Here is a 72,089-nt window from a genome sequence, read left to right as displayed (position 1 = left end):
TGGGATTCTCCAGGCAAGAATATGGGTGTGGATTGCCGTGCCTTCCTCCAGGGAATCTTCCAGAACCAGGGATTGAACCCATGTCTCTTATGTCTCCTGCATTGGCAGATTGGTTCTTTAAAACCCCATGGGATCGCTTATATGAGCATTAATCCCATTCAAAAGGGCTCTATACTCCTGACCTGTGCACTTCCAAAGTATCTCATCTCCTAATTTCATCATTTTGGGCATTAGGATTTCAATATATGAATTTGAGGCAAGAGGTCACATATAGATCATAGCAGAACATATCAAAATCATTTCCATTTTTTCACTACAGTGAATAAAACTACTATAAACACTCATGTGCAGGTGATTGTATAAATATGTCTCTTTTTCTTTTACTTAAATGCCTAGGTATATGCATGGCTTTAAAGAAATTACCACACTCTTTCCCCAAATGACTGAATGTTTTACATTCCCACCAAAGGCCATTCATATGATCATTTTCAATGGTCTGCATACACCTGTGATGGTTAACTGTGTGTGTAACCTTGATTGAACCAAGAGAAGATGCATATATATATATATATATATATATATATATATATATATATATATATATATACACACACACACACATATGGATAGAGGTATTGATATTATATATATACATATATATATATATATATATATATCTATATATATATATATATGCATGCTGTGTGCTATGCTTAGCTGTTCAGTCATGTCAGACTCTTTGTGACCCCATGGACTGTAGTCTGACTCTGTTGATGGGATTTCCCTGGTAAGAATACTGGAATGGGTAGCCATTTCCTTCTCCAGGGTATCTTCCCAACCCAGGTATCAAACCGAGGTCTCCCACATTGCAGTCAGATTCTTAACACTCTGAACTACCAGGGAAATATATGTGTGTGTGTAAATATATATATATATATATATAATTAAAATATATAATACTACAAATGTATATATAATATATATATAATGCTAATAATATATATATATATATGTGTGTGTGTGTGTGTGTGTGTGTGTGTATGTATGTATAAAATACTATATATCAGTCAGTCAGTTAGTCAGCCAGTTAAGTCACTCAGTTGTGGCAGACTCCTTGCGACCCCATTGACTGCAGCACGTCAGGCTTCCCTGTCCATCACCAACACCCAGAGTCTACTCAAATACATGTCCATTGCGTCGGTGATGCCATCCAACCACGTTATCTTCTGTAATCCCCTTCTCCTCCCACCTTCAATCTTTCCCAGCATCAAGGTCTTTTCCAATGAGTCAGTTCTTTGCATCAGGTGGCCAGAGTATTGGACCTTTAGCTTCAGCAGCAGTCCTTTCAATGAATATTCAGGACTGATTTCCCTTAGGATGGACTGGTTGTATCTCCTTGAAGTCCAAGGGACTCTCAAGGGTCTTCTCCAACACCAGAGTTCAAAAGCATCAATTCTTCGGCACTCAGCTTTCTTTACATCCACACATGACTACTGCAAAAACCATAGCTTTGACTAGATGGGCTTTTGTTGGTAAAGCAATGTCTCCATTTTTTAATATGCTGTCTTGGTTGGTCATAGTTTTTCTTCCAAGGAGCAAGTGTCTTTTAATTTCATGGCAGCAGTCACAATCTGCCAGTGATTTTGGAGCCCCCCAAAATAAAGTCTGTCACTGTTTCTCCACTGTTTCCCCATCTATTTGCCATAAAGTGTTGCGACAGGATGCCATGATCTTAGATTTCTGAATGTTGAGTATTAAGCCAACTTTTTCACCCTCCTCTTTCACTTTCATCAAGAGGCTCTTTAGTTTTTGCTTTCTGCTATAAGGCTGGTGTCATCTGATATTTATCCCGGCAATCTTGATTTCACCTTGTGCTTCATCCAGTCCAGCATTTCTCATGATCTCTGCATATAAGTTAAATAAGCAGGGTGACAATATAGAGCCTTGACATACTCCTTTCCTGATTTGGATCCAGTCTGTTGTTCCATGTCTAGTTCTAACTCTTGCTTCTTGACCTGCATACAGATTTCTCAAGAGGCAGGTAAGGTGGTCTGATGTTCCCATCTCTTTAAGAGTTTTCCACAGTTTGTTGTGATCCACACAGTCAAAGGCTTTGACATAGTCAATAAAGCAGAAATAGATGTTTTTCTGGAACTCTCCTGCTTTCTCAAAGATCCAACGGATGCTGGCAATTTGATTTCTGGTTCCTCTGCCTTTTCTAAATCCAGCTTGAAAATCTGAAAGTTCATGGTTCACATACTGTTGAAGCCTGGCTTGGAGAATTTTGAGCATTACTTTGCTATCATGTGAGATGAGTGCAATTTTGGGGTAGTTTTAACATTCCTTGACATTTCACCCTCCCTTTGGGATTGGAATGAAAGCTGATTTTAAATTCAGACTTAAATTGAAGAAAATCCCTTATGATTATACAGTGGAAGGGATAAATAGATTCAAGGGATTAGATCTGATAGACAGGGTGCCTGAAGAACTATGGATAGAGGTTGGTGACAATGTACAGGTGGCAGTGATCAAGACCGTCCCCAAGAAAAAGAAATGCATAAAGGCAAAATGGTTTTCTGAGAAGGGCTTACAAATAGCTGAGAAAAGAAGAGAAACTTAAGGCAAAGGTGATGAGGGAAGATATGCCCATTTTAATGCAGAGTTCCAAAGAACATCAAGAAGAGATAAGAAAGCCTTCCTCAACTATAAATGCAGAGAAATAGAGGAAAACAATAGAATGGGAAAGTCTAGAGACCTCTTCAAGAAAATTAGAGATTAAGGAAACACTTCATGCAAAGATGAGCATAATAAAGGACAAAAATATTATGGACCTAAGAGAAGCAGAACATATTATAAGAAGAGGTGACAAGAATACATAGAAGAAGTAAACAAAAAATCTTCATGACCCAGATAACCATGATGGTGTGATCACTCACCTAGAGCCAGATATTCTGGAATGTAAATTCAAGTGGACCTTAGGAAGCATGACTACAAACAAAGCTAGTGGAGGTGATGAAATTACAGTTGAGCTATTTCAAATCCTAAAAGATGATGCTGTGAAAGTACTACACTCAATACGCCAGCAAATTGGAAAACTCATCAGTGGCCACATGGACTTGAAAAGGTCAGTTTTCATTCCAATCCCGAAGAAAGGCTATGCTAAAGAATGTTCAAATACTATATACAGTATAATATATATTATATATATGTATATATTGAATACCACATCATACTGGTTCTGTTTTATATTTGGAGAATCCTGACTAATACCATGGGCTTCCCAGCTGGCATTATTGGTAAAGAACTTGCCTGCCAGAGCAGGAAACATAAGGGATGCGGGTTCAATCACTGGGTCAGGAAGACTAATACAACACCCAATATACAATGCTGGGAAAAGCATAAGATAACAGCAATAGACATCTCAGTTCAAATGAGGGGGGGATAGAAGGTGAAAAAAGTTACTGCTTCAAGGCTATTATGTAATCCAGACGGGCAAACTCCAGCCAAAATCCCTTGATCAGGTTCAAGGACTTGGGATAATTAGTTGTGGCTATTGGCTCTGTCCTTGGGGGAGTTTTATTTCTGCTTCTGATTCATCCTTCCTTTTTCATGTAAAGTAGCATTTATTTGCAGCTCAGCCTGCTTTCTGACAGTAGAATTTTTGAGGTCTAAGACATACTTTTTTTAAAATTTTTAATTGTGTCTGTCTCTTATTCTAAGCTGGCAGTGTTTCTGCTAAATTAATTTCTTAAAAAAACTTTGTCAACATTCTATGTATTTCAGAGGGATTCATTCCTTTACACAAAGGACAAACTCACTGCTCTTTTCAGGATAATCCCTTCTCTAATTCTGGCTCCTGCTGAGATGGATGAGAGAGAATGGCCTTAAACTTCCAAGTGGTCCTCTGATACAATTTAAAAGATCTGTGAGGCACACTCTTAATCTTTTTAAAGACCCTTTTGTATGACTAAATACTCTGATATTTGATCTTTCTGGGGCTTCAGGAAAGTGTTGTAGTCACCTTCAGCCTTTTTTCTGGAGCACATTTTCCTTACAATAAATCTCTTAATTTAGTGTCTTTTGCCATTCCCATAGGTTATTTCCAAAATCATCAGATCCCACTTCTTTTTGATCTAACACAGTTCTTCCCTCAAGTTTCTCTTTCTCTTGCATTTTACTATAAGCTACAAGAAAAACCATGCTGTGCCTTGAACAGTTTGTTTGAAAATCTTCTTAACTATGTGGAAAACAAACCCCCAAAATGTTGTATGCCATTCATGTAAACAATGCTGCTTGTCATCAGTCACTGCAGCACCCTGAGGGGAATTCAGTTTGGAGAAAAACAAGATACTGTCCCTAGGTAAGTTAAACAACATACCAAAGGAATGATTTCAATGAGCCCAGACTCCTGCATCTTCCCATACATAGAAAAACACTAATATCCTTAACTTGAGATGTCTGTTTTGTGTGTGTGTGTGTGTGTGTGTGTGTGTGTGTGTGTGATTAGCAGCAGTATTTTGATGTTCAACTACTTTTTTTTTTTTTTCAGCAAAAACTCATATATATCCTGGCTCTTCCCTTACCTCTTTGGAAAACTTCCTCAAAGCTATTTGAGAGGCTGTCTTCTGAACTCTATTTCTCAGTAAATGTCCCGAATAAAACATAACTTTCATTTTTTTTTCAGTCAATAGCTAAATATTTATCACTTAAAAGTTCTTTCTACATAATTGCAAGTCTCAATTCTGCTAAGCTCTCTGCAGCTATAAAACAATGACTTCCCCTTCCTCTCCACATTTCTACCTGTCTGTTTAGGGTGATTTAGACTTTATTATGTTCTTACAAGGTCTTCCAGCTATCACTGTTCAAAGCTGTTCTCACATTTTTAGGTACTTATTACAGCAGCACCCCACTACAAAAACCAAAACCCATATTAGCTATCTGCTGTGCTGTGCCGGGCTAAGTTGTTTCAGTCATGTCCAACTCTTTGTGACCCTATGGACTGTGGCCCACAAGGCTCCTCTGTCCATGGGATTCTCCAAGCAAAAATACTGGAGTGGGTTGCCATGCCCTCATCCAGGGGATCTTCCCAACTCAAGGATTGAAACTGTCTGTTAATGTATCCTGCATTGGCAGGAGAGTTCTTTACCACTAGCACCAGTTGGGAAGCCCCATATTAGCTATTGCTGCCTAAACACTGCATTAGTCAGGTTTCAACAAGAGAAGGAGAACTAGTAAGAAATCATATATACATCTTTATTTATTTATTACAAGGAATCTCAAGCAATTGTGGAGACTGGCTAAGCAAATCTGGTTCTAAAATATTGGCTCTTTGTGCACAGATGCCAAAAAGAAATACAGAGACAGTGTTTTGGAGGAACAAGAAAGAGTAGCTTTGGCTTCTGCCAGGCAAAGAGGAAGCACAGCAGGCTAGAACCTTAAGAACTGTGCCCCTTTCTCTGGGGAGCAGGGAGGGGTTTTATATCCAGGGACTCGTGGTCTAGAGTAGGTGATAAGACTCAGACTAATGAAGGTCTTAACATTTTTCTTTGCTTCTACAAATTTACTGCCAAAGATGCCATCAGGTGGCTCAGCAACCAGGTCTGGTGTTTCTGAGGTTATCAGCCCCTGATCTTTTTGAAATGCAGAATGCTACAAGGGAGAGTAGGGCGAAGAGAATACCAGGTGCAGAGTATAATTCATATGGAGTCAGAGAGTAAATAGCTTTGTTTAGCTTTGTGGAGGACAAGTCTAGCTATATGTGTTTTTTAGGAGTAACAGCTAAGGAGTAACCAAGATTTCTTAACTATTTCAGGCCTGTCTATGTTGTTTCTCCAGCCTGTTCATTGTTTCCTTATTTTCCTTGTTTATCAGAAGAGGAAAGTCTTATTTCTATTTAAGAAAAAACTCATTTCTATTTTTGCTGCAACAGATTCCCCAATGCCAGTTTATTCCTTCTGTATCAGTGGAGAAAGTAACATGGCATCATCCTTGTCTGGCTAAGGACAAAACCTCAGTTTTACTCCACTTGACAAAGTCCAGCTATCTGGCACAAGGGTCCATCTATCTCCTACTTCGAATCCAAATTCCACTGGACAGGTCCTCCAGAGGGGGCAATAGTGCTAAGGATGAAAGTCCATTGGCATGGCATGGAGCTTTCAGAAAGGAAAGTCAGAAAGTAGTCAGAAAGGTGGTAGTCAGAAAGGAAAGCCTAAGGGAAAGAGAGAGCAATTGCAGACTTAGGCCTGGACTCTCCCTCACACAGGAGGCCTATGACCATTTTTAAAGGAGTTTTAACTTATTTAGTAAATTCTAGCCAGGGTAGTGTCCCTTTTGATTAATTTGAACTCAGGGTAGATTAGGGTTTGAATCATGTCTGAAAGATACCTTTACAGCAACACATAGATTAATGTTTGATGAAATAACTGGGTGAAGGTGTATATATGCAAATAGATAGCCACTACACTCCTTCCGATCCCCTTTGATACATCAGAAAGCCAACACAACTCCATCATTTGTCTCTGAAAACATGCAATTTTTTTTTTCTGTTGCACTGTATTAGCCAAGTAAGTTGCAGGGCTAGACTATATTGAAGTAGAGAAGGTTTCATCTCATGATGGAAGGAGTGAAAAACTATCTGTGTACATTTTTAATTACCATATTCTGCTTTCCAGTCACAAATTATTTACATTTAAACTACACTCGCAGAATACTCACCCCTTCAAACTACTTTCCCCCACTATTTATACAAAGTACAAGAACAGATAAGACTAATCTATGGTGATGCTCTCAGGGATCTATGATAACCAAAAAGGAGTATAAAGGAATGTTATGAGACATGGGAAACTTCTGCAGTTTAACTTGGGAGAGGATTACAAAGATGAATTCAACTGCCAAAGTTTATACAAATAAAATTAGTACGCAAATTTTATTTAAATAAAATAATAAAAAAAAATATCAAACTGAAAGGAGCTGTTAAAATTAGATTAGTTGACTAGTATATTGGTGAAAGATTGAAGGCAGGGGGAGAAGCGGACAACAGAGGATGAGGTGGTTGGATGGCATCACCAACTCAATGGACATAAGTTTGGGTAAACTCCGAGAGTTGGTGATGGACAGGTAAGCCTGGTGTGCTGCAGTCCATGGTGTCGCAAAGAGTCGGACACGACTGAGTGACTGAACTGAACTGAAATGAATTGTAATATCTGAATATCTTGTAAGATAGATCTGAATTGAATACAGAGTCAAAAATGATAAAATATTAAAGAGAAGATAATACATGTGAAAAAATGAGAAGGTTTAAAATATTTTTAATCAGAAACTCAAAAAAGCAATTCTGAGAGAATGGATGAGGGTCCGTATTTGAAAACAGCACCACTGAAAATTTTCCAGAAATGATCAAATATATGAAGAATTAAAACTCCAAAAGAGTAGTATGTTTTTATCTGTTTTGGTTATCACTGTATTATCAGAATGTAGAACTCTACCTGGCAAGGATTAGGTATATAATTAATGTTAATAAGTGTATGTTAAATAAATGAATATATCCTTAGAAATGAGGAGTCATGTATAATGAAAAATAACTATAACTCACTTAAAATTATTGTAGTGCAATTATAAAAGTGCAAAGATAAATAGAAGACCTTAAAAGTAGTCAAAGTGAAAGGAGAGATCACCTAAATGTGAAATACTATTATATAATATTCCTATAAGAATCTGAAGAAAAATTTCAAAAATACTAAAGTAATAGCCTGCAAGATTTCTCCCTGGTTAACATTCTCTAACAGAATGGATAGAATCTTTTCTTTTCTAATACAACATATTTTTGGACACAGAATACATGGATCTATATAATACATTTTGGATAATGCACATATAAAAATGTACATTAACATCTCTCAGTTACAACACATTTTAAAAAGAATCATACATTAGAGAATGTCAAATGATAAATCTAAATATAGTTGGAGGAATGTCGGAGCATGTTTTGAGCAATAAGAGGGACCAAGTTATTACAAACAAAGCAACTGCCTCTTTTAAAACCATTACTTATTTGACAAAAAGGAAGTGATATTTAAGGCATTTTACATATTAACATGACAGATTTTGATTCCTTAAATAAGTATTTCACTAATTTTATGCTTTGAAATAGATTTGCAATGCACTATAAAATTTATGATATTTAAGAATGGTTACCAGTTAACATCCTAAAGGTGATCAGTCTTGGGTGTTCATTGGAAGGACTGATGCTGAAGCTGAAACTCCAATACTTTGGCCACCTCATGAGAAGAGTTGACTCATTGGAAAAGACCCTGATGCTGTGAGGGATTGGGGGCAGGAGGAAAAGGGGATGACAGAAGATGAGACGGCTGGATAGCATCACTGACTCCATGGACATGAGTATGAGTAAACTCCGGGAGTTGGTGATGGACAGGTGGGCCTGGCGTGCTGCGATTCATGGGGTTGCAAAGAGTCGGACACGACTGAGTGACTGAACTGAACTGAACTGAACCAGTTAACATTTTTAAACAGAAATCTGATTTGCAAGATCAAGTCATGATATTAATAAGAAAATATTTATTTTTGAAAAAAAATATCAATGATATATACTTACAATGAAACAACATGATCAAGCTGAGTTAATATCAAGAAAGCAAATGACACCTGGAAAAAGGTGTTCAATTTCATTGTTAACCAAAAGATTTGTATTACAATTACAATGTGGCCCTATTTTATACCCATTACTTGACAAGCATTAAAAAAGTGCTAGCAAAGATGTGGATCCATGCAGACTCACATAATGTGTTGGTAAGAATTTAAATGAGTAAATTTATTTTGAAAAACAATTGGTCATTATCTTCTAAAGCTGAACATTGACATTATATTCTACCCAGGAATTCTATTATAAAGTATTCATAATTAAAAAAAAAATAAGCTAGGAGACATTTCCTAGATAGGATAACAGGAAAGTTTGAAGTAGTAAGAACACGGACTAACATAAATCTTATAATAGTATGATGAATATGTACATATGTGTTGGTATATTTACCCTGTAAAACATTAGTCAATAGTAACAATTAATAAACTACAACTACAACCAAAAACTACTGGAAAGTTTTAGAGACATTATTTTTCATTTAAAAAGAAAAACACAGGAGAAAAATTCAATTATTTTGCATTTTTTAATAACACAAGAATGAGTGCAACTAAGTGATATCAGCAAGATAGTGGAACTAGGAAGATCCACATGTTCACTGTCCTGTGGATACACCAAGCAATCAACAATATACAGACCAGACTAGCTTTGTGGGAACTCCAGAAACCAGTTAAGGAGCTTCAGCAACCCCGAAATCCCACCTTCTCCCAAAAAAACTACAATAAGGAATTTTTGTGCCTTTTGTGCTTGTCCGTGCCCAATACCATCCCTGACATAGTGCAGTATGGTTGGGAACAAGTCCTCCAATTCTTGATTCCTCCCTCAGGACTAAAGAAAAATACAACGGAGCTTCTTTGCAAATATCTGGTTTGTCTTGGAGCTGCCCAAAGGACTGGTTTCTGTTTCACCTGATATGGAGCATTTATGGAAACAGTGACCTAGTTTAAATATCAGGTTGGAACCCACACACACACAAAAAATAGTAATGGGAAGACTGATGCAAGAGACCTGCAGGAAGACTATAGACCTTTAGGCATCTAGGGACAGAGTAGAGGGAGAGGAATACATAGAACGTCTATGAACCAGAGAAAAAAACAAAGATGTCTCATAGGGGAAATGATGACTATAAAAACCATGTGTTTAAATGGGGAATTAAGCAATAGGTTACGTTCACAGGCCCAAGAATACATATCTCAAGAAAAGTCCAGAGGATACCTTGAAGCTTCATGCAGGGTGATTGGTGAAGATGCTTCTTTATTGGGAGAGGTGGTTATTATTTCAAAAGCCCAATTTGAAAAAAGTTGACAAAGAATACAAAGAAATAGAAGATCAGAGCTCATTTCAGGAAACAAATTTAATTTCCAGAAATCAATGATAAGCAAGACAGGCCTTAAATTTGATGAAGATTTAAAGCAATGTTTCTTAAATATGCTCAAAAGGAAAGGAGAACTTTGACAGAAACCTAAAGCAAATCAGGAAAATGAGATATGAACAAAGTGTGAATATCAACAAAGAGATACGGCCTAAAAGAAAGAACAAAAAAAAAATCCTAAACATTAAAAAAAAAGAAACAACTCATTGGACTATTTCAACAGCAGACTTGAGCAAGCAGAAGAAATAATTCATAACATCTTACAGAAAATACTGAATGAACCTTTTGATCAACCCAATAGTATACTTGAAGACAGCCCATGCAGAATCACTGAGTTTGAGATACCAAAAAAAGTAATGAAGAAGAGTGAACAGTATAAGGGACTTATGGAAAACCATCACACAGAATACTATGCACTTTATGGGAGTTCCAGGAAAAAGACAAAGAAAAGAGCAGTTTATTTGAAAGCATATTGGTCAAAAAAGTCCAAAGTTTGTGGACAAACATAGATACACAAATATAAGAAACTCAACAAATTCTAAATAGGAGAAAAACTCAAAGGACCCACACCAAGGCACACAATCAGTCCAAAGACAAAGATGAAGGCAGAATCTTGAAAGCAACAATTTTTTTTCACATATAAGAGATTCCCAATAATATAGAAGATTATTATTATTATTATTCTAATAACATAGAATAAGATCTATGTTAATGGGTATGAAATATTAAAAGATATATTTTGTGAATCAATAACAAAAAAGGGAAACAACTTAAAAAGAGCAGAAATGTTGTAAGCAATTGAAGTTAATGTCAGTTTAAAATAGATTGAACTGTTTTAACTTTAAGATGTTTTATGTAGTCTTCTTTGTAATCACAAAGAGAATATATACATGAATATACACAAAAGGAAAAAAATGAAGAAGAGAAACAAATGTTCCACTGTTTAAAAAGCAACAACAACAACAACTAAACACAAAGGAAGAGAATAAGGAAGAAAATGATAGACAAAAACTCTATGAGGGGGGCAGTCCTAAGATGGTGGGGGAAAAGAACGGAGAGACCACTGTCTCCCCCACAAATTCATCAAGAGGTCATTTGAACACTGAGCAAAGTCCACAGAACAACTTCTGAATGCTAGCAGAGGACACCAGGCCCCCAGCAAGGCAGCCCATTCTCTTCAAAAGGAGGTAGGACAAAATATAAAAGACAAAAAGAGAGACAAAAGAGTTAAGGATGGAGACCCATCCCAGGGAGGGAGTTGTGAAGGAGGAGAAGTTTCAAAATACCAAGGAAACCTCTCACCAGCAAGCCTGTAGGTAGTTTTGGAATCTCGGAGGGCAACACAAGTGGGAGGGGAAAAAAAAAAAAAAAAACAGATTACATGCCTAATTAACTCCCAGTGGAGAAGTAGCCCAGATGCTCGAGTTCACCAGAAGCCAGCAGGGGCTGAACAGGGAGGTGTGGGCTTCATGCTTAGGGTAAGGAGCGGGCCTGAATGCCGTGAGAGCAATCTGAGGGAGCTAATGTGAGATAGCAACCTAAACTGTGGGATAGCCAGAGAGAGAGAGAGAGAGAAAAAAAAAAAAAAGAGAGAGAGAGAGAGAGAGAACTTTCCCGCAAAAAGCTCTAACCTAAGGCACTGCTGGGCCTGCTCACAGAATAAAGGACTGAGTGAATACTAGAGGAGAGTTAGCCAGCTGTGGACCGGCACTTCCCCCTGTCTGAGGCAGAGAGGCAGGTGGAAGACAGCCAGAGCTGGAGGGTGAGGGGCAATCTCTGCCCCAGAGACTGCATCCTCCACCAAATGGTAAGCATGTTCCCATTTGCTAACCAAGTCTTCCAGGGATCCTGGACGGTTGACATCCATGAGGGTCGCAGTCAGAGAATGCACCACCCACCTGGGAGAGTGCACTTGCCAAGCACCTAGTCACCTGAGCTGCTCAGACCTGGAAAGGGCACAAAACCCAGACCAAACTGAGTTTGTGCCTTTGTGGAGTACCCAGGAACCTGAAGCTGAGCAGCTTAGACCTGGGAAGTGCACAAAACCCAGGGCCTGCTTTAGTTCCCCTGCAGAGCAGCCTGGAGCCTGAGCTGTGTAGACTGGGAAAGCACACAGGCCATGAGCGGGCGCAAACCCAGTGTGGCCCAGACACTGCGAGCACTCCCCACACACGCCAGTGACATTTGTTTGCAGTGTTCCTCCCTCTCCATAGCACAACTGAACATGTGAAACTAAATAAGTGACTACCTTCATCCCCTTGTGCGAGGCAGAAATTAGACACTGAAGAGACTTGCAGAGGAAGCCATAATAAACAAAGAAGAGGAAACCACTTTGGAAATGACAGGTGCAACAGATTAAAACCTCTGAGTTAGTACTGACTACATTGGAAGGGGCCTATAGACCTTGAGGAGAAGTATAAGCTGTAACAAGGAACTTTCTGAAACTGAACTGACCCCACAATGCCCTCAACAGCCCCAGAGAAATTGCTAGATATATTTTACTATTATCAATTTTTAATTTTTGTAATTTTAAGTTCTTTATTACTACTTTAATTTTCATTTTATAACCTATTATTGCCTTGCAAAAAAAGACCTTATTTTTAAATTAAATTTCATATATATGTATTTTTTAAATATTTGTGATATTGTATTTTTTTAATTGCATTTTTGAGAGTCTAAATCTATTCTAAATTTTTAATCTTTGCTTTTTGGTATTTGTTATAAATTTTGTACCATTAATAATCCAATCTTCAGTACCCATTTTTACTTAGGAGTATGATTACTGACTTGATTGCTCTCTCCCCTTTTGACACTCCATTTTCCACCTCAGGGCACATCTATCTCCTCCCTCCACTTTCTCTTCTGTATCCAAATCTGTGAATCTCTTTGGCTCTTCTGGGCTGTGGAGAGCACTTAGGGAACTGATTACTGGCTAGATTGCTCTCTCCCATTTTGATTACCCCTCTTCTCCTCCTGGTCACCTCTGTCTCCCTCCTCCCTTTTCTCTTCTCCATGTAACTCTGTGAACCTCTCTGGGTGTCCCTCACTGTGGAGAATCTTTTCACCACTAACCTAGATGTTTTATCATTGGTGCTGTATGGATGGAGAAGTCTTGAGGCTACTATAAGAATAAGACTGAAAGCCAGAGGCAGGAGGCTTAACTACAAAACTTGAGAACACCAAAAAACTCCTTACTCCAGGGAACATTAATCAGCAAGAGCTCATCCAAAAGCCTCCATACCTACACTGAAACCAAGTTCCACCAAGAGTCAACAAGTTTCAGAGCAAGACATACCAAGCTAATTCTCCAACAACACAGGAACATAAACCTGAGCATTAAAATAAAGGCTGCCAAAAGTTACACCAAACACATAGACACCTCAAAATGCACTACTGGACACTTCATTGCACTCCAGAGAGAAGAGATGGAGCTCCACCTACCAGAACACCAACACAGGCTTCCCTAACCAGGAAGCCTTGACAAGTCACTAGTCCAACCACACCCACAGGGAGGAAACTCCACAATAAACAGGAACACAAACTTTCAGCCTACAGAAAGGCCATCCCAAACACAGCAATCTAAACAAGATGAGAAGGCAGAGAAATGTTCAGAAGGTAAAGGAACATGATAAATGTCCAACAAATCAAACAAAAGAGGAGAAGATAGGGAGTGTACCTGAAAAAGAATTCAGAATAATGATAGTAAAAATGATACAAAATCTTTAAAACAAAATGGAGTTACAGATAAATAGTCTGGAGACAGATTGAGAAGAAGCAACAAATTTTAACAAGGACTTAGAAGAAATAAAAAGGAGTCAATCAACAATGAATAATGCAATACCTGAGATCAAAAGCACTCTGGAGGGAAGCAACAGTAGAATAGCTGAGGCAGAAGATAGGATAAGTGAGGTGGAAGGTAGAATGGTGGAAATAAATGAAGCAGAGAAGAAAAAAGAAAAACTGGAAATCGAACTGCAATATGACCCAGCAATCCCACTCCTGGGCATATACACAGAGGAAAACAGAATTGAAAGAGACACGTGTACCCCAGTGTTCATCGCAGCACTGTTTGCAATAGCTAGGACATGGAAGCAACCAAGATGTCCATTGGCAAATGAATGGATAAGAACGCTGTGGTACATATACACAATGTAATATTATTCAGCCATTAAAAATAATGCAGTTCTAATGAGGTGGATGAAACTGGAGCCTATTATAGAGATTGAAGTAAGTCAGAAAGAAAAACACCAATACAGTATACTAATGCATACATATGGAATTTGGAAAGATGGTAATTATGACCCTATATGTGAGGCAGCAAAAGAGACACAGATGTAAAAACAGACTTTCGGAGTTTGTGGGAGAAGGCGAAGGTGGGATGATTTGAGAGAATAACATTGAAACATGTATATTACCATATGTGAAACAGATCACCAGTCCAGGTTCGATGCATGAGGCAGGGTGCTCAGGGCTGGTGCACTGGGATAACCCTGAAGGGTGGCATGGGGATGGAGGTAGGAGGGTTTCAGGATGGGGAACACATGTACATCCATGGCTGATTCATATCAATGTATGGCAAAACCACTACAATATTATAAAGTAATTAGCCTCCATTTAAAATATATAAATTTTTAAAAAGAAAAAAAAATTCTATAAAAATATAGAAAACAGTTAACAAAGTAAGTATTTCTCTATCAGTAATTGTTTTATAATTGAAAATACATACAATGCAACACTTTGGTTGACAATGAAAGTAAAGGAAGATATTCCATGTCAACAGTAAGCAAAAGAGGAGTGATTATCATAATATAACATAAAGTATACTTGGTGAAGGACACTATGTAGAAATTAAAGGGTCAATTCACTAAGAAGATATGTCAATTAAAATGTGTATGGTCCAAACAACAGAGCACCGAAATACATGAAGCCAAATATTGACAGTTCTGAAGAGAGAAACAAATAGCACTGCAATAATAGTAGAAGACTTCAATATCCTACATTCAGTTAGGATATATGAATACTCCAGTAAGCATATGAATGAAGAAATAAGGTACTTGAACAATCCTACACCAAATTGCATCAGTTTTCATTCTAATACCAAAGCAAGACATTGCCAAAGAATGCTCAAACTACCACACAATTTCACTCATCTCACACACTAGCAAAGTAATGTTCAAAATTCTCCATGTGAGACTTCAACAGTACATGAACTGAGAACGCCAAGATTTTCAAGCTGGATTTAGAAAAGGCAGAGGAACCAGAGATTAAATTGTCAACATCTGTTGGATCATAGAACAAGCAAGAGAACTCCAGGAAAAACATCTAATTCTTTTGTCATTAATTACATTAAAGACTTTGACTCTGTGGATCACAACAAACTGTGGAAAATTCTTAAAGAGATGGGAATACCTGACCACCTTATCTGCCTCCTGAGAAATGTGTACGCAGGTCAAGAAGCAACAGTTAGAACCAGACATGGAATAGCAGACTGGTTCCAAATTGGGAAAGGCGTACATCAAGGCTGTATATTTTCACACTACTTAATTAACTTATACACAGAGTACATCAGAAGAAATGTCAGACTGGATGAATCACAAGCTGCAATCAAGATTGCTGGGAGAAATAACAACCTCAGATATGAAGACAACACCACCCTTATGGCAAAAAGTGAAGAGGAACTAAAGAGCCTCTTGAAGAGAGTGAAAGAGGAGAGTGAAAAAGCTGGCTTAAAACTCAGCTTTCAAAAAGCAAAGATCATGGCATCCAGTCCCAGCACTTCTTGGCAAATAGATGTGGAAACAATGGAAACAGTGAGAGGATTTATTTTTCTGAGCTCCAAAATCACTGCAGATGGTGACTGAAGCCATGGAATTAAAAGATGTTTGCTCCTTGGAAGAGAAGCTATGACCAACCTAGACAGCATATTAAAAAGCAGAGAAATTACTTTACTGAAAAAGGTCTATATAGTCAAAGCTGTGGTTTTTCCAGTAGTCATGTATTCAGGTGAGAGTTGGACTATAAAGAAAGGTGAGCACCGAAAATCGATGTTTTTGAACTGTGGTGTTGGATAAGACTCTTGAGAGTCCCTTGGACTGCAAGAAGATCAAACCAGTCTATCCTAAAGAAAATCAGTCCTGAATATTAATTGGAAAGACTGATTCTGAAGCTGAAGGTCCAATACTTTGACTACCTGATGTGAAGAACTGACTCATTTGAAAAGACCCTGATGTTGGGAAAGATTGAAGGCAGGAGGAGAAGGGGATGACAGAGGATGTCATGATTGGATGGCATCATCGCCTCAATGGGCATGAGTTTGAGCAAGCTCCAGGTGTTGGTGATGGACAATGAATGAAGCCTAGTATGCTTCATTCATGGGGTCACAAAGAATCAGACACTACTGAGTGACTGAATTGACTGACACCAGTTGGATATATTTAATAACATATAAATATAGAACACTCTTCTCAGAAATAGCAAAATGTGTATTTTTCTCAAGAGCTGATGGGACATTCTTCAGAATAGGCAGCATGTTAGTGGACAAAATAAGTCTTAACAAATTTTCAAAGATTGAAATCATACAAAACATTTTTCTGATCATGAAGGAATGAAATTAGAAATCAATAGTTGAAGGAAAATGGGAAAATCCACAAACATGTGGAAGTCAAGCACCACACTCATAAATAAGCATTGAACTAATGTGCTTAGTTGCCCAATCATGTCTGACTGTTTGTGACCCCATGGACTATATTCCTCCAGGTTCTTCTGTCCACAAAATTCTCCAAGCAAGAATACTGGAGTGGGTAGCCATTTCCTACTCCAGGGGATCTTCCTGACCCAGAATCTCCTTAATTGCAGGTGAACTGTTTACCATCTGAGCCACCAGGGAAGCTGACAAGGCCTAAGAAAAATATCACCAGGAAGTTCGAGAATACCTTGAGACAAATGAATGAAAACACAACGGATTGAAGCTTAAGAGGTGCAGCAAAAGCAGTGCTAAGAAAGAACGTCACAGGTAAATACCTACATTAAAAAAGAAAAAAATATCTCAAATAAATAAACTAGTTTTAAACCTTAACAGAGTGAAAAAAAGAAGAAAAAGTAAACCTAAATTTAACAGAAGGAAGGAAATAACAAAGATTAGAGCAGAGATTAATGAAAATAATAATAATAATAATAATAATAAAAAACAAAGCCAAGAGTTGATTCTTCAAAAAGTCAACAAAATTAACAAATGTTAGCTCTATTAACTTAGAGAAAACTCTTAAATTACTAAAATCAGAAATGAGAAGACATTTCAACTCTTTTTATAGAAATAAAAAGAATTCTAAGACAACAATATGAACAACTTTACAATGACAAAATGGATAAGCTAGGTGAAATGCACAAATTTCTAGAAATGCACGACTGACCAAGACTGAGTCACGAACAAATTTGTTCTATATAGATCTATAACTCTCAAGGAGATTGAACTAAAAAACAAAGAAACAATAGCAACAACAGCAAAAAATAAAACAAACAGACCTCCCAGAAAAGGAAAACACAGAGCCAGATGGCTTACTGGTGAATTCTACCAAATATTAAATGCATTAATAAAAACTCTTCAAAACTCTTCCAAAAATTGATGAGAAGGGAACATTTTCAACCACATTCAATGAGGCCAATATTACCCTGATGATAATAAAGTCAAATAAAGACATCTCACAGAAAGAAACCATTGACCATCATTTCTGATGAATATTTATACAAATTTAAAAAGTACTAGAAAAAATTCAACAGTACATTAAAATGATTGTGCACTATTACCTAGTAGGATTTATTCTGGTTATGCAAGGATGATTCAACATAGAAAATAAATCAATGGAATAAACCAGATTAGCAAAATAAAAGGGGAAAAAAAACACATAATCATCTCATTTGATGTAGGAAATAGCCTTTGACAAATTTCAACACTTTGTCACTATAAAGCATTCAGTGGCTATAAACAGAAGGCCCTACCTTAACAACACAATAAAAAAATGTGTATGAAAAGTTCACAGTTAATACCATACTGAACAGTGAAAGACTTTTTTTTTTCCCCCTCTGAGATCAGGAAAAAAACAGCCAAACAAATTGCCTGCCTTTATCATTTTGATTCAACAGAGTACTGGAATTACTAGCCAAGACAATTAAGAAAGAAACAGAAATAAAGGGCATCTAAATTGGAAAAGAAGAAGTAAGATTATCTCTGTTTACAGATGACATGATCTTAAATATAAAAATCTTAAAGATTCCACAAAAAGTTACCAATGTGATAGAACTAATAAATAAATTCAGATAAGCTGCAAGATGCAAAAATAAGACACAAAAATGAGTAGTGTCCTAAAAACTAACAATAAACTGTGCAAAGTGAAATTAGGGGGAAAAAAATTACATTTACAGTAGCATTAAAAACAAATTAGGAATAGACCTATCCAAGAGACAAAGCTAAGATTTTTCCAATAGTCATGTACAAATGTGATAGCTGAACCATAAAGAAGGCTGAACAATCTTATCCTCTACAGCTTCCTTCTCCTTTTACCTTCAACCTTTTCCAGCATCAAGGTCTTCTCAAGTGAGTTGGCTCTTTGTATCATGTGACCAAAATATTGGAACTTCAGCATTAGTCCTTCCAATGAATATTCAGGATTGATCACCTTTAGGATTGACTGGCTTGAACTTCTTGCTGTCCAATGGACTCTGAATACTTTTCTACAACACCACAATTCAAAAATAGCAATTCTTTGGCACTCAGCCTTCGTTATGTCCCAACTCACACATCTGTACATGATTATAGGACAAATCATAGCTTTGACTATATGCGCATTTGTCAGCAAAGTGATGTCTCTGCTTTTTAATACGCTGTCAAGGTTTGTCATAATTTTCTTTCCAAGGAGCAAGCATATTTAATTTCATGGCTGCAGTCATTGTCTGCAGTGATTTTGGAGCCCAAGAAAATAAAATCTGCCCCTGCTTCCAATTTTTCCCTTTCTATTTACCATGAAGTCATGGAACTGGATGCCATGAACTTAGTTTTTTTGAATCATGAGTTTCAAGCCAGTTTTTTTTTCACTCTTCTCTTTCACCCTCATCAAGAGGCTCTTTAGTTCCTCTTTGCTTTCTGCCATTAGAGTTGTATCTTCTGCATACCTGAGGTTGTTGATATTTCTCCCCACAACTTGGATTCCAGCTTGTGATATATTGAGCCTGGCATTTTACATAATGTACTCTGCATATGAGTTAGATAAGCAGGGTAACAATATACAGCTTTGTCCTGTTTCTTTCCCAATTTGGAACCAGTCAGCTGTTTTATGTCTGATTCTAACTGTTGCTTCTTGAGCTGCATAAATGTTACTCAGGGAACAAGTAAGGTGGTCTAGTACTCTCATCTGTTTAAGAATTTTCCACAGATTTTGTGATCCACACAGTCAAACACTTTAGGGTAGTCAATGAAGCAAAAGTAGATGTTTTCCTGGAATTATCTTGCTTTTTCTATAATCCAGTGGATTTTGGCAACTTGATTTCTGGTTCCTCTGCCTTTTCTAAATTCAAGTTGTACAACTGGAAGTTCTCGGTTCATATACTGTGGAAGCCTAGCTTGAAGGATTTTGAGAATTGTCTTGCTGGCATGCAGAATGAGTGCAATTGTGCTGTAGTTGGAACATTCTTTGGCATTGCCCTTCTTTGTTATTGAAGAGAAAGCTGACCTTTTCTTGTCCTGTGGCCACTGCTGAGTTTTCCAAATTTGCTGACATAGTGAGTGTAACACTTTAGCAGCTTCATCTTTTAGATTTTAAATAGCTCAGCTGGAATTATATCACTCCCACTAGCATTGTTCTTAATAACGTTTCTTAAGGCCCACTTGACTTCACACTCCGAGATATCTGACTCTAGTTAAGTGACCACACCATCATGTTTATCTGGGTCATTAACACCTTTTTTGTATAGTTCTTCTGTGTATTCTTGCTACCTCTTCTTAATCTCTTCTGCATCCTAACCACTTAGGTTCTTTATTACTCACATCCTTGCATGAAACATTCCCTTGATATCTCCAATTTTCTTGACGAGATCTCTAGTCTTTCCCATTCTATTGTTTTCCCCTATTTCTTTACACTGTTCATATGAGAAGGCCTTTTTATCTATTTCTTTGTGCTGTTCATATAAGAAGGCCTTCTTATCTCTCCTTGCTATTCTCTGGAGCTCTACATTCTGCTGGTTATGTCCTTCCCTTTCTCCCTTGTTTTTCACTTCCCTTCTTTCTTCAGCTATTTGTAAAGGCTCCTCAGACAATCACTTTGCCTTCTTGCCTTTCTTATTCTTTGGGATGATTTTGTTCAATTCCTCCTATACAATGTTACCAACCTTTGTCCATAGTTCTTCACTCACTCTGTCTACCAGATCTAATCCCTTAAATCTATTTGTCACACCCACTGTATAATCATAAAGCATTTGATTTAGGTCATATCTGAACGGCCTAGTGGTTTTCCTGACTTTCTTTAATTTAATCCTGAATTTTACAATAAGGAGTTCATGTTCTGAGACACAGTCAGTTCCATGTCTTGTTTTTGCTGACTGTATAGAGCTTCTCAATCTTTGACAGCAAATAACATAATCAATCTGAATTTGGTATTGATCACCTGGTGATGTCCATGTGTAGAATTGTCTCTTTGGTTGCTGGAAAAAGGTATTTGCTATGACAAGGGTGTTCTCTTGACAAAACTCTGTGAGCCTTTGAACTCCAAGGCCAAACTTGCCTATTGCTCTAGGTATCTCTTGACTTCCTACATTTGCATTCCAATCCCCTATGATGAAAAGGATTTTTTTTTTTTTTCTTTTTTGGTGTTAGTTCTAGAAGGTCTTGTAGGTCTTCACAGAACCAGTCAACTTCAATTTCTTCATCATTAGTTCTTGGGGCATAGACCTGGACAGCTGTAATACTGAATGGTTTGCCTTGGAAACAAACCAATTTCATTTTGCTATTTTTGAGGTTGCACACATTTTGTACTACATTTTGTACTACATTTTGAATTCTTGATGACTATGAGGTCTACTCCATTTCTTCTAAGGGCTTCTTGCCCATAGCACTAGATAAAATGGTCATCTGAATTAAATTTGTGTGGTCTCATCCATTTTAGTTCACTGATTTCTAAGATGTTTCAATTCAATATTGCTGTCTCCTGTTTGACCACGTCCAATTCACCTTGATTCTTGGACTTAACATTCAAGGTTCCTGTGCAATATTGTTCTTTACAGCATCAGACTTCATTTTTACCACCAGACACACCCACAACTTAATGTTGTTTCCTCTTAGGCCCAGCCACTTAATTATCTCTGGAACTCTTCAACTTCTTCTTCTTTCAACTCTTTCCCAGTAGTATATTGGACATCTCTGACCTAGGCAGCTCATCTTCCAGTATCATATATTTTTGCCTTTTCATATTGCTCATGGAGTTCTCCAGGCAAGAATACTGAAATGTGTTGCCATTTTCTCCTCCATTTTGTCAGAACTCTTCACTCTGACCTGCCTGTCTTGAGTGGCCCTGCACAGCATGGCTCATAACTTCATTGAGTTATGCACATCCCTTCACCATTACAAGGTTGTGATCCATGAAGGGGATTCTATTTATATTAGATATCTAAAGTAGTCATATTTATAGACACAAAGTAGAAAAGTTGTCACCAGGGCATAGGAAGAGGAGACTGTGCAAAATAGTGTTTAATGTGTACAGAGTTTCAGTTTTGCAAGATGAATAGAGTTCTGGAGATGGATAATGGTGATGGTTGCACAACAATGTGAATGTATTCTGAAGTATTGTGTTGTGCACTTAAATAATGATTTAGATGGTAATTTTAATGTTATATGTTTTACCAAAATTAAAAATAAAAACAATAATACAAAAAAGCACAAGCAAACAATACATTGAATTATGTTAAATATTTTTTAAAGACAATGATCAATTACTTAAAAAGTTCTACAAAATGAAGGCATTGATATGCACCAAACTTAGGAGAGCAATTTTATTTGTAAAAAGGAAAACAAATAGATAAGGGAAAAAGAACAGGAAGGTACATTGATGTTGAGAATGTTTTCTACCCTAAATTGAGTATTTTATAAAATACCCTTGTTATGCTTATTTGTTTGTATATATCAGATATTACAATAAGAAACAGATCTTTAAAAGTAGCTCATTAAGGAAAGTCAAATTAAAATCAAATGAGGTACAACTGCACATCTAATAGCATGAAAAAAAAAAAAAAAAGATCTGGCAGCACCTATTGCTGACAATGGCACAAAGACACACAGAAATTGTAACTTTTACATATTTCTAGTGGGAAGGCAAAGTAATAGCCATTCCAGAATATAGTTTGGCCATTTTCGATAAAGGCAGACATGCATTAACTTTATGCCCCCACAATATTATTCTTAGGGAATTTACACAAGGGAAATCAAAATATATTCACACAAGAAAGTGATGCAATGATTTTCTAGCATGTTTGTTGTTGTTCAGTTGCTAAGGTGTATCTGACTCTGCAACTCCATGGACTGCAGCACACTAGGCTTCCCTGTCCTTCACCATCTCCTGGAGTTTGCTCAAACTCATGTCCATTAAGTCAGTGATGCCATCCAACAGTCTGATTCTCTATCACCCCCTTTCCTCCTGCCCTCAGTCCTTCCCTGCATCAGGGTCTTTTCCAATGTACTGACTTTTTGCATTAGGTGGCCAAAGTATTGGAGCTTTAGCTTCAGCATCAGTCCTTCCAATGAATATTCAGAGTTCATTTCCTTTAGACTTGACTGGTTTGATCTGCATGCTTTGCATGGGACTGTCAAAAGTCTTCTATAGCACCACAGTTTGAAACCATCAATTATTTGGTCCTTAGCCTTCTTTATGGTCCAGTTCTCTCACATCTGTACATGACTACTGGAAAAACTATAGCTTTGACTATACAGAACTTTGTTGGCAAAGTGATGTCTCTATTTTTTAATATGCTGTATAAGTTTGTCATAGCTTTTCTTCCTTGGAGCAAGTATCTTTTAATTTCCTGGCTGAAGAAACTGTCCACAGAAATTCTGGAGCCTAAGAAAACAAAATTTATCATTGCTTCCGTTTTATCCCCATCTATTCACCAAGAAGTGATGAGACCAGATGTCATGATCTTAGTTTTGAATGCTGAGTTTCAAACCAGCTTTTCACTCTGCTTTCAGCTTCATTAAGAAGCTCTTTAGTTCCTCTTTGCTTTCTGCCATTAGGATGTTGTCATCTACATATATGAGGTTATTGGTATGTCTCCCCACAATCTCAATTCCAGCTTCTGATTCATTGAGTCTGGCATTTCACATGATGTACTCTGCATCTAAGTTAAATAGGCAGGGTGACAATATGCAGCCTACACCTTTGACATACTTCTTTCTCATTTTTGAACCAATCCATTGTTCCATAGCTGGTTCTAACTGTTGTTTCTTGATCTGTATACAGGTTTCTTAGGAGGCAGGTAAAGTGACCTGGTATCACCATCTCTTGAAGGATTTTTCACAGTTTATTGTAACCCACACAGTCAGAGGCTTTAGCATAGTCAATTAAGCAGAGGTATATGATTTCCTGGAATTTTCTTGATTTTTCTATGATCCAAGAATGGTGGCAACTTGATCTCTGTTTCTTCTGCCTTTTCTAAATCCAGCTTGAACATCTGGAAGTTCTCAGTTCATATACTTTTGAAGCATAGCTTTAAGGATTTTGAGTACTACCTTGCTAGCATGTGAGATTAATACTATTTTCCAGTAGTTTGAGTATTCTTTGAGATCCCTTTTCTTGGAGATTAGAATGAAAACTGACCTTTTCTAGTCTTGCGGTAGCCATTGAGTATTCAAAATTTGCTGGCATATTGAGTGCAACATTTTAATAGAATTCAGCTGGAATTATACTATCTCTATTGGCTTTGTTCATAATAATGCTTCCTAAGATACACTTGATTTCACAGATCAGGATATCTAACTCTAGGTGACTGATCATACCATCATGGTTTTCTAAGTCATTCAGTCAGTTCAGTTCAGTTCAGTCACTCAGTCGTGTCTGACTCTTTGGGACTCCGTGAAGTGCAACAGGCCAGGCCTCCCTGTCCATCACCAAATGCCTAAGTCTACACAAACCCGTGTCCACTGAGTTGGTGATGCCATCCAGCCATCACATCCTCTGTCATCCCCTTCTCCCCCTGCCCCCAATCCCTCCCAGCACCAGGGTCTTTTCCAATGAGTCAGCTCTTCACATCAGGTAGCCAAAGTATTGGAGTTTCAGCTTCAGCATCAGTCCTTCCAATGAACATCCAGGACTGATCTCCTTTAGGATGGAATGGTTGGATCTCCTTGCAGTCCAAGGGACTCCCAAGAGTCTCCTCCAACACCACAGTTCAAAAGCATCAATTCTTCAGTGCTCAGCTTTCTTTATAGTCCAACTCTCACATCCATACATGACCACTGGAAAATCCATAGCCTTGACTAGACAGAATTTGTAATGTCTCTGCTTTTCAATATGCAGTCTAGGTTGGTCATAACTTTCCCTCCAAGGAGTAAGTGTCTTAATTTCATGGCTGCAGTCACCATCTGCAGTGATTTTGGAGCCCAGAAAAATAAAGTCAGCCACTATTTTCACTGTTTCCCCATCTATTTGCCATGAAGTGATGGGAACAGATGCCATGATGTTAGTTTTCTGAATGTTGAGCTTTAAGCCAACTTTTTCACTTTCCTCTTTCACTTTTATCAACAGGCTCTTTAGTTCTTCTTAACTTTCTGCCATAAGGGTGGTGTCATCTGCATATCGGAGGTTATTGATATTTCTCCCGGTGGTCTTGATTCCAGATTGTGCTTCCTTCCAGCCCAGCGTTTCTCATGATGTACTCTGCATATAAGTTAAATAAGTAGGGTGACAATATACAGCCTCGACCTACTCCTTTTCCTATTTGGAACCAGTCTGTTGTTCCACGTCCAGTTCTAACAGTTGCTTACTGACCTGTATACAGATTTCTCAAGAGGCAGGTCAGGTGGTCTGGTATTCCCATCTCTATCAGAATTGTCCACACTTTATTGTGATCCACACAGTCAATGGCTTTGTGATAGTCAATAAAGCAGAGTTGGCAAATTTGATCTCTGGTTCCTTTGTTTTTTCTAAAACCAACTTGAACATCTGGAAGTTCATGATTCATGTATTGCTGAAGCCTGACTTGGAGAAATTTAAGCATTACTTTACTAGCGTGTGAGGTGAGTGCACTTGTGTGGTAGTTTGAGCATTCTTTGGCATTGCCTTTCTTTGGGATTGGAATAAAAACTGACCTTTTCCAATCCTGTGGCCACTGCTGAGTTTTCCAAATTTAATGACATATTGAGTGCAGCACTTTCACAGCATCACCTTTCAGGATTTGAAATAGCTCAACTGGAATTCCATCACCTCCACCAGTTTTGTTTGTAGTTATGCTTCCTAAGGCACACTTGACTTCACATTCCAGAATGTCTGGCTCTAGGTGAGTGATCACAACATCGTGATTATCTGGTTCGTGAGTCATTAACAGTTTTTTTTTTTTTTTTTGTATAGTTCTTCTGTGTATTCTTGCCACTTCCTCTTAATCTCTAGTGCTTCTGTTAGGTCCTTGCCATTTCTGTCCTGTATTGTGCCCATCTTTGCGTGAAACATTCCCTTGGTATCAGCTTTATCATATAGCTATCAGGAATTAGATGCAACTCGATGTAGGACAATTGTGAATTATTGGTTCACAAATCAATATGGAAAAAGAAGTAGACTAATCTCAAAAAACTGTCTATAAAGGTATAGCAGATATTAACATAACAATGTAAAGTAACTATACTTGAATAAAAAGCAAAACAAAACAGAAAGTCATAGTTACCTATGGTTTGGTTTCATTTTTATGTTTTCAGGGTAAGATAACACTAGAGAGAGAACAAGTTAGAGGTTACCATGAGTTAGGGGTGGGAGAAGGCAGTGTTTGATTACAAAGTAACAGCAAAATAATTTTTTTCAAGGGAAGGAACTGCTGCATACTTTGATTGTGGTGTTTATTACATGACTCTAAGGATTTTTTAAAAGCATGTAACTATAGGCCTAAAAAATGAATTTTACTATATGTAAATAAAATATAAATAAAAGAAAAACGGGGATTAAAGTCATGCATTACTTTAAAAAAAAGAAAGTTGTGAAATGGAAAAAAAAAATTAATGGTGATTTAGTTAACATATTAGCCACAGCTAAAGAGAAATTCACAAAATGAAAGCCAACTTTGAGAAAACTACCCATAATGTAAGACAGAGAAATTAAAAGACCAGTTAATAAAAGAGAATATAATAAGTAGGCCTAATACTTATATAATAGCTTAAGAAAGAGAGAATGACTAAGGTTTAAAGATATAACAGCTGAGAACTTTTAAAGATTTGATGATGGACATAAAACTTGTGAATACAAAGGCCTAAAATTTCTTAGCAGGAGAAAAAAAAATTAAAAACCGTATCATGTGATGCCTTAGTGATATTATAGAACATCAGAGAAAAAGGGAAATCATAGATATAAATGTGGATAAAAGACAGATTGTCCACACAGGAAAATCAAAGTGAGAAGAAACTTTTCAGCTGCAGCAATAGAGTATACACAAAAATAAAATATCGCTAAGAAAAATCACTATGGACAAAGCTAGAGAAGGTGAAGAAATTCCACTTAAGCTGTTTCAAACCCTAAAAGATGATGCTGTTAAAGTGTTGCACTCAATATACCAGGAAATTTAGAAAACTCATCAGTGACCACAGGACTGCGAAACGTCAGTATTCATTGCAATCCAAAAGGAAAGCAATGCCGAAGAAATTTTAAACTACCACACATTTGCACTCATCTCACATGCTAGCAAAGTGATGCTCAAAGTTCTCCAAGTCAGGCTTCAATAGTATGTGAACTGTGAAAGCCCAAATGTTCAAGTTGGATTTAGCAAAGGCAGAGGAACCAGAGATCAAATTGCCAACATCCTTTGGATCATAAAAAAAGCAAGAGAGTTCCAGAAAAACATCTACTTCTGCTTTATTGATTACACCAAAGCTTTTGACTGTGTAGATCACAACAAACTGGAAAATTCTTCAAGAGATAGGAATATCAGACCACCTGACCTGCCTCCTTAGAAATCTATATGCAGATCAAAAGCAACAGTTAGAACCAGACATGGAACAACAGACTGGTTACAATTTGGGAAAGGACTACATCAAGGGTGTATATTGTCACCCTACTTATTTAGCTTATACGCAGAGTACAACATGTAAAATGTCAGGCTGGATGAAGCACAAGCTGGAATCAAGATTGCTGGGAGAAATATCAATAACCTCAGATACACAGATGGCACTAGCCTTATGGCATAAAGCAAAGGAGAGTTAAAGATCCTCTTGACGAAAGTGAAAGAGGAGAGTGAAAATGTTGGTGTAAAACTCAACATTCAAAAAACCAAGTTCTTGGCAATCAGCCCATCACTTCATGGCAAATGGATGGGGAAACAATGGAAACAGTGACAGACTTTATTTTCTTGGGCCCCAAGATCACTGCAGACGGTGACTGCAGCCATGAAATTAAAACGCTTGCTCCTTGGAAGAAAAGCTATGACCAACCTAGACAGCATAATAAAAAGCAGAAACATTATTTTGCCAACAAAAGTCCATCCAGTCAAAGCTATGATTTTTCCAGTAGTCATGTATGGATGTGAGAGTTGAACAATTAAGAAGACTGAAAAAAAAAAAAAAAAAAAAACTGAAAAAAAAAAAAAGAAGACTGAGCACTGAAGGATTGATTCTTTTGAACTGTATATTCTGAATATCCTGAATATTCATTAGGAGGACTGATGCTAAAGCTCCAATACTTTGGCCACCCGATGTGAAGAACTCACTCATTGGAAAAGACCCTGATGCTGAGAAAGATTGAGGGCAGGAGGAGAAGGGGATGACAGAGGATGAGATGGTTGAATGTCATCACTGACTTGATCTACATGAGTTTGAGCAAGCTCTGGGAGTTGTTGATGGACAGGGAAGCCTACGTGCTGCAGTCCATGGGGTTAGAAAGAGTCGGACATGACTGAGTGACTGAATTCAACTGAACTGAACAAGAAAAATAAGTTTCAGTTAGAATTCTAAGCCTAACTAAACAATAACTGAGAATTTGCTGCTCATGGGCATTCAGTTAACGACCTACTGACAAATATACCTCAGGAATAGGGAAGTTAGATTCAGAAGGAATAAGAAAGATGAAAGGGAATGTTGACCACACAAAAAAGTAAATATTGTTGGTCCATGTAAATAACAGTTCACTGAAATAAACAAAAAGAAGTAGTAATTTTGTAGAGTGGTCATATATAAAATAAATATACTTTTATAATAACCTGTAATGTGAATGGAAATGATGATCAGAGGTAAACATTTTTAAGGGCCTACTGCTTTTTACCTCTATTCTCTCTGCCTAGTTTTTTTTTTTTTTTTTTTTTTTTTTTGGACTACTGAGGTTTACAGTTTATGTGGATGTATTTTTGTCCTTGAAGTTCATAAACTTCAGACTGTGTTAATGTTAAAAATGATTCTGTTACTCAGCATAAAGAACTTTGCAGAGGTACCAGAGTTTACAGTACTGGTTTCCTCAAGGCCAATACAGAATATCTTCCAGTCCTTAAAAGGTAAAGAGTTTGTAGGACTGAATTGGATACTTATAAAACTATTTTACATAAATCCAGGAGACATATAGTATTGTCAAATTATAAAGTGGATAATTTTAGTAGGAAGGAAATCCCCCAGGATATAGAAAAGAGTACGGAGTTTTGTACCCAACACTGAGTCACTGAGAAAACAGTAAAGAAGGAGCTTATGCTAAATGATGGATGCTCTTCAAATACAGTTTATTCAAATGTTCCTCAAAGTGTTGCCCACAGTCTAGTCAAATCAGAATAAGTTTCAGAATCACTTGCTAAAGTCCCATCCCAAGCTATCTTGTTAAAGTTTTAAAGTTCTCTTATGTTTGTAAAGCTAAAAGGATGTGTTCACTTTTGAGAGAACATTAAAAATGCTAAGCTCTGAGGGACAATTCCAACTTGGATAATCTCTGTGGTAGTAGTGAAATAGGTATAGCAGGAATGGTGATGAACTATCGTTAAATCAATAGTGAGACAAGACTGTATGTGTCATGCAATCACAATGACAATGTGGACAGGAGAGATGAAGTTGAATACATTCAGTGATAGTATTAGGATAGTATCATTCAGTGATAGGAACACTAGGATATTTTCAGTCATAGCAAAGGCAACTGTTAGACAAAATGATGAAAAATGATAGCAAAAGTTGAGAAATAACAAGGAACATAATTACTTCAGAGTCCAGAATCATACTGGATTTCAGAATAACTCCATCTTCTGGCCAAGCCACTACTTATCCAAAGTATGATGCAGCTGGAGGAGCAAGAATAGTGTGTGTGATGTATGCATTTCTATGAAGCAATAATTTAATTTGGATCAATGGGTTTTTAGCATTTGGAAGATTTTCAATTCATATTCATAAAATTCATCTACAAGTATATGGTGGAACTTGTTGTAATTCTTATTGTGTGTCTATATTACCATGCTCTCACAGGTATAACATCCACTACTGTCTTTCTCATAACAAAACTCGGTCCCATTAGTTAAGGGCAGTTAACCATGAAGACAACTTTAAGAAGTCTCTTTAAAAGGATAGTATAAATGATAATGGTACTCACAGGAAAATGAGTAAATCTCATAGGATGCATCCTTTTCCAATATCAATGTCTTCTTTATTTTCTATCAACTTTCTAGGTAGAGCAAGATGTTATAAAATTTACAATTGAAATACTTTATCATGCTAATATAATCAGTCCATTTATTTTGCTAACAAACTTGGGAAATCATCAAATATGTAAATTATGTAGAACTCAGCAAAATTCCCACCTTCCTTGCAATAATCTGCAGGCAAAATCGTTCAGTGTATTTTTACAGATTATCTACATTTACTTATAAATAATCTAAAAAAATAAAATTTAGCTAATTTTTGTTCATGTGAATAATCTTTCATTTCCATGATCTTACTTTCAGTTTCACAACTCTTAATGATACATTTGTCATTATTTCTTTCTTTTTTTTTTTTCTCCCAAATGGGTCAATATAAACGCCTTAGAAAATTTTAAGTATATAGTTTTATGTTTAATATTTCCAGCTTGAAAAATTGCTTCATAAAATTGCTTTATTGTTTTTGTCAAACAGACAAATATAGATGGATGGAAGACTCATTTTAATTTTTGTTTAAGGTACAATAAAAATACTAATATTTGTGTGTTATTGGAAGCTTTATTTATAGTAGCTTTTATTACTTACCTAGGATGATTTGTATACTTGCATATTTTAAGATAACAAAGTATGGGAAAACATTTGCTTAGGGCTCCAATGTGAACCACTGAAAATTCTATGAAATTCATCTAGTAATATGTATTAAAAAATTAATGAACTAACTTACAAATTTGATAACTATGAGACATATAGATCCTTAAACATTTTTCTCATGCCATTGGTAAGGATGAAGCAGATATTTCAGGTTTGAACTTTCTAGATATTTAGACTCTGAGATGAAAAAGAAATATACTATACCCTTGACATGCTGGATAAATTGCATTGCTCAAATATGTTTGCATATAACTGATTTGGACAAGTGAGAAAGTTAATTTTTCACATTTACTTGACATTTCCAATGTAATTAGATAATTTATCTTGGTATAAATATGCTTCAATTTTAACCGCATTGTACATAATAATTTTTGAAGAAAAGATCTAATGCTATCATTAAAAAATTAGAAGCAAATAAAAATTGGTACACTTCCCCATCAAACCTCCAGGTAATAACACAGATTATGGGTCCCAGGATCCTTCTGGCAAAGAACTCTTCCACAGGAAGGGCTGGTGAATCATAAAGCTGAAGCCAAGTCTGAGTCCTAAGTCTCAGAGTTGCAAACAAAGGACGAACACCAAACCAATAAATCTGATTTATGCAGGGGACTTTCAAGACAGCTGAGGAGTAAGATGGGGAGAGCCTCCCCATATATACATCAAAAATACATCTGCATGTGGAACAACTCCTACAGAACACCTTCTGAACGCTGGCAGGAGACTTTAGACTTCCAAAAAGACAAGCCAATTCCCTCAGAATGAGGTAGGGCAAAAGATGAAGATAAAAAAAGAGAGAGAGAGAGATAAAAGATATGTGAATGGAAATGTGTGCCCCAGGAGGGAGACATGAAGGCCGAAATGTCTCTGCACACTCTCAGAAAGATTGCATGAGAGCTATATCAATTCAACAAAATAACCCAGAACTTCAAGTTCCATATTTAATTACAGACTAAACAAATCACTAATTCATATCTTCATGAATTGCAATAAAAATATAAAATTTTCAGTTCTGTTTTAGGTGTGTGATGATGAAGAAAATTAAACTCTGATCATTGTTATTAATTGTGGCTTAGGACTTTAACATTTCCAAGATTATTGGCCACATGGAGGTGAGAGGTGAGAGGAAAACTCAAAGATATTACCATCTCTTCTAAATAATATCTGAAGAGTAACTGAAAAAAGATGGTTATTACCAATTTGCCACCAAAGAAGAAAGTAATTCTGTCTACACAAATCTGTATTTGGTTTTTCTTTCAATTAAAACACTTGTACTTCAACTTAAGATAATATGAAGTCTGGACATTCAGAACAGTTCTTTCTATCAATGAATTTGTAAGCCACTCTCAGGATTATCCAATAAAATGTATCTTTTCTGCTGACATAAAAAAAATGTTATCCTGGAGAATTTAATTACATCTCAGATCAAAATAAGCCTCAAGTTTATGACCTGACAAAAAACAGTGGCCATGAGTGTAAGTATAGCGTGTTCAAAGTTACTTTTTATATCTTCTTTGGTACCAAATTAATCAAGAAATATTAAATAAGTGGATGAATGGTTACTAAGTCCCATCTATCCATCAGTCAGTTCCAGTAGTTCTCAAATTTTATCGCTGGACCATTTCAACTGGATAAAAGGGTATGTCTACACAGTTCTTATGTTATCACTCTATTTCTTTAATAACATAAAATTTACCACTTTAATCATTTTTAGGTATACAGTTCAGTGGCATTAAGTCCATTTACATTGTTCTACAGTCATGACCACCTACCATCTCCAGAAATTTTCATCACTCACAAATTTACACTCTGTACCCATAAAAATCCTCACCTTTTTACCTCTATCTGGCCCTTGGTAACCACCATTCTATTTCCTGTTTCTATGAATTTGAATATTCTAAATATCCCATATAATTTGAATGGAACAATATTTAACCTTTGCATTTTATTTATGTCACTTAGCATAACATAAGCTTCAAACTTCATCTGTGTTGTAGCATATATATATATATCCATTCATTTTTGAGGCCAAAAAATATTCCTTTCCATGTATATACCAGATTTTGTTTATCTATTCATTTGTTGATGGACACTTAGGCTGTTTCTACATTTTGACTATTGTGAATAGTAATGTCATGAATATCGTTGTACAGATATCTATTCTCATGCTTGCTTTCATTTTTTTTTGAAAATTCCTTCTATGCATATTTTTTAAGAGTTTTAATCATAAATGGGTGATGAATTTTGTCAAAGGCTTTTTCTGCATCTATTGAGATTATCATATGATTTTTATCTTTCAATTTGTTAATATGGTATATCACATTGATTGATCTGTGTATATTGAAGAATCCTTGTATCCCTGGAATAAAGCAAAGTTGATCATGGTGCATACGCTTTTAAATGTGTTGTTGAATTATATTTGCTAGAAATGTGTTGAGGATTTTTGCATTTATGTTCATCAGTGATAATGGACTGAGGTTTTCTTTTTGCGTGTTGTTTTTGTCTGATTTTGGTATCAGGATGATGGTGACCTCATAGAATGAGTTTGGAAGTGTTCTTTCCTCTGCAATTTTTTGAAATACTTGTAGGATAAGTATTAGCTCTTCTGTAAATGGTTGATATAATTCACCTGTGAATTCTTCGGCACTCAGCTTTCTTCACAGTCCAACTCTCACATCCATACATGACCACTGGAAAAACCATAGCTTTGACTAGACGGACCTTTGTTAGCAAAGTGATGTCTCTGCTTTTTAATATGCTATCTAGGTTGGTCATAGCTTTCCCTCCAAGGAGTAAGCGTCTTTTAATTTCATGGCTGCAATCACCATCTGCAGTGATTTTAGAGCCCAAAAGATTAAAGTCTGACACTGTTTCCACTGTTTCCCCATCTATTTGCCATGAAGTGATGGGACCAGATGCTATGATCTTAGTTTTCTGAATGCTGAGCTTTAAGCCAACTTTTTCACTCTCCTCTTTCACTTTCATCAAGAGTATTTTTTTTGTTCCTCTTCATTTTCTGCCATAAGGTTGGTGTCATCTGCATATCTGAGGTTATTGATATTTCTCCTGGCAATCTTGATTCCAGCTTGTGCTTCTTCCAGCCCAGTGTTTCTCATGATGTACTTTATTATTCAGCAATAAAAGTCAGTGAAATACTTCTACGTGCTACAATTCATATGAACCTTACTTAAAAACAATATATTAAGGGGATGAAGCCAGCCACAAAAGTCCACACATAGTTATTCCATTTATATTGAATCCACAATAGGCAAATTCATAGAGACAGAGAGCATTAATGGATCCCTTAGGCTAGGGTTAAGTGGGGACAATTGCAGGAAGATAGTTAAAGTTTATAGTGTTCTTTGAGCAATATTGAAAATATTCTAAAATTGATTGTGATGATTGTTGCACAACTCTGTGAATATACTAAAAGTAATTAAATCATATACTTAAATTGTGTTATATGTGAATTATATCTTAATAAAACTGTTACCAAAACATCAAATTGAAGAATATAAAATCATATCAGAAAAAGTCAGGAAGTGCCATGTTTTTAGAAAGGAAGTAAATGCTATGAAAATATTCTGACAAAATTAATTTATGAATTTATTGCAGTTTCATTTAGAAGACAAATGTTTGGGGCTGGAATTTTTTTAATTGGCTAAAATAATTTAAATGATTGTATAAAATAATAAATGTGTGACCATCAGAGGTCTGTTTAATTAAAGCTAAGATTTTTCCAGGAGTCATGTGCAGACTTCTTGGGCTTCCCTGATGGCTCAGATGGTAAAGAATTTGCCTCCAATGAAGAAGACCAGGGTTCGATCCCTGGGTTAGGAATATCTCCTGAAGAAGGGAATGGCATCCCACTCAAGTATTCTTGCCTGGAGAATTCCATGAACAGAGGATCCTGGCAGACTATAGTCCATGGGGTCGCAAAGCCTTGGACATGACTGAGTGACTAACACATTTTGGGGTTTCCCTGGTAGTTCAGCTGGTAAAGAATCTGCCTGCCATGTAGGACCCCAGTTTGATTCCTGGGCTGGGAAGATCCCCTGGAGAAGAGATAGGCTACCCACTCCAGTATTCTTGGGCTTCTCTCATGGCTCAGACAGTAAAGGATCCGCCTGTAATGTGGGATACATGGGTTTGATCCTTGGATTGGGAAGATCCCCTGGAGGTGGACATGGCAACCCACTCCAGTATTGTTGCCTGGAGAATCCCCATGGACAGAGAAGCCTGGTGTGCTACAGTGCATGAGGTCACAAAGAGTTGGACATGACTGAGTAACTAAGCACACAGATGTGAGCATTGAATCATAAAGAAGGTTGAGCACTGAAGAATTGATGATTTTGGAGTGTGGTACTAGAGAAGACTTTTGAGAGTCCTTTGGACTGGAGATCAAACCAATCAATCCTAAGGAAGTAAAGACATCACTTTGTCAACAAAGGTCCGTCTAGTCAAGGCTATGTTTTTTTTTCCAGTTGTCATGTACGGATGTGAGAGTTGGACTATAAAAAAGTTGAGCGCCGAAGAATTGATGCTTTTGAACTGTAGTGTTGGAGAAGACTCTTGAGAGTCCCTTGGACTGCAAGGAGATCCAACCAGTCCATCCTAAAGGAGATCAGCCCTGGGTGTTCATTGGAAGGACTGATGTTGAAGCTGACACTCCAATACATTGGCCACCTGATGTGAAGAAATGTTGGAAAAGACCCTGATGCTGGGAAAGATTGAGGGCATGAGGAGAAGGGGGCGACAGAGGATGAGATGGTTGGATGGCATCACAGACTCAATGAACAAGAGTTTCAGAAAACTCCAAGAGATAGTGAAGGACAGGGAAGCATAGCATGCTGCAGATTATGTGGTCACAATGAGTGAGACATGACTTAGCAACTGAACAAACATATCTAAAACAATAACGAAAAATGCAAATATTGAGGACAAACTTCACCAGCTATTAGAATGTATCATAAAGCCACTATCACCAAAATGGTATGTATTGTTTTAAAATTATACAAATAGTTTATTTAAATATAATAAAGGTATTTGATACATCAAACAAGGTTTATAGAAAGTGAAAGTTGTCATCCATCTATTTTATACCCTATTAAGTTTTCATTCAGGTGTGAAGATATCCAAAAGGACTTATTGAAACACAAAGACTTAAGATTGATTAACCCATTTACTCATTGTGAAAAAATATATTCTTGACATTCTTATGTCATTGAAAAGCAATTTAAAAACTCACATATGAGGATATTTTAATATAAAACAATTGGAGTGAATTAAAAAAAAAGAACCTCTAAAGACTTCCAATCTCTAGTCCTACATGTAAGGAACTTGGAAGTTGAGACTCCACACTAACAAGTAAAAATTGAACAGACTGAAAAATAAACAACTCTTATTAGATCTAGAAGATTAGGAAGGACACAGGACAAACTGCTGTCTCCTATATTGAAGAAACAGTCAAGTGAATAGAAGGAGTCACAGTTTCCCAGAGAAGAGACTCGTGAGCAGAAGCCAATTAGGGAACCGGTGTTGGAATAGTAAAAACTGTACAGTAGTTGATTAATTGGAATTCCACCCCTCTAACCATCCTGTCCCACCTAAGTGGGGAGAAAAACACAGAAAGACTATGAAGTTCATAGTCCAGAGGCATAGATTCATTAAAAGACTGTTAGCTAATTATAGTACTATAGTATGTTAGCCCCTCACCAACGACACACACCTTACCACCAAACTTCTGAAGTCTTATTTATAGCAGTTCCTCTTACCCAATTCATCATTTCCAGGCATTAAGAAAAAATTAAAACACATAAATGCAGACAAGGCAAAAAGCATAACTTGAACAGACAGAGCAAGCATCAGAACCAGATACAAAAAGTGTAACATACACATAATGGGAATACAAGGAGAAGAAAAAAAAAAGAGGGAAACAGAAAAATAGTTGGACAATAATGACTAAGAATTTACCCTAAATTAATGTCAGACACCAAACCACAGATACAGAAAGCTCAGAGACCACCAAGAAGGATAAACACCAAAAGAAAACCTCAAAACCCTACACTGGGGTACACCAACAACAGTTTTCACAGTGACGATATGCATAAAAGCCTCAAACTCAAAGGCATACACTAACAAAAGTAGTTCAGTTCAGTTCAGTTCAGTCGCTCAGTCGTATCCAACTCTGCGACCCCATGAATCGCAGCACGCCGGGCCTCCCTGTCCATCACCAACTCTCTTAGGAAGAGATAATTTCATAATCATGTGCTTCCAAAAACATAAGAGGAAAACATTTATGTTACTTGTATATCATGGAAAAAGAAGAAAAAAAAAACACACAAATTCTTATAAAATACATAAAAAATAAATTCATGTAAATATACAATTTCATATATAATATCTGAAATACATATAATTTATTTCAGGTAGTGGTAAGTTTTATGAGGAAAAATAAAGTAAGGAGATAGAGAACATGTGGGAAATAGTGTTATTTGATAGAGGGAGGTCACAGAAATCCATTGGGTTATATGATATTTGAGCACAGACCTAAGTGAAATGAAGTTGAGCCATATAGATGTCTTTAGGAAAAATGTTATAAATAAAAGAATCAGTGAGTGTAAAGGTTCCGTTTTTTGAACTTGATTGGGAATTGAAGGAAAAAGTATTCTGGGTATTAATGGCTGGAGTGGAGTGACTGAGACTAAGAAGCAATAGGAAATGAGATCAGAGAAGCAGCTGAAGGCCACATCTTTCTAGGGACTCGTAAGCAACTGTGAGGAATTACCTTTTATTCTGAAAGAAAGAATATCTTTAGAAGGTGACTGATTCATATTTGTAAAGGATAATTCTGGCTGTTCAATGGTGAATGGGCAAGTATGGATGAAGGGAGAAGATTTAGAGGCTATTAAAATTTAAGTGAGAGCTAATGGTGGCTTGGACCAGGTAGTATTTGGAGATGGTGAGAATGGTTAGATTATTAAAAATATAGAACTGATTAATGGAACATTGTATATAAGGCAGAAAAAAAAAAAAAATGGAAATACTGATCCCAAGGGTTTTGACCTGAGCAACTGGAAGAATGAAGTTGCCTTTTTCTGAGACATGTTACATTTATAAAGAAAAATGCTATAGTATATATAATGTCATGGTAGTTATATCTGAATATATGATTAAAGATGATTTTTTATGTGCATGTCTATACTTTGAATTTGTATTCAACAAATGTATTTGTTTTCTATTGCAGCCATAACAAATTACCACAAATGTACTGTCTTAAAAGAACACAAATTATTATCTTATACTTCTGTGAATTCATAAATTTAACATGGGTCTCACTGAACTAAAATCAAGCTGCCAGCAAGGTTAAATTCCTTTCTTGGAGGTTCTAGGAGAGAATTCACTTCCAGCTTCTAAAGATCACCCACATGCCTTGGCTTGTGTCTTCTTTCCTTTATTTTCAAACCATTAATGTCAAATCTCTCTGACACATTGATACAAATCTCTCTTTGATCACAGCTGGGAAACATTCTCTTGTTTTTAGACTCTTTTGATTAGGTGGGCCCACCTCCATAACCTGGAATAATCTCCTTATCTCAATGTCCTTAATCTTAATCACACTTGTATAGTTCCTTTTACCAGGCAGGTGGCGTATTAACAAGTTCTGGGAATTAGGATATGGACATATTTGTTGTTGTTCAGTCCTTCAGTCATGTCCAACTCTTTGCAACTTCATGGACTGCAGCACACCAGGCTTCCCTGTCCTTCACTATCTCCTAGAGTTTGCTCAATTCATATCCATTGAGTTGGTGATGCCTTCCTACCATCTCATCCTGTTGCCCCCTTTTCCTCCTGCCCTTAATCTTTCCCAGCATCAGGGTCTTTTCCAGTGAGTCAGTTCTTTGAATCAGATGGCCAAAGTATTTGAGCTTCAGCTTCTGCATCAGTCCTTCCAATGAATATTCAGGACTGATTTCCTTTAGGATTGATTGGTTTGAACTCCTTGTTGTCCAAGGGACTCTCAAGAGTCTTCTTGAACACTTTGAAAGTATCAGTTCTTTGACACTCAGCCTTCTTTATGGTCCAAGTCTCACATCCATACATGACTACTAGAAAAACCAAAGCTTTAACTATATGGACCTTTGTCTGCAAAGTGATGTCTCTGCTTTTTAATAAGTTTGTCATGGCTTTTTTGGGGGACTGTTATTCTTTTTGCTACAACAAATCGTCATTTGTGAAAGAAATATGTGCATAGATGATGGTTAAAATATTCTTATGCTCATAACCCATCAATAATCATTTTAGTAAAATTACCTCTAAACTTTGAACATGTATGCTATCTTTTATTTTTCCAATTAATATTATAGTATACACACATGTATTCCTTAAACATTGATTTGTTAGTATCAGGCTCTGTGTTTGACATTGGAGGTATAAACTATAACTTTATTTATATTATGTTATAAATATTTAGGTATGGTTTTCACAGCACATTATTGGTGTACCAAAATTTATTTAATATTACACTAATATTGGACCTCAGAATTATAATTACATTATAATTCACATATAAATTTATATTCATTTTTTTGTTTTTTCTGATTATCTATCCAAAACATTTTTCTAGAATAAGATAAACCACAAGAAAGGATATAAGCATTTTAAAACATAAAATTTTAATATTACAAGAGGTTTTTGTATATTTATTTGGCAATAAGTGTAATCATGAGGGCATCAGAGGATGAGATCGTTGATGGCATCACTGATGTAATGGACAGGAACTTGGGCAAACTTCGAGAGATGATGAGGGACAGGGAGGTCTGGTATGCTGCAATCCACGGGGTTGCAAAGAGTCAGACATGAGTGGGTGACTGAACAACAAAATGTTATCATAGTAATACAGAGTACTAGGTATTTTATCTGTATATGTTGATACAAATATAGTGCTCATCATTCTGCAACCTTTCCTTTACAATTGGCAGTATCCCTTAAATACCCCTCTAATCACAGTGCATATAAATATGAATAATTCAATAGAGTAGATACTCAATATTTAACTTAGTGATTATTATTATAATGAATATTTAATTTTTAATTTGTTTTCTATTATAGGCTATTGTTTTACATTGATCAATTGCTTTCCCCAGAGGTAATCCCAATTTAAATTTCCTTCATAGAAGTTCAGCTGTGCACTCAACAGTGTTGGCAGTGGCAGGTGGGAAATGGAAGACTACTTGGTCTCCATCTTTGGCACTAAGAAAGACAAAGTAAACTGTTCATTTTATTTCAAAATTAGAGTACATCCTCATGGAAAGAGATGAACTCAGTCATGCAATAAATTTACCAGACCACTCTCTGCTTGAACATGTACCATAACCTTCAAAGCTCTTCATTGCCTGGTGACAGTTTGTATTGTGCTATGAGTGATGTCAAAAGGTAAGTACATTATGATGAATTTTTTGAGGAGGTTTTTACAGAAACAGAAAAGTAGAACTAAGTTGAAGAGAAGAACATCTGTGATAAACTTGGAGATCACCAAATGTAAATGTGTATGTCAAGTTTCATCCAGAAGAAGATACAAAAAAGACTGTGATTGACTTGAATAACTTTTGGTTTAACATACAGTGCATGCAGGCTGAGCTCTCCTCTGGGACAGAGAAACCTGCTACCACCAGTATGAAAAGGGAGTGTGTAGTGCAGGAGAAGGCTTTTGCAACTTCATGCATTTGAAGTCCATTTCTAGAGAACTGTGGTAACACCATCACAAGAAACATAGATGGAGGTCAAGGTCTATGTGTGGGGACTAGAGTGCCTACAGAAGGTGGTGGAGAGACCATGAAAGATGTGGGCAATTCTAAGCCATACCGTTTTTACTCTATGTCTGCTAGAAAGTGTAGTTGATTGAACAAACTGGTTCATAATGGTAATTTTTTAAACAGCAACAACAAAATTAATAAAGATGGATTTCTGAATATAATTTTTAGTGGTATAGTAAAAAAAAATAAACAATTCTCATCACAAGTTTTGAAGCTGATCATCTCATATAATGTTGGTTATCATTTTAATATTGATTTTTAAAGTTTAAAACAATATTGAAAATCTATTAATGGCATTTATATTTCTTTTACTAGTTATTTATTGTCTTCTTATATTTTTAACCACAAAATAACATTTTTAATATATCAGTAGGATTGTTTGGTTCTGGCCCCTAAAATGGAAAGGATTGAGCCTATATATTGGAAATGAATAGTGCTATCTGCCGAGTTGTAACTAGGAAAGGCAGAGACTAACAGACAGTTTATATTTGTAGTGCATAAAGACTATAAAATGAATAACTATGAAATTAGGGATAGAATTAGATGAGGAGATTACAAAAGACAGGAACAAGCAGTTCAAAATGACTGAGGAATCGATCTCATGTATTAGAAATATAATAAATAAGCTTAGAAAAGTATACATGTTTAGATGCTGATTCATGTCAATGTATGACAAAACCCACTTCAATATTGTAAATTAATTAGCTTCCAACTAATAAAAATAAATGAAAAAAAATAAAAAATAAAAAAAATAATAAAAAAAAAAGAAAAAAGAAAAGTATGTTGGAGCCATATATTATGGAGAACCATGGATTTCAGTTTGAAGAGTCTGTTTTGTTTTTGTTTCTCTGTAAGTAGAAAGAAACTTGTTAGAAACTCCATTAGAGCTGTGCTATAGTAAAATTAATCTCCCCACTCCTGAGTTAGTACAGAAAGATTCTGGAGTCAGGAAAGCAAATTGAATCTACTTGCTCACAAAAAGTAAAAACAAATCTGAAATGGTAGAAATACAAGACTTGTTAATTCAGCAACTGATCTGATGTGGGAAGAGGAGGGAGGAGTAACAAGAAAAGGTAAAAAAAAAAAGTTATAAAAGTTGATGTGAGAGGAATACAGGTAAAGTCAATAGAATGTATTATTGATTTTAACTGAAAACTTGCAGCAAAACAAAGTAATTAAGAACAAAGACCCTAGTGCTAGATTTTCCTCTTCAAATCCTGGCTCTACTATTTACCAGCTGTATGACCATTGGCATTCATTGAAACTTTCTGTGCCTCAGTTTCCTTATCTATGAAATGGGAATGATGGTAAAAATATTACCTACTTCAAAAGGTTGTTCTCAGAATAATGCCTTATTTTATGTAAAATGCTTAGAACAATACCTGAAAATTTATCATTATTTACTAGTGTTAAAAAAAGCCCCACAAAATTCAATTAAGTAAATTTGAAGATCTAATTGGTTTTATTCAATAATTCATGCACTGGGCAGCTTCTCTTCTAGGAAATGGAAAAGAGTTCTGAGAACAAAATGCGAAATTTTTATAGGCAGAAGGAAAAGCTATTAACAAAATTTTTAAAAAGTGTACTTTTTTGTAAGACATCTTTTAGTGAGGGAAAGGAAAGCAAGGGATTTACCATGCAGAATACTTTTTCTTCCTCTGCGGGGTGGAGAGGCACAAGACAAATGACCTTACTGGTGCATGACAGAAAATTCCAGACTGGCCCATTAAGATTGTATTTAATCTGCAATTAGATCAAGTATTAAATTTAGTTTTGGTATCATGGGCTTTAGCACACATGATGCCATTGGAAGCCTGTGGTTTTCTTATAACACTATTTTTTTAAAGATGATATGTTAAGTTCTGGATTTGTTAAGTGTATTACTAATCTATCTAAGTATTGAGAGGACGTCCCTAGTAGCTCAACTGGTAAGGAATCTACCTGCAATGCAGGGGATCCCAGTTCGATTCCTAGGTTGGGAAGATCTGCTGGTGAAGGAATAGGCTACCCACTCCAGTATTCTGGCCTGGAGAATTCCATGGACTGTATAGTTCATGGGGTCACAAAAAGTTGGACACAAATGAGTGACTTTCACTTTCAAATACTGAGAAGCAGTGGGATCATTGTGAGGTCAATTTCATAGGTATAACTGAAACTCTCTGGGGGTAATAGAATAAATCTAAACAAAGAAAGAAAAAAAAAGTAAAGAGGGACTAGGGTAAATTGGGAGAATATCTAAGATGTGGGGAACCATGGAAGAGGAGTCAGCTAAAGATACAGGAAAAGATCAGTAAGATTGATAAGAGAACTAATAAGGTTGGTGAATGCTTAGAAAAACAAGGCAAAAGTTTGACAGAAAATGATTGGTCAACAGTTTGAATGGCTTCAAAGAGTCTGGACTGTTTTTACTTGATATTATGCAGGTTTTAAGAGTTTCTCTCCATGTGGAAGAATCTCCTCTGGAGATCTGATTCAATCATTTTAAACTGGGTTCCCTTTTAAATGAATTCCACTGTGAAGACAGTTTTTTTTTTTTTTTTCCTCTACTGAAGGTTAGAAAGAGCAACTGATATGATCTGTATTTGCTTAGAAAAATGGGAAAGAAATAAAGCCACCCTTGAATTATTTAGATTATTAAAAAAAAAAGTTGTGATGTACTTGCATTGAAAATGGCTCTCCAAGTTAAGAGACATTTCATGCCTCCTCTTGGTCCTGGGAAATAGATTGCCATTAGAATGTATTTAGAGAGTTACCAGAATAGATGACAGATGCAAACATAAAAGTTAAGGGGAAAGATTGAAATAAAACTTTTGCCAAAAGAATTCAATTAAAAGGTCAGTTCCTTCAGGTCTAACTTTTTGAAAGTCTCCTTCTGTAGTCTGGCATGAGCTTGGGAGTGGGTAAATTCAGGCAAGATACTTAGTGTAGGAAATTCTTAGTATAAACAAGTTCATTAAAATTTCAGGGGCCTTTAACACCTCAGTAACAGTCTGCCCAAAGGGTAACATTTATTGTTTTGAACTGCCAACATCTTGCTTTTATGGGACACATTTATATGCTAAATTGCCTATTATGTTAAGCTGTAAGTTCCCATTTAGCAGCATCAGAAATAAGATCTGACTATAAATGTTTGTATTTTATTAGTGCAATGCCAGACTTCCTAATAGCTCAAAATTCTTAAAGGCTGAAATTCATTGCACCTCCTTCAGAAGGTGCTTGCCTAAAATAATTTGTTATAAATACTATATTTGCATAGACTTGTTTTCAGACTTGGATTGTCAGGAAAAGCAGAAAAAAAAATACTTCATTTGATTTTACCCTTAAGCAAATCATAAGTAACACATTTAAGCAATTATATGAAGAAAATAAAAGTACAAGATAACTAATGACTATTCTTTTCTTAATGATTTCAGCATAAATCAGCAGGAAACTCCAGGGAAATGGATGTTTAGTAATGATACAGTATTATAAACATTCTGACATATAACATGGAGTTGCCAGGAATTTGTATTGTTATAGCCACGCTTTCTGGGAAACAGACTCACTCAGAAGGACAATGCAGATAGTGGAGTGCAGTTTATTACGCCGGAGGGCCCAAGGCAGAGTCTCCTCTTAGCCAAGGACCCCGTCCAGCATTTGTGAAAATCTTTTATACCCCATGCGTACGTGTCCAAACCCACCACCTACCCCATGTGTATGTGTCCAAACCCACCACCTACCCCATGTGTACGTGTCCAAACCCACCACCTACCCCATGTGTACATGTCCGAACCCACCACCTACACCATGTGTACGTGTTATGTGTTCAAACAGTCAATAATCAATAAGCCTGCAGTTACATTCCAACCAATTAATAATCGATAAGCCTGTGATTACATCCTGATAGATACGGAAAAAGTTTATGACCTGTCCGGAGACAGGGGTGATTACGGTATGCTTCCTCTTAGGCAATGAGTAACCTGGATGTGATCTTCAAGATTCCCCTGTCTGGAGGGGGTCTTATCCTTCCATTGTCGTCCCGACAGGCACTAAGCAGAGAGTTCAGAGTCCGCTGGAGAGGCAGCCGAGCACGACCATCACGGACAGGCCTGAGATGGAGTCCAGGCCCTATGAATTCCTTCTTCAGTATGGTATGTGAGAGAGTTCACTTGACTCTATTGACCATGATTCAATATTATAAAATATTTAACACAGGACCTTCAAGATGCCAAACCTCAATTTGATATAGTGAGGAGAAAAAGTATTGAATAAGGGCACAGATTGAAAAGGAAATTGAAAAAAAAAAAAAAAGCCTACTCAGAAAAAGACTTTCTAAACTGGTGGAAAGCAGAGATTAAAAATATGTTTTATTTGGGAAATTCCATGCCACCCTCCCTTTTCCCCCTATTTTTAGAATCTTTTTCTCCTGGACTTGATAAACATTGGAATCAAAAACACAAGGAGAACACTAGGTTTATAAATCAAGTCACATAAATTTTAATGCATAGTTTGCAGGATTGTATAATTATAAAGGATTTTATTCCCTTTGAAAACCCATGAATGATTTTTTTTTCTCCTTAGTTTTAAAAGAATTAGATATGTAAGGGAAATTAAATAAAGTAAAACAAATTTGTTGGGTAGTTATTATAGTATGTATACTTCCCTGGTGGCTCAATGGTAAAGAATTCACCAGCCAATACAGGAGATTTGAGTTCAATCCCTGGGTAGGGAAGATCCCCTGGAGAAGGAAACGACAACCCATTCAAGTATTATTGCCTGGAGAATCCCATGGTTGGAGGAGCCTGGTGAGCTACAGTCCATGGGGTTGCAAAGAGTCAGACACGACTGAGTGACTAATACTATTATAGTATGTATCAGATACTATGTCACTTTGTATTAAGCAGATTGATTACCACTTTAACATGATTTTACCCCCTTTCATTTTGTCACAGCTTTTTTTTTTCTTTTTCCCTTTTTTGAAGGATAATTCTTTACAGATTTTTCTTGCTTTCTGTCAAGAATCAACATGAATCAGCCATAGGTATACATATGTCCCCTCCCTCTTGAACCTCCCTCCCCATCCTACCCCTCTAGGTTGTTACAGAGCCTCTGTTTGAGTTCCCTGACTCATACAGAAAATTTCCATTGGCTATCTATTTTACATATGGTATTGTAAGTTTCCATGTTACTTCCTACATACCTCTCACCCTCTCCTTCCTCCTCTCCCCGCCGTGTCCATAAGTCTGTTCTCTATGTCTGTTTCTCCATTGCTGCCCTCCTAATAAATTAATCTTTCTAGATTCCATATATATGTGTTAGTATACCTTATTTATTTTTCTCTTTATGACTTACTTCACTCTATCATCGGCTCTAGGTTCGTTCACATCATTAGAACTGACTCAAATGTGTTCTTTTTATGGCTAAGAAGTATTCCATTGCGTATATGTATCACAACTTCTTTATCCATTCATCTGTTGATGTTCATCTAGGTTGCTTCCATGTTCTATCTATTGTAAATAGTGCTGCAATGAACATTGGGGTACATGTGTCTTTTTCATGTTTGGTTTCCTCAAGGTATATGCCTACTAGTGGGATTGCTGGGTCATTGCTGGTGGTTTTATTCCCAGTTTTTTAAGGAATCTCCATACCTCTTCCATAGTGACTGTATGAATTTACATTCCCACCAACAATGTAAGAGGGCCCCCCTTTTCCCACACCCTGTCTAGCATCTATTCTTTGTAGTTTTTTTTTTTTTTTTTTTTTTGATTGATGGCCATTCTAACTGGTGTGAGATTGTATTTCATTGTAGTTTTAATTTGCATTTTGCTAATAATAAGTGATGTTGAGCATCTTTTCATGTGCTTGTTAGCTATCACAACTTCTTTTATTTAGGTAGGTCTAATACTATACCTACTCCCAGCAATGGAATATAATTTTTTTGTCAATTACTTTGCTATATTTGATCAATGTTGGCACATGGCAGAGAAAGTCTCATCAGTGGGAACTCTAAGACTTTTGTTAAATATTTTGAATAAACATGCTCCTTTCTTTCTCCTTGATGAGAATAAGAAAGTATGTAAATCTGGGAACTGCTGCCAGCCATTCAGTTATGAGAGTAGTCAGCCCCAAAATAAAGCCAACATGTGAGAAGGTAAGAGCCAAGATAATTTTAGAAAAACATAACTACAATCTTCAGGCATTGATCTCAGGTGGCCTTGGACTGCAATGGCTTGAAGTATGACTTGGGTTCCCAAGCAGAGATTGAGGTTGGGGAATGGTGATGAGAACACCAAATCCTAGCCACGAGACTAGTGGTCACTGACAAATGCCCTGGCTCTTTGGCTTTCCAGAAAAGAATTCCCACAAAGGCAGAAATAAAGAAACAAGTAAAGTCTTCATTAGGAGAAAAATAGTATATTACTTGTGGACAGTCACACAAGCAGACTCAGAGAGAGAGAGTGAGAGATCTGCACCCTCATGGTAGTTTAAATCACTTACGTGGGGCACCTGTTCTAGGTTTCCTTTAGCCAATCATTTTGATTTGACTGGTTCTGAGTCCATGTTTAGTATATCTCAGGGTCCTCCCATGTGTGCACAAGCATCTTTTCACCAAGATGCATTCCAGAGAAGAGGCTTATGGGTAGGCTGACATCACTTACTATAAGGTGGTATGTGTGTTTAAAGTTGCTCAGTCCTATCTGACTCTTTGCAACCCCATAGGCTGTATCCTGCCAGGCTTCTCTGTCACAGAATTTTCCAGGCAATGGTACTGGAGTGGATAGCCATTCCTTCTCCAGGGGATTATTTTCGACCCAGGGATTGAATCCACAGCTTTTATGTCTCCTGTATTGGCAGAAGAGTTCTTAACCACTGCACCACCTGGGAAGCCCACAATGAGGTGGTACCTCCTCCCTTTTTGGTCTCCAAGGAGCTTTCTATCAGGAAGGTTTTCTTAACTTCTTGAATGAAAAATATATATGCAAAAGAGAAAAAGAGACACAGAAGTACAGAACAGACTTTTGAACTCTGTGGGAGAAGGTGAGGGTGGGATGTTTCGAAAGAACAGCATGTATATTATCTATGGTGAAACAGATCACCAGCCCAGGTGGGATGCATGAGACAAGTGCTCGGGCCTGGTGCACTGGGAAGACCCAGAGGAATCGGGTGGAGAGAGAGGTGGGAGGGGGGATCGGGATGGGGAATACGTGTAAATCTATGGCTGACTCATATCAATGTATGACAAAACCCACTGAAAAAATAAATAAAGAAAGAAAGAAAAAAAAAAGAAAAATATATGGTATATTATTTTTTATCTGGGCAGGACCCAGCCTTCCCTCTCAATTGTGCTGCTATTGATATTTTGGGGCTTTCTCTCTATACAGAATGAACTACAGTTGCTTTCCCTGGGGAACCCCATCTACTTCTTGCCTCAGCATCATCCAATGCAATATTAGTTACTCAGTTGTGTTTCACTCTTTGCGACCATATGGACTGTAGCATGCCAGGCTCCTCATTCCATGGGATACTTCAGACAAAAATACTGGGGTGGGTTGCCATTTCCTCCTCCAGGGGATCTTCCCAGGGTTTGACCCAGGGATCAAACCTGGATCTCTTATGTCTCCTACATTGGCAGGTGGGTTCTTTGCCACTAGTGCCACCTGGGAAGCTTCAGCATCATAAATCTCTAGATCTAACCAACCATGTAGCCCACCCTCTCTAACCCTGAAAGCAATCAGGGCCCTGTGGGGCCCTCCTAGGCACAAAAGCCTTTCCATGTTCCCTCCCCCACCCTCCCTCTGCCACACCATTTCTTGTTTGTAGGAAAAAAAAAATGTTTCAGTCTTGGAGACCTTACCTAAGTTCTAAAGGGCAGATTCAAACAGTTGCTAAACAAGGAAGGAAGAGAATGCAGAAAGAAGCAATTGTGTATCAAGGGGCCTGGGTCTAGTTCTTCTTTGGAAATTTGCATAATAATTTGATACATATCTTAGTTCTAAAAGAATTAAAGCCCTCATCCAGATGGAGGATAGTAACTTCAGGCTGACACAAGTAAGTTGACACCAGACTGATTAAAACCAGAAGGCTGATGATTGAGCTTCCTGGAACACCACCCTGTTACTTCACCACCAACAAATCAGAAGAGGGTTACAAACCCTGCAACTCTTCCCCAAAATTTTGCCTATAATAACGTCTTCCTTGAAACCTATCAGGGAGTTCTTCTCTTTTGGGCACAAGTCACCCATTCTTTGTGCATGGTTCATCAATAAATCTTTCTCTACTCCAAACTCCAACGTTCTGGTTTGTTTAGCCTCATTGAACTTCAGGCACATGAACCTGAGTTTGACAACAGCCCCATATATACCACTTACTTTTTAAAGTCATTTTGTATTTAGTTTCTTGTTACTTATAAAAAAAAAAAAACAAACTCCTACTTGATATAAAAGTGTCTTTTTTTGTGTCTGTTTATCGGTTGGTATTAGTGTAACAGTATCTTTATGCCATTTCATGGGAAGTATTAGTGGAAAGAAAATAAATGTTTTTAATAAACCCAAATAGAATCAGACTCATCTATAGTAGTTACAAAATATTGGATAACAAGGAATTAATTCAACTTGAAAATTATGAAGTGAATTAGAATCATCTCAGGTTACAAAACACACTTATTGAGTCATACACTCATAGAACTGTTAAGAAGAGAAACACTCCAAATAATTTCTGTGCCAGAAATATGCAATGACAGGTGCGTTAAATAACAAAATCACATGTATTCAGAAACATGCTATGCGAGTATCTTTGCTCTTTTTTCTTTTGTTCCAGTAATACTTAGTCCTATTTCTATTCTGGCATTCAACCCATTTTAGTTGTTTCTCCTCCACTGATCTATAAGTTTCTCACCGGTAAAGTCCCTCTTACTTTTTGTCATATTCCTAACAGTGATCATAAAATGTTGCATATAGTAGAAATGTAGAAGTGTTTTTGAAAGGTTAAATGAATGTAAGTACTTTGAAAGAGTAATGGACACATTCAGAAGATTGAGAACTCCCTAAGTGCTAGGTTGGACCTAGAAGGGACCTTGCTCCTCATTATCACTGAGCACTATGCCTACAAAAGAACTGGTTTAAATGACAAATTTTGAGAAGGTTTTATGACAAATATTGAATCTCTCTCTGAATGAAGCAGGGAATTTAACATCTAAGAATCATTTTCCATTTTTAAAAGGCAATTCCTTGTTTTGTTTGAAAATAAACTTATTTGAGTAATAGAAATAAAATTTCATTCAAGGGGATTTGAGAAACAAGAGAAGAATACTTAAAATAACTCACCTACACATAGTCACCAATATCTGGAAAACAGAGTGTACTTGTAATTTTATATGCTTATTTTTTCACTTCACTTTGAGCAATAAGCACCATCCCATTTTGCAATCTAACCTACACAACTACCTTATTCAATGGTTGAAAACAGTCTGCACAGAAAATGTACAAAACATTTATTTAGTGATTCTGTTGTGGTTTAAACAAACTGCTTTTCATTTTAGACTATATAAGTAATATTGTGATAAACAATCACATGCACATTGTCTTTCCTATGTTTTAGATTATTGATTAAGGCCAATAATACCAAAAGTGAAATTATTAGGATGAAAGTTTAAAAATTTTAAATTTCTCAATATATATTGTTCTAAAATGTTGCTAATAATTTATGATAATGTCAGTAATACATGACTGCACTTGCTTTGACACATTTCAATAATGCAAATCATCATTTTAAAATGTATGTTAATATAATTGATAAAAAGCGGAGATACTGCATTGTCATTTTAATTCTTTTTTTTTTTCTTTTGTTGTACAGTTAAACATCCTTTAGTATATTTTCCCTTTACTGAATTATCTTTAACTTTTGTAGCAGGTTTTGTTGATGGCCTGGGAATCTCTATTACCATCTGTTGTCTGAGCTAACAGCTCTTACTTAAAACCTTAACTGGAAGATTGCCCTTGAAAGATTGGAGCCAGCTCTAGGAGTCTATACCCTCCACCCAGGTCAGCCCTTAATTAACAGCACAGGCCTGCAAAAGCTCCACTCCCTTGACTCAAGCAGGGGTGGCATGACTGAGGTGAAATTTCAATCCAGATCACCCTATCGCATGAGATTTAAACTTCATTTAAAGTGACATCTTCGTTTAGCTCTTTTCTTTCCTTATCCTGCAGGGTGTGCTTTAAAGGTCCCAATCTAAAATAAATATACTGTGTATATTTAATTATGTTTCCTTAATGTATGTTTTGGTGCTTTTTCTTTGTCTTTAGTGTTTATTCCAGAATTTGGAGAATATGGAGATTTGTTTTCATATAATATTATTGTAAGAAAACAGATCAATATGATTCTCTTTACACTCCTACAGTAAAAAGTAGAGTAAAGTTTCTTTTATATTAGCAATCAATGGCCTTTAAATCTCACTTGCCCAAGAACAGTATGAACTGGATCTAAAGGGGCTTTCATGATTGCAAACTCTAAGTGGAAAGAGAATCACAAAGTTTAATAAATACACTAACTGGGATAGATTTTCTTTTTTAATCAACTGCCAGAAAATTTCTTAACCAGGTATCATAATGAGGTAGAAATTGCTAGGCAGTCAGTGTAGGACTCTGAGACCTCAGTCTTGTTTTCAATAAACCTCTTGATCCATTAACCTAAAACTATATCCTTTGTCCTGAATTGCTGTAATGTGTCCTTGGTCTGATAAATTATCAGTACTCATATCCAGGCAAGGACAGTAATTAACTTCTGTTGCCTGAGGGAAAAACAACTGGTGATTATTAATCTCAAACCAATACTTTCATTGTAAAATGGTCAGGAAGCATGAAAAAGGGTGGCAACTTTATCCAAGGATCAAGAGAAGCCATAAAGACGTTAAGTTAAACATTTTGACCTTTAAACTGGATTGGTTAGAAATGACATGGATTAAGGAGAGAAGCCAACCAAAAATATACAGATTAATACTAGTAAGGATTAAGTCCCGCCACTGGGGCACTCTTTACCCCCTCAGAGCTTTGTACTTTCCTTATCTTTAGTAAAAGTCATTCACTTGTGCTACCAAGAGTGTTGAAATTCATTCTTCAGCTCCGTATATGAGAAGTCAAATTCCCATTTCAATAATGCAAACACGTTTGATATTGAAGATAAAAACGTTTAAAGACATACATATTCATCTAGAAGTGAAGATATTAACTAGTTTTGATTTTATTTCAAGTTAAAAACCTGACATTTTAAATTTTGTATCATAAAATGTAGTACAGGCTTCTCGGTGCTCATTGGTAAAGAATCTACCTGCCAATACAAAAGACGTGGGTTCAGTCTCTTGGTCACGAAGATCCCCTGGAGAAGGAAATGGCAACCCACTCCATATTCCTGCCTGGAAAATCCTATGGACAGAGAAGTCTGGTAGGCTACAGTTCAAGGAGTCACAAAAAGAGTTGGATGTGACTTAGAGACTAAACAACAACAATGTGTAGTATGGAATGCAAATTTGAATCACTCATCTGGGTCTGGGGACAATACTTTTATTCTTCTGTTTTGTTAATTTATTCCCTTGTATTATATTCTTTTTCTTCCATTTTTGTAGGTTTACTCAATTGTCCCATTTCTATTCTTGAGTCAGATGATTAAGTCATTAATTTTCAAATTTCCTTTCTTTTTGTAATGTAAAAATGTGAAGACACTAATTCTCTTACATGATGCATTAGTTGCATTCCATCAGGAATGATTTTTTTTTAATATTTATTCAATATGTGTTTCTAATTTGCATTGAGATTTCTCTTATGACCTATCAGCTCAATTCAGCTCAGTCACTCAATAGTGTCTAACTATTTGCGGCTCCATGGACTGCAGCAAGCCAGGTTTCCCTGTCCATCACCGGCTCATGAAGCTTGCTCAAACTCATGTCCATCAAGCCGGTGATGCCATCCAACCATCTCATCCTCTGTCGTCCCCTTCTCCTCCTGCCTTCAACCTTTTTCAGCATCATGTCTTTTCCAATGAGTCAGTTCTTTGCATCAGGTGGCCAAAGTATTGCAGTTTCAGCTTCAGCATCAGTCCTTCCAATGAATACTCAGGACTGAGTTCCTTTAGGATTGACTGGTTTGATCTCTTTGTAGTCCAAGGGACTCTCAAGAGTCTCCTCCAATGCCACAGTTCAAAAGTATCAATTCCTGGCACTCAGCTTTCTTTATAGTCCAAATCTCACATCCATACATGACCTCTGAAAAAACCATTGGTTTGGCTAGATGGACCTTTATTAGCAAAGTGATGTTTCTGCTTTTTAATATTCTGTCTAGGTTTGTCATAGCTTTTCTTCCAAGGAACAAGCATCTTTTAATTTCATGGAGGCAGTCACCGTCTGCAGTGATTTTGGAGCCCAAGAAAATAGTCTGTCACTGTTTCCATTGTTTCCCCATCTATTTGTCATGAAGTGATGGGACCAGATGCCTTGATGGTACCTCATGACCTATAAAATACGTGAAATCTGAATTTTCTTACTTCTAGATGAATAAGGGAGTTTTAAAAATCATTTTATATTTGGTTTCTAAATTAATTCCATTGCAGTTAGTAAATAAAGTTTGTGTAAGAGCAACCCTAGATTTTGTGTGCATGTTCAAGGTCAACTATTTTAATAATGTGTATTTATTTGAAAGTATTGTGCATTCTCTAATTATTGTTATTGGGATCTTGGGATGGCCCCAAAAAGAGCATTCATTCTTTCCTTAAAAGACAAACAGAACACCATGTTGTTAATAAATTATGACTTCTATTATTGCTAAAAATGATATAGGAGAATATGGTTAATGTTTGGGGCAAAGTGAGCTTCCTAATGTTGAACCTCAGAATGAAACTTACTCATTTAGTATCAATGGATAATAAAATGCTGCAGTCCTTCTTTATACTTTTTGAGCAGTGGAGCAGAAAATGTTTGCCCTCTGTAAGTATGGACCGGCCTTATCTAGTGCTTTACACAAAGTCAGTAATCAGATGTCAATTAAACTTTCCCTGGGAAGAGTGAAGAAGGGGGTAAAGAGAGGTCATGAATGTTTAATAAAAGGCCCTTCACATTGATGGAATCATCATTAATGGGTTTAAGGATCTTTATACATCAATTAAATCAAGCATGCTAAATAACATTCAAAGCTTTTTAAAGTCAAACTTTTTTTTCATCTGCTTGATCAATCAATTTCTGAAAGAAATATGTTAAAGTATTTACAATTGTAAATTTGTCAATTTCTCTTTGAAATATGGTAGTTTGCTTCATATTTTATAACCTATTTTTTATCAGCTGCATATAAGATTAAAATTGAACTCTCTCTGGTGAATTATTCCTCTCATCACTTTTCTAATACAATATTCTTTCTCAATTCAATTTAATGCAATATTAACATAACTCATCTACTTCCTTTCAGTTAATATCTGTTTAGTATCTCTTCTCCATTTCTTTCTTCCAAATAATCCATATTCTTTTAAAGTACATAGCTCATTCCTATAATATAATCTGACTGTCCCTTTTCACAGGTAGGTTCGGGTTGTATTTCATATTTTACTCAAATATTATTTACATTCTTGCTTTTATATATTTTCAACTGGAATGACCCTTTTGTTTCTATAAGTTTTTATATTATTGCATTGTAATCAGAAAAAATTAATCACACTGCATTTCCTTTGTGGAATTTATGGAGATGTTCTTTATGATCAATATACTGTTGATTTTTTGTATATATCTAGAAGACATATCTGCTATTACTGGGGCATATTGTTTCATATATACTCATAAAACTCTTTCATAGGTTATACTGTTTATTTCTAAATTTTTCCCTATTTTGCCAACTTAATTTGTTTTTAACTTTGAGAGATGTACTAAAATTAACTATTATTAATGTGTATCTACTTTACCTTGTATTGCCTATACCTTTCGTTTTGTGTTGATTGTATTATTTGATGCACTGCTATTCATTACCATATATCTTATTTGTGAAACTTTGCATCTAGTCTCAAAAATAAGATTGGCTTGTAATTGTCCTTGTAAATATTAATAACCTCAGATACACAGATGACACCACCCTTATGGCAGAAAGTGAAGAACTAAGAACTTCTTGATGAAAGTGAAAGAGGACAGTGAAAAAGTTGGCTTAAAGCTCAACATTCAGAAAACCAAGATCCTGGCATCTGGCCCCATCATTTCATGGCAAATAGATGGGGAAACACTGGAAACAGTGACAGACTTTATTTTTTTGGGTTCCAAAATCACTGCAGATGGTGTCTGCAGCCATGAAATTAAACAGTGTTTGCTCCTTGGAAGAGAAGCTATGACCAACCTAGACTGCATATTAAAAAGCAGAGACAATATTTTGTCAACAAAATTCTGCCTAGTCAAAGCTATTAGGTTTTCAGTAGTCATGTATGGATGTGAGAGTTGGACTATAAAGAAAGCTGAGTGCCGAAGAATTGATAATTTTGAACTGTGGTGTTGAAGAAGACTCTTGAGAGTGCCTTGGACTGCAAGGAGATCCAGTCAGCCCATCCTAAATGAAATCGGTCCTGAATGTTCATTGGAAGGACTGATGCTGAAGCTGAAGCTCCAATAGTTTGGCCACCTGATGTGACAAACAGACTCATTTGAAAATATTGACCTTCAGTTCACTTCAGTTCAGTCTCTCAGTCATGTCCAACTCTTTGCAACCCCATGGACTGCAGCACGCCAGGCCTCCCTGTCCATCACCAACTTCTGGAGTTCATCCAAACTCATTTCCATTGAGTCGGTGATGCCACCCAACCATCTCATCCTCTGTCATTCCCTTCTCCTCCTGCCTTCAATGTCTCCCAGCATAAGGGTCTTTTTAAATGAGTCAGCTCTTTGCATCAGGTGGCCAAGGTATTGGAGCCTCAGTTTCAACACCAGTCCTTCCAATGAACACTCAGGACTGACTTCCTTTATGATTGACTAGTTGAACCTCCTTGCAGTCCAAGGGACTCTCAAGGGTCTTCTCCAACAACACAGTTCAAAAGCATCAATTCCTCACCTCTCAGTTTTCTTCACAGTCCAACTCTCACATCCATACATGACTAGTGGAAAAATTATAGCCTTGACCAGACGGACCTTTGTTGGCAAAGTAATGTCTCTGCTTTCTAATATGCTGTCTAGGTTGGCTATAACTTTCCTTCCAAGGAGTAAGCGTCGGTTTAATTTCATGACTGCAGTCACCATCTGCAGTGATTTTGGAGCCCAAAAAACAGTCTTTCACTGTTTTCATTGTTTCCACGTCTATTTCCTATGAAGTGGTGGGACTAGATGCCATGATCTTAATTTTCTGAATGTTGAGCAAGACCTACTAGTACAGCGGGCATCTTCCCACCTGCACAAGTTCCCTTTCACTGGGATAAAAGAAGTATGTGGGAATCTCAGACATTAGAAATCCATCCTCACAATATCCCTTCCAGAGTTCACTGTTCTAAATATCATATGGTGAAAACTGCTCAAAAATAGAAGCTATATATACATATTTTTGATAGTCCTTCTCAATAAGAAGTGACCAGGTATACATATACATATGCAGTAAAGATTCTGACCATTTTGATGTTTGAATGTGAGAACTTTAAAGCCCAACTACTCCCTATTTTTCTTTCACTAAACCTGGGAAGGTGGATAAAAAAGCATGCACATTCTTTCCTTTAGTACCGGAAAGAAGTGCAAACTTCCCTCGCTCTAGCCCCATTCCCAAATCACAATAAGAAACAAAGCTACTTGCCCTTCCCTTCAATCAAGCCATTTGGTCCACATGGGTACCCACTCTACTTTTCACAGAAAGCCTCTCTATGTAAATATTAAGCCTTCTCACATATCCTCTTGGAGTTTCAACATCTGAACTATTTTTTTTCCCTAGATAAAAATTGATCCTACACTCTGGCAGGCCACAAGACATTTATATAACTGAAGTAGCATTTTCACACAGTATGCATACTTATTATGCATGAGACATTTAAATATTTTCTACTTTGCTGTATTCTTATGTAAGTCTTCAAAAATGTTATGATCCACTTAATTCATTTAATGGTTATTTAATGTGGCACTATCCATAAGTCCAAAATTTCTTCAGTTTCCTATGCTGATTTACTACAGATCACACATATAGAATGATGAAAAAGCTTAAACTACAGCTCAGGCCTTCTCACTCCCAATCCTATGTAGTTTCAGTTATACCATGAGTATTTTGTGTGGTGATAGAAAATCTCTTCTGCAAAATGTTGGCCATCTGTTCATATGATATAATGTCTACAGGAAAAGAGCATCATTCTGGTGCTCATATTAAGCATTTTAGTGCTAACATTAATATTCTTTTCATGTTTGGGCATAAGTGAGTCTTCAGTAGCTTAAATATATTATAGTTAAATATACTAAGACATTACAGGTTTAGAAAGATACTGGTTAGTATTTTTCAACTTACCATTTTTAACAATAGCCACTTTGTATGCAGTAGAATGAAATATTGACATGAGTTTGCATACTGATTTTTCCTTTCTTTTAAATAAGTGTACTTGCTATTTTAGAATTGTTAGGCTACTCATCAAAGATGGGCTGCTGACATTTAAAATACCAAAGTGTAAGTGCTATTGTAGCAGGTTCAATATGTAAAGTTGGCATTTGGAATTATACATGCTTTGAGAAAAGCTATAAAACAATTTATAAGTAGAATTATATGCTTAAATGCAATTTGCTTTAATGTGTGTAAATAACAGTGAACAAAGAAACTTATTTAGGTAATTACAATTTTTAAAAGACCTTTACCACATTATTATATGTATATTTAAGGAAATATCTTCTTTTTCTTATTTTTAATCTTAAAGAACCATTTGAATTCAATACATGAATTGAATCCAAGTAATATAAAGATATGACATCTTTAATTAAACATTTAGATGTGTCATTTGTTTCTTATCACAATCACTTCATTTCTCTGTGCATGCTTCACTGATAGTTAATGAATTATTTTGTTCCCTAAGAAAAGATCAACACACATACACAAAGACACATATATATGGATGTACATTCAAAGATTAGAGGGTGTGCTGATCAGTTTTGAGAGCTCAGTGGGGTATGGAGTCAAGATTCATCTTAATATTTTTTTAAGTGTTAAGTCAACATGAATGGAGTCATAGCATGCTTTATGGAGTTTTTCATGGATAATGCCCCCATGTGAATCCTGATCCCTTAGACTTTCATCTAATTTGCCACATAGAAGCTCTTAAGTTTTGAAAGAGAAACTAAATCTTAGCACCATAACTTACTGAATGTGTTTGTGTCATAGTAATTTATATGACAGAGGATTGTGGAAATTAAAATGAAATATTATTTATATACATATGAAAGTAAAAGCAAGTGAAAGTCGCTCAGTCGTATCTGACTCTTTGCGACCCTGTGGCCTATATGGTCCATAGAATCCTCCAGGCCAGAATACTGGAGTGTGTAACCTTTCCCCTTCTCCAGGGGATCTTCTCAATCCAGGGATCGAACCCATGTCTTTCGTATTGAAGGAGGATTCTTTACCAGCTGAGCCACAAGGGAAGCCCAAGAATACTGGAGTAGGTAGCCTATTCATTTTCCAGCAGATCTTCCAGACCCAGGAATCAAACTGGGGTCTCTGGCATTGCAGGCGGATTCCCTTACATAAGGCATTTTATATAAGGCAGATTCCCTTATATAAGGCAAATCCCCTTATATAATATTATATAGATATAGATGTAGATATAGATATAGATATATTTCCTCCAGCTCCAAGTTCCCAACATAGGGCCCGGTGTTCTACAAGTATTGATTCTGTTATTCTTACTATGTGATTGTTATGCAGGCTAAATTTTCAAAATGTCAGATGGATTTTGGTAAACTACATTTCCTAAAAAATTAAATAAAAATTTTGCACCAAGAATGTACAACTAGCTTTTCTATGTACTTGGTGCTGATTATTCTATATAACAAATTCCAAAGTAAGTTACCAGTGTCTTTGCCACCAGAAAGGACATGTATTGTGGGCATGGATGATTCTAGTTGGAAATTACCAACATTAATTGAGTTTAAGATATAATCATTCTACACAGTAAACCTGTTCATTATGTACAGTGAGAAGGTAGTTTATATATTTTTCACAAATGGATAGTAACAAGATATCACAGCCAAATATCTCTATTTATATTCCACAAGAAGTTTTGTGTGTTTGTTGATTTATTGCTATTTTTTTCTCTTCTTTTATTTTGGGCTTTAATTGAATCTTGCCTAGACTCTGATAGTCAATAAAAAAAGAAAAAGTATAGCAATTTATCAGTTTGATTATCCTATGCTTGGTATTTTTCCTGTGATATAGAAGTTTCTACTCTCTGTTAGACAAAGGAGGAAGTCTGTACTCAGGTTGAAAAGAAAACTCAGTGTTTGACCTTATAAACAAGGTTCTTTTTTAACATCAGGAAGAAAAATTCTAATAGAAATCATCAGAATGCCTAGTTTTAATTATTGGAAAGCAAACAAAGCCATATTGGCTTGACAACTGTTAAATTAGTTAGCACCAAATGTTTTAATCTATTTTAGTAGAAAACTATTTCTAAAAGGGTAATAAAGACTGATAATATTCCTACATTAACATTTTAACAATTTTATACATTCTGTGAAGAAAATGAGTTATTTTTCTTTTAACACTGATTTTTGGCAGCTACCTTTTTTTTTTTTACCTACAGCAATGGATCGCCTAGGATTAAGGTGTTTAGAGAAAGTTATGCTTTTCTCTAACTTGGTAAGATAATTGCATCAGTTGTTGAAACTTTTTGTGTATGTTCCCTGAATGTATTCCCTCAGTTTATTCAATTGGGCATTCCAAAGATAAAGAAGTTTAAAATAATTTATCTCTCTCTCAGAAAGCAGAGATAAATTTGAAATCCTATGACATTTTTTTCTCGAATATTAGAAACTAGTCATAAAAGATGTATTTTCACAAGTTGCTTCAAAAATATGATATTAAAATCAAAAGGTACTCTGCTAGAGAGTATATTCTAAATAAACTTATATTTCTTCTGTGGAGCAAAATAATTACATTTGTGTCTATCATGTTAATTTACCAATAATAGTATTTCTTAGATATTTTTCATCTTGATCATTTCAAGAGTCTTTGTTTTTATTACTGCAGTGAATACCAAGTAATCATTATGCAATAAGCTTTCACTATTATTACTAATGGGACTTTGGTAAATCACAAATGATCACATATTAGGTTCATCTCCTATCAAAAAATGGAATCTAGTTCTAAACCTTGTGGGTCTTGATTGACTTTATGACTTGCTTTGACTAAATGAATGAAACAGAGATGATGTGGTACACATTCTAACCTTAGGCCTCAGAAGGCCTTAGAGCTGCCATTCTGTCACTGTAGGAATGCTATTTCCATTTGACCAAGGCCAGGCTAGTCTGTTGGATGATGAGAGATGATTTGGGAAGAGAGAGCCAGTAAAATCAGACATTCCAACTATGCCACTTGTGGTCCTACACTTAATATTGTGTTCAACTAACACCTCATAGGGGCTTCCCAGGTGGCTTAGTGGTAAAGCATCTTCCTGTCCATGTAGGAGAAACAGGAGATGTGGGTTCTATCCCTGTGTCAGGAAGATTCCCTGGAGAATTAAATGGCAACCCACTGCAGTATTCTTGCCTGGAGAATCCCAAGGACAGAGGAGCCTGGCAGTGTACAGTCCATGGGTTTTAAAGAGTCAGACATGATTCAGAAAGCAGCTCACTCACTCAACACCTCATAGAGCAGAGATGAGCTATCATGGCTGAGCCTAATCCAAACTACTGTTCCACAGAATTGTGAACAAATAAATGATTTTTAAAGCTGCTACTATGTTTTGAAATGTTTTCAATTTAAAAGCAGTGGTTAGCTGGTATTGTGGAACTGGAGAAGACTCTTGAGAGTCCCATTGACAACAAGGAAATCAAACCAGTCAATGCTAAAGGAAATCAACCTTAAATATTCTTTGGAAGGACTGATGCTGAAACTCCAAAACTTTGGCCACCTGATGTAAAGTGCTGATTCACTGGGAGAGAACTTGATGCTGGGAAAAATTGAAAGCAAAAGCAGAAGAGAGCATCAGAGGATGAGATGGTTAGATAGCATCAGTGACTTAATGGGCATGAATTTGAATAAACTCCAGGAGATGATGAAGAACAGAGAATCTTGGTGTGTTGCAGTTCATGGGGTTGCAAAGAGACACAACTTGGCAACAATTGATATAGGGATCCTAAGAATATATACTATGATGCACTGTGATACAACAGAATGTGGATAGGGATATAGATCATTTTAAATAACTTTTTCTTGATAGAGGTATAGTAGTCTTGAGTTTGATTCTTGGCTCTTCATTTACTACCTGTGTGATCTTAGGCTAAATGCATACATACTAAAGTCTTTCTTCATTAGTAGTACTGGGTACAAAACTATTTTTTAGAGTAGTTGTGAAGATTAAATGGGCTAATTAATTTAAATTAACTGTGGCAAACAACCTAATACTTAATAAATGCAGAATAAGCATGTGAAGTGATTTTTAAGATGAGTGTCATTTATAGAATTTCTTAGCATGTTAAAAAATATGGTCTCCTTCAATAATTTTGTGATGAATTTGGTATCTAAAGAATTCATCTTCAAAGTAAAAAAATTGGGCCTAAATATCATTATACAATAACTGGAAGATTTTCACTGATTTTGAGTCAGTGACTATGAGTCAAACACATACTTCAGTGCTTTATATATCACTGTATTAACTTTAATAAGTAAGTTGTTCTGCCTTCTCATTCTTGGTAACCAAACCTGGCCTGATTGTTTACTGTAGCTATTTTGATTTAAACTAATTTGATTAGACATTTATAACAGTGTTTTATTAACCCACCTGCATTCACAGAATTCTTATGATTTTACATTATACATAATTGATTGGAGACAAATTATTTACTGATTTAAAAAGATTAGGGTTACTACTGTAACACCAATCTCCTTCAGACAGAAAAGCCTCTTTAAAAAGCCTGGAAGTGTTATAAGAGTAAATCCATATGACAACATGGTTGCATTTTCAAGATATTACAGTAATGAAATATGTCAGACGTCAAAAGAAATATACCAAATAATTCATAACTTCATTTATAATGGAAGCTTTAAAATAGAAACAGAAGCAAAAACCTTAAGTCATAGATATAGAGAAAAGATTGTTTATTGCCAGAGATAGGGATTTAGAGGGGGAATGAAAAGGGTGAAAGTAGTCAAAGAGAACAAATTTCCAGTTATAAATAAGTCCTGATGATATAGTGTACCCAGCATGATTACTATAGTTATAATACTGCATTGTATATTTGAAAATTACTGACAGTAGATCTTAACATTTCTCATCACAAGAAAGACTATAAGTATTTGTGGTGATGGATGTTAACTAAACTTTTTGGGGTGACCATTTTCCAATGTATACATATATTAAATGACTGCTTTACACCTGAAACTAATATAACGTTATATGTCAACTACATCCATTTTTAAAAATTAAATATTTTTCTAAGTGATTGTGTTTGTTTGCTTGTTTAGCCAAAGAACATCACTGCTATTTTTCAGCTAGTGAAAAAAAAGCAAGCAAAAAATAGAGTAAAGAAATATAGAAGAATTTTACTATTTTATTTTTCTTAGAAATGGAAGTTTAAATAATCGCATATTTTGCTTACTCAGTTATTCTAACTAAGCCTTTTGAACAGAAGTTCCTAAATTCAATAGATGAGATGTAGGAGATATTAGCCCAAGAAAATTGTATGCAATAATTTATATAGAGATGCAAAGTTACATTTATTTGATGAGGCATGATAAAGGACCAGACAAGAACTTTATCATTTTTACACAGATTTCCATGACCCAATAAAGTTTAAGAAACACTATGTTAGAGGTTCATGACTAAAAATTCTAAAAGTGGTGGAAAGAAGGTAGATAGGACAAAAGAACAATTTGGAGGCTGTTGAAATAAACCAAGTGTGAAGTGATAAAGCTGAGACTAGATGAATAGAAGTTGAGATGGAGAAACAAGATTTAAAAAAATGTTTCTGAAAACTGTCTTCTGTCAAGTGCCCTAGGAAACAGACTCTGAGACAGAGAATTGTATTTAAGAGATTTATTTGGATATATTTTTGGAAACAACCTTCTAACAGAATGAAAGAAGCAGGACTGAATAGAAGGAGGGGTAAAACCATGATACAATAGCAACAGAGGTCCCATCCAATATTGGCAAGAATGCTGAGTTTGGTATGACCTCTGAGAAATGTGCTAGGAGGCAAAGGGGTCCGGTATTTTTAATCCTGCATTGACCCATGAGAAGAAGCAGGCTATCCTTAGGGAAGAGACATGACCTTGGTGAGGCCATTTCCCTTCAGTTCAGTTAAGATTAGTCACTCACTCCTGTCCGACTCTCTGCGACCCCATGGACTGCAGCATGCCAGGGCTCAATGTCCATCACCAACTCCCAGAGTCTACCCAAACTCATGTCCGTTGAGTCAGTGATGCCATCCAACCATCTCATCCTCTGTCATCCCCTTCTCCTCCTGCCTCAATCTTTCCCAGCATCAGGGTCTTTTCAAATGAGTCAGCTCTTCGCATCAAGTGGCCAAAGTATTGGAGTTTCAGCTTCAACATCAGTCCTTCCAATGAACACCCAGGACTGATCTCCTTTAGGATGGACTGGTTGAATCTCCTTGCAGTCCAAAGGACTCTCAAGAGTCTTCTCCAACACCAAAATTCAAAAGCATCAATTCTTCAGCGTTCAGCTTTCTTTATAGTCCAACTCTTACATCCATACATGGGTACTGGAAAAACCATAGCCTTTACTAGATGGAACTTTGTTGACAAAGTAATGTCTCTGTTTCTTAATATGCTGTCTTGGTTGGTCATAACTTTGCTTGCAAGGAGTAAATGTTGTTTAATTTCATGGCAGCAATCACCATCTGCAGTGACTTTGGAGCCCCCCCCCCCAAAAAAAAAATAAATAGATAAACTCAACCACTGTTACCACTGTTTCCACTTTTTCCCCATCTATTTGCCTGAATAGTCCCTTCAAGCCAATATTTTCACTCCTCTCTTTCACTTTCATCAAGGGGTTCTTTAGTTCTTCACTTTCTGCCATAAGGGTGGTATCATCTGCATATCTGAGGTTATTGATATTTCTCCTGGCGATCTTGATTCCAGCTTGTGCTTCCTCCAACCCAGCATTTCTCATGATGTATTCTGCATATAATTTAAATAAGCAGAGGTGACAATATACAGTCTTGACGTACTCCTTTTCCTATTTACAACCAGTCTGTTATCCCATATGCAGTTCTAACTGTTGCTTCCTGACCTGCATACAGATTTCTCAAGAGGCAGGTCAGATGCTCTGGTATTCCCATCTTGTTAATATTTTTCCACAGTTTGTTGTGATCCACACTGTCAAAAGCTTTGGCGTAGTCAATAAAGCAGAAATAGATGTTTTTCTGGGACTCTCTTTCTTTTTCGATGATCCAGCACATGTTGGCAATTTGATCTCTGGTTCCTCTGCCTTTTCTAAAACCAATTTGAACATCTTGAAGTTCACAGTTCACGTATTGCTGAAGCCTGGCTTGGAGAATTTTGAGCATTACTTTGCTAGTGTGTGAGATGAGTACCACTGTGAGGTAGTTTAAGCATTCTTTGGAATTGCCTTTCTTTGGGATTGGAATGAAAACTGACCTTTTCCAGTCCTGTGGCCACTGCTGAGTTTTCCGAATTTGCTGGCATATTGAGTGCAGCACTTTCACAGCTCCATCTTTTAGTATTTGAAATAGTTCAACTGGAATTCCATCACCTCCACTAGCTTTGTTCATAATGATGCTTCCTAAGGCCCACTTGACTTCACATTCCAGGATGTCTAGCTCTAGGTGAGTGATCAGACCATCATGATTATCTGGGTCATGAAGATCTTTTTTGTACAGTTCTGTGTATTCTTGCCACCTCTTCTTAATATCTGCTGCTTCTGTTAGGTCCATACCATTTCTGTCCTTTATTGAGCCCATCTTTGCTTGAAATGTTCCCTTGGTATCTCTAATTTTCTTGAAGAGATCTCTAGTGTTTCCCATTCTATTATTTTCCTCTATTTCTTTGCACTGATAACTGAGGAAGGCTTTCTTGTCTCTTTTTGCTATTCTTTGGAACTCTGCATTCAAATGTGTTTATCTTTCCTTTTCCCCTTTGTTTTTCACTTCTCTTCTTTTCACAACTATTTGTAAGGCCTCCTCAGAACAGCCATTTTGCTTTATTATATTTCTTTTTCTTGAGGATGATCTTAATCCCTGTCTCCTGTACAATATCACAAACTTCCATCCATAGTTCATCAGGAACTCTGTCTATCAGATCTGGTCCCTTAAATTTATTTCTCACTTCCCTTAGCAGTGAGCAATTACTGGAGAAAAACTCAATATAAACCGTCAATGGCCAACATTCTTAGCAGTTGTAAGAATGAGTGCCTTGGTATTGGAATCTAATTGTCTCACCATTTATTCACTAGAAAAAAAAATCAGTACAGTTCTAAAATATAGAGGTTTGTGGTAATAATTATAGTGTGCCAGATCTGTGATAAGTATTATGAATGCAGCAATAAACAGAAAAAATTAATTTCATCATTTCCATGGAGTTGTATTCTAGGAGTGGAGGGAACAAAAATCAATCGCATAAATAGACAAGATTGTGGTAAATGTTTTGGAGAAAATAAACCAAGTTAAAATTTTGGAGAGTTACTGGTAAGCTATTTTTTTAACTTTTTATTTTGTATTGGATATTGACAAACAAGGTTGTGATAGTTTTAGGTGAACAGCAAAGGGCTTCAGCCATGTCTCTGTAGTTCAGTCTCTCAGGCATGTCTGATTCTTTGCTACCCATGGACTGTAGCATGCCAGACTTCCCGGTCCTTCACTATCTCCCAGAGTTTGATCAAACTCATGCCCGTTGAATCAATGATGCCAACCATGTATCTCATCTTCTGTCTCCCCCTTCTTCTCCTACCCTCATTCTTTCCCAGCATCAAGGTCTTTTCCAATGAGTTGGCTCTTTGCATCAGGTGGCCAAAATATTGGAGCTTCAGCTTCAGCATCAGTACTTCCAATGAATATTCAGGGCTGATAGGATTGATTGATTTGAACTCCTTGCAGCCCAAGGGACTCTCAAGAGTTTTCTCCAACACCACAGTTCAAAAGCATCAATTCTTCAGGACTCAGACTTATTTGTGTTCCAACTCTCACATCCATACATGACTACTGGAAAAATCATAGCTTTGACAATATGGACCTTTGTTAGCAAAATGATGTCTCTGCTTTTTAATATTCTGTCTATGTTTATCATAGCTTTTTTTCCAAAGAGCAAGTATCTTTTCATTTCATGACTGCAGTCACAATCCACAGTGGTTTTGGAGTCCAAGAAAATAAAGTCTATCACTGCTTCCATTTTTCCCCCATCTGTTTGCCATGAAGTGATGGGACCTGATGCCATGATCTTTGTTTTTGAATGTTGAGTTTCAATCCAGCATTTTCATTCTCCTCTTTCACCTTCCTCAAGAGGCTCTTTAATTCTTCTTTGATTTCTGCCAAGAGGTTCGTGTAATCTGCATATCTGACGTTATTGGTATTTCTCCTGGCAATCTTGATTCCACCTTGAGCTTCATCCTGCCTGGAATTCAGCATGACGTACCTGAATGGAAGTTAAATAAGCAGGGTGACAATGTACATCCTTGGCATATTCCTTCCCCAATTTTAATCCAGTCCGTTGTTACATGTCCGGTTCTAACTGCTGATTCTTGATCTGCATACAGGTTTCTCAGGCTTCCCCAGTGGCTCAGTAGTAAAGAATCTGCCTATAGTGCAGGAGCTGCAGGAACTGTGGCCTCAGTTCCTGGGTCAGGAAAATCCCCTGGAAGAGGGCACGGCAACCCACTCTGGTATTCTTGCCTGGAGAATCCCATGATCAGAGGAGCCTGGTAGGTTACAGTCCACAGGGACACGACTGAAGAATCTTAGCTCAGTAGCATGACACGGCATACAGGTTTCTCAGGAGGCAGACAAGGTGATCTGGTAATCCCATGTCTTTACGAATTTTCCATAGTCTGTTGTGATTCACACAGTCAAAGGCTTTAGTGTAGTCAATGAAGCAGAAGTAGATATTTTCCTGGAATTCCCTTGCTTTTTCTATGATCCAACAGATGTTGGCAGTTTGATCTCTGGTTCCTCTGCCTTTTCTAAACCCAGCTTATACATGTGGAAGTTCTTGGTTCACATACTACTGAAGCCTAACTTGAACGGTTTTGAGCTGAAATGAGTGCAATTCTGTGGTAGTTAGAACATTCTTTGGCATTGCCTTTCTTTGGGGTTGGAATGAAAACTGACCTTTTCCAGTCCTGTGGCCACTGTTCTTTTCCAAATTTGCTGTCATATTGAGTGCAGCAGTTTCACAGTGTCGTCTTTAAGAATTTGAAATAGTCCAGGTGGAATTCCATCACCTCCACTAGCTTTGTTGGTAGTAATGCTTCCTAAGACCCACTGGACTTCATAGTCCATGATGTCTGACTCTAGGGGAGTGATCACACCAGACCTTTTTTATATAGTTCTTCTGTGTATTCTTGCCACCTCTTCTCAATATCTTCTACTTCTGTTAGGTCCATACAATTTATGTCCTTTATTGTGCTCATCTTTGCATGAAATGTTCCCTTGATATCTCTAATTTTCTTGAAGAGTTCTCTAGTCTTTCCGTTTCTATTGTTTTCCTCTGTTTCTTTACGTTGTTCACCTAGGGATGCTTTCTTAACTCTCCTTGCTATTGTTTGGAACTCTGCATTCAGATGGGTATATCTTCCCTTTTCTCTTTACCTTTCATTTTTCTTTTTTTAGCTGTGTGTAATGCCTCTTTAGACAACCATTTGCCTTGTTGCATTTCTTTTTCTTGGGTATGATTTTGGTCACTGCCCCCTGTACAATGTTTTGAATCTCAGTCCACAGTTCTTCAAGCACTCTGTGTATCAGATATAATCCCTTGAATCTATTTTTCATTTGCCCTGTATAATCACATAAGCATGAAAACATAATATGTATATACATTCATATAATATATGATCATGTAATCATACATATATATGCATCCATTCTCTCCCAAACTCCCCTCCCACATGGAATCTCGAATGGTCTCTGAGGATTGATATTTGAGTTGAGTTGTAAATAGAAAGAAGATGCTAACCCTGTAAATAATTGGCAAATATTTTCCACATAAAATAAAGTAGGTGCAAATATTCTGAAGCCGTTACAAATTTTGCTACATTGAGGAAGAGTGTAGCCAAAGCATAGTTTGTTAGAAGAACAGTGGTACAGATGAGTGTCAAGAAAAAAAATCAGATATCAGATAATTTAAGACCTTATAAACCATGTATTAAAGGCTTAGTTTAAGGATTATCCTAGATCTATGAATTTGTCTTGCATTGTGACTACAAGGAGTGGCTTGTATTGTTCCCATATAGAGCCAGTTTATGTTGTTACCACTTTTATTGCGGCAGGTCAAACATCACCATGCATCACATTAACTGGTAAAGCAGGACTGTTTTGCTTGTTCACTGGTTGGAGTGAACCTGTGGAGATTTTGGCTTCTCTTGTCTGTTTCTCTTGTAGGTTTCTATTGAACTTAGATGATGGAAACTAGAAGTAGGGTGGGTTCATTCCCCATTGGGCAACGTTTGAGGAGTGGAAAATAAATTTTACTTCTTTCTTCCCCCAAGAGGGACTTTTCTGAGAAACAGTAGTTCATGCCACCTTTCCAAAGACTAAATTTTAGGAGACTGAGCAAGATTGCTGTTAGCAGAGTAATCAGCTGCACTTGTTACAAAATTTTGCCAGTTTGGTAATGCACACCTTCATATCTGTTTTCTTTCTTCCCTATGTCACATCTTCTATTACCTCACTTGTGTTTCCTGGGGATTTCACTCCCAAGTAAAGTGTTAACAAATAAGATTTTGTCTCAGACTCTGTTTTCTAGGGAACTGGAGGAAAAGAGTCTGATAAACAAATAGACTTCTAAGTGCTAAGGGACATGTTTTAAGCAGATAAGTGATATAATCTAATTTGCATATTTAAAAGATGTCTTTGTATGCTACAAATCATGGGGGCACAATGATGTCAGTAGAAAAATTAGCTGAAATTTTATTGTAATGGTCTATGTAAAAGATGGTAGTACTTTGACAAGTTATTTTGATAGTGGAATATGGGGAGTGGGTTGCTTTCTAATACATTTTGAAGAACAGTGGACAAGACTTAAGGAGTGTACTGAGGGGAGATTGTAAAGAAAAGGATGAAATCAAGGATACTGCTAAATTAGGAGTTTGAGATAGTTGGTGGTAGAGCTGTGCTACTTTTGAATAGAGGCATATTGAGGATGAATGAATCAATGTACCTAGGAGAGAAATCAAGAACTACATTTTGGATATTTTAGTTTTCAGATGCCCTGTTAGAATTTTAGAATTAAAGCCAAGTATGAAACTAAATGAATCTGTTTGTGCTAAGACTTGTAAGCTTGGGAATCATTGCCATATAGATGGTATATCAAGGTGCATATAAAATTTTAAAAACAAAAGCTAACTCCCAGGGTAAGGGTACTGTGGATAGAAGCACTTGAAAATAAATTCAGTGAGTTGTGATAGTATTTTAAAAAAATAAGATAGAATTTAAAAAAATAGGATACAAAAGATGAGAGTGTAATACTCCTTGTATGGATACATAAAATTTAGAGAAAATTATATTTTAGCAGTATATGTATGTGTATGCTCAGTCAGGATATAGAGCATACTTTTAATGTAGACTACAATAAAGAGTTTTAAAAACTTTGATCAATGTAGGGAATCTAAGAAAGAGAAGTGTAAGCAAACTAAACCTTGCTTAGTACCAATGTACAGTGGTCTACAAGGTTATAAAGTATCAGTGGACATGACTGAGAAAAGGCAACTAGTAAGTGGTTAAACAGGAGAAGGCAAGAGTGAATGTTGACATTCTAGGCATCAACGAACTAAAATGGACTGGAATGGGTGAATTTAACTCAGATGACCATTATATCTACTACTGTGGGCAAGAATCCCTTAGAAGAAATGGAGTAGCCATCATGGTCAACAAAAGAGTCTGAAATGCAGTATTTGGATGCAACCTCAAAAACAACAGAATAATCTCTCTTTGTTTCCAAGACAATCCATTCAATATCACAGTAATCCAAGCCTATGCCCAAACCAGTAACACTGAAGAAGCTGAAGTTGAATGGTTCTATCAAGAACTAACACCCAAAAAAGATGTCCTTTTCAATATAGGGGACTGGAATGAAAAAGTAGGAAGTCAAGAAACACCTGGAGCAACAGGAAAATTTGGCCTTGGAGTACGGAATGAAGCAGGGCAAAGGCTAATAGAGTTTTGCCAAAGAGAACACACTGGTCATAGCAAACACCCTCTTCCAACAACACAAGAGAAGACTCTACATATGGACATCACCATATGGTCAACACCAAAATCAGATTGATTATATACTTTACAGCCAAGATGTAGAAGTTCTATACAGTCAGCAAAAACAAGACTGGGAGCTGACTGTGGCTCAGATCATGAACTCCTTATTGCCAAATTCAGACTTAAATTGAAGAAAGTGGAGAAAACCACTAGACCATTCAGGTATGACCTAAATCAAATCCCTTATGACTATACAGTGGAAGTGAAAAATAGATTTAAAGGACTAGATCTGATAGACACAGTGCCTGATGAACTATAAACAGAGGTTTGTGACATTGAACAGGAGACAGGGATCAAGATCATCCCCAAGAGGAAAAAAAATGCAAAAAGGCAAAATGGTTGTCTGAGGAGAACTTACGAATAGCTGTGAAAAGAAGAGAAGCAAAAAGCAAAGGAGAAAAGGAAAGATATTCCCATTTGAATGCAGAGTTCCAAAGAATAGCAAGGAGAGATAAGAAAACCTTCCTCAGCGATCAATGCAAACAAATAGAGGAAAACAACAGAATGGAAAAGACTAGAGATCTCTTCAAGAAAATTAGAGATATCAAGGGAACATTTCATGCAAAGATGGGTTCAATAAAGGACAGAAATGGTATGGGCCTAACAGAAGCAGAAGATATTAAGAAGAGATGGCAAGAATACACAGAAGAACTGTAGAAAAACGATCTTCATGATCCAGATAACCACGATGGTGTGATCACTCACCTAGAGCCAGACATCCTGGAATATGAAGTCAGGTGGGCCTTAGAAAACATCACTACGAACAAAGCTAGTGGAGGTGATGGAATTCCAGTTGAGCTATTTCAAATCCTGAAAGATGGAGCTGTGAAAGTGCTGCACGCAATATGCGAGCAAATTTGGAAAACTCCGCAGTGGCCACAGGACTGGAAAATGTCAGTTTTCAGTGCAATCCCAAAGAAAGGCAATTCCAAAGAATGCTCAAACTACTGCACAGTTGCACTCATCTCACACGTTAGTGAAGTAATGCTCAAAATTCTCAAGCCAAGCTTCAGCAATACGTGAACTGTGAACTTCCAGATGTTCAAGCTGGTTTTAGAAAAGGCAGAGGAACCAGAAATCAAATTGCCAACATCCGCTGGATCATTGAAAAAGCAAGAGAGTTCCAGATAATCATTTATTTCTGTTTTATTGGCTATGCCAAAGCCTTCGACTGTGTGGATCACAATAAACTGTGGAAAATGCTGAAAGAGATGGGCATACCAGACCACCTAACTTGCCTCTTGAGAAACCTTTATGCAGGTCATGAAGCAACAGTTAGTACTGGACATGGAACAACAGACTGATTCCAAGTAGGAAAAGGAGTACCTCAAGGCTGTATATTGTCACCCTGCTTATTTAACTTATATGCAGAGTACATCATGAGAAACCCTGGGCTGGAAGAAGCACAATCTGGAATCAAGATTGCCAGGAGAAATATTAACCTCAGATAAGCAGATGGCACCACCCTTATGGCAGAAAGTGAAGAGAAACTAAAAAGCCTCTTGATGAAAGTGAAAGAGGAGAGTGAAAAAGTTCGCTTATAGCTCAACATTCAGAAAACTAAGATCATGGCATCTGGTCCCATCACTTCATAGCAAATAGATGAGGAGACAGTGGAAACAGTGTCACACTTTATTTTTTTGGACTCCAAGATCATTGAAGATGGTGATTGCAGCCATGAAATTAAAAGATGCTTACTCCTTGGAAGGAAAGTTATGACCAACCTAGACAGCATATTAAAAAGCAGAGACATTACTTTGCCAACAAAGTTCCGTCTAGTCAAGGCTATGGTTTTTCCAGTGGTCATGTGTGAATGTGAGAGTTGGACTGTGAGGAAAGCTAAGCGCTGAAAAATTGATGCTTTTGAACTATGGTGTTGGAGAAGACTCTTGAGTGTCCCTTGGACTGCAAGGAGATCCAACCAGTCCATCCTAAAAGAGATCAGTTCTGGGTGTTCATTGGAAGGACTGATGCTGAAGCTGAAACTACACTACATTGATCACCTCATGCGAAGACTTGACTCATTAGAAAAGACCCTGTTACTGGGAGGAATTGGGGGCAGGAGGAGAAGGGAATGACAGAGGATGAGATGGCTGGATGGCATCACCGACTCGATGGACATGAGTTTGGTTAAACTCCGGAAGTTGGTGATGGAGGCCTGGAGTGCTGGGATTC

The 72,089-nt window shown here is 36.6% G+C and overlaps 1 pseudogene; it reads left to right on the top strand.

The window, feature by feature from the left end:
• The first annotated feature begins 39,721 nt into the window (after positions 1-39,721).
• On the top strand, positions 39,722-40,255 carry LOC133052708 (splicing factor U2AF 35 kDa subunit-like; annotated as a pseudogene).
• The last annotated feature ends 31,834 nt before the right edge of the window (positions 40,256-72,089 follow it).

The sequence above is a fragment of the Dama dama genome, chromosome X (assembly GCF_033118175.1).
Source record: "Dama dama isolate Ldn47 chromosome X, ASM3311817v1, whole genome shotgun sequence".
In the NCBI taxonomy this organism is placed as follows: domain Eukaryota; kingdom Metazoa; phylum Chordata; class Mammalia; order Artiodactyla; family Cervidae; genus Dama; species Dama dama.
This window is presented reverse-complemented; position numbering and strand designations above follow the sequence as displayed.